At 37.7% G+C, this 72,089-nt stretch overlaps 2 protein-coding genes across 2 annotated transcripts; one reads left to right on the top strand and one right to left on the bottom strand.

Annotated features, from left to right (window-relative positions):
* Positions 1-29,240: 29,240 nt before the first annotated feature.
* On the top strand, positions 29,241-29,621 carry LOC127115304 (uncharacterized). Its single transcript, XM_051046882.1, has one exon. The coding sequence runs from the start codon at positions 29,241-29,243 to the stop codon at positions 29,619-29,621; it is 381 nt and encodes a 126-aa protein (XP_050902839.1).
* A 14,423-nt stretch (positions 29,622-44,044) lies between these two features.
* On the bottom strand, positions 44,045-44,892 carry LOC127115916 (chaperone protein dnaJ 20, chloroplastic). Its single transcript, XM_051047334.1, has one exon. It carries the CDS (start codon positions 44,816-44,818, stop codon positions 44,309-44,311), a length of 510 nt encoding a protein of 169 aa, XP_050903291.1. The 5' UTR covers positions 44,819-44,892; the 3' UTR covers positions 44,045-44,308.
* Positions 44,893-72,089: the final 27,197 nt, after the last annotated feature.

Below are 72,089 nucleotides of genomic sequence, written 5' to 3'. Positions count from 1 at the left end.
GAGCTGATTGAGAAACTTGCAGAGGCCGGATTATTCATTTGTAAGTGGATCTTCAAGGTTAAGGAAGGAATCAAAGGAGTGATGTCGAAGCAATTTAAGGCAAGGTTGGTTGTTATAGGGTTCACTCAAAAAGAAGGTTTCAACTTCAGTGACATGTTCTCACAAGATTTCCATTAACAAAAGGTTAAGGGTGAGTGTAAGACCCTAATTTTGACCCTAAAATCCCTCATGGCATCATAACATGTTCTGGTGGTGATGTTCTGATGGTGACTATTGGTTCAGTTATTGATCTGGGTCCTATTTATGAGTCGGATTTATGGATTTATTTCTGAGACGCCGGAGTTCTGTCCGCGGTATTTATCAGTGGGGATCCGTTTATTTCAGGATTCCCTGGGTCGATTCAGATGATGTTGTGGTTATCCGTTCAATGGTTTTCTGGTGATGATGGTGATATATCCTCTGGTTCCGTTTATTTCGGAACCTCCAAAGTTGGATTTATGGTTACTCAGTACCTCAGATGGTTGTGGTCAGTTCAGAGACCGGAACTCAGTACAGTTGATGATCAGATGACTTGGAGGATGGCACAGTGCATTGTATTCATGCATCAGCATCATTCCCATTTTGCATTCATCTGCATCTAACCCATGTTTATCCATACTCAGGGTACATTCTCGATTGAGATTCTGGTTGAGAGACGTCCTGATGTCAGAATGTTATTGTCGAATTTTTTATCCGTCTCGATGAAACCAGGATCGAAGGACAGAGTGTTCCTCATATGGATAGACATTGCATTCATGCATAATCATAATAACTTGTCTTCTATTTTGCAGGTGTCAGTTTCTAACGTGTTTGATTGTTTCAGGAATCATTGCTCGCGCACGTAGAATCATTCCCCTGCACGTAGCTCGTCCGCACAGATACCCTACCAGACGCAACAAATCCAAATTGATGGATACATCCAACGCAGATATTCTCGAGCTGAAAGAGAAGATGGGAGAGTTGATCAACATTATGCAAGGGTTCGCCTTGGGGTAGAAGGTATTGGTTGAGAAGGTGGAAAAGCTTGAGCGGGCTTCGGCTGCCAACAGTGGTAACAATTTAGAGGGTGTTTCCAACAACGGTCTTGGTGGTTCTTGGGATGGTGGTGATCCCAGAAGGAAGACTACTGCTGATGTGGTGATCAATAACAGTGGGGGAGGTTTTGGTTTCGCTGCAGGTGGTGGACCAGGTCCTATGGGCAATAATCTGAAGGATAATCCGTTTCCTCCTTTCTTTGAAGCCTTGGAAGATAAAGAAGCGGATCAGTTCTCCATGCTGAACGAGCAATTTGGTCAGTACGGTGTCCAACCACCAAACAAAGAGATTCAGGTACTGGCAGAGAAGATCAGGGCTCTGGAAAGCCATGCTACTCCTGGGGCTATCAACATGACAAACATGGGGCTAGTTGAGGGGATTGTGATCCCGCAAAAGTTTAAAGTGCCCACGTTTGACAAATACAATGGGAGTTCTTGCCCGGAAACTCATCTCCAGGCTTTCGTCCGAAAGATTTCTGCTTATACAATGGATCAGAAGCTCTGGATGTACTTCTTCCAGGACAGCTTGTCTGGTGGGTCTTTGGAATGGTATACCAAGCTGAGATCCTCAGATATTAAGAGCTGGCAGGATCTGGGAGATGCTTTCTTTAAACAATATCAATTCAATGTTGACATGGCTCCTAGCCGTACCCAGTTGTAGGGTATGTCTCAGAAGCCGAACGAAGGGTTTAAAGAATATGCACAGAGATGGAGGGAGTTGGCTGCCAGAGTTCAACCTCCGTTGGTAGACAGGGAGATGTCTGATCTGTTCATGGGTACCCTGCAGGGGATTTTTGCTGAAAGGATGGTGGGTTGTCCCGTCACTGGCTTTGCAGATATATTGGTGGTTGGGGAAAGAATAGAAAGTTGGCTGAGAATGGGGAAAATACAGGGAAATGCTCCGTCATCTGGAGTAAAGAAGCCATTTGAGAACGGTCAGCGCAAGAATGAGGGTGAATCGAGTGTTGTGTATGCCCAAAGGGGACACGCTAGGGATCGTTACTACCAGCACACTCCTGTGGTAACCATTCCTGCTGGTAATCAATCGGTACAACAACAACATCAGCCACCTCAGCAGAGAGCACAGAGAGCGGGGTACCAAGGGAGAGGAAAGGGGATTGATCGTCAGTTTGATAAGCCACTCGTGACATATGCTTTTCTGTTTAAGAAGTTGATGGATCTTGGGTTGGTTCAGCCGAGGATGATGGCTCCGGTAAGACCAGATCAGAGACCTCCTAACTATGATGAGAGCGCCAAGTGTGAATTCCATTCTGGTGCACCAGGGCATAACATTGAGGGTTGTAGAACCTTTAAGCATGTTGTTTAGGACCTGGTGGATTCTAAGGCCATCAATTTTGCACCGTCACCAAATGTTAATGCTAATCCCATGCCGGCGCATGGTCAGGTGATGGTGGGTGTAATTGCTGAAGATTCAGGTCACGTCTGTGCGGTGGGTGAAGAGACTGACAATGACTGTGAGCTTGATCATTGGATAAAACCGTGCGTACCAGGGATGGAAGTCCAGAACTGGAAGGCCGAAAAGATCATCACTGTCACTCTACATGAAGAGTAGTATTTCTGTTTTTCAATTCTGTTTGCATGAAAGCCATACGTTTTGCCCAAAACGTAATGGTCCATTGTAAGGGCCACCTCATGTGTTTCATTTTGCATTGTTTGCATCATTAATAAATGGATGTTTTTCACGTTAAAAGCGGTGTTCCCTGTTTTTCATTTATTTTTTCAGTTTAAAAACAAATAAAAATGGCAATGGTTATTTTCACTTTTCTTTCTTTTGATCTGTCTCATTCCGGCTCTAAAGTCATTATTCTCCGGATCTCATTGATAACAATTCTGGTACACCCTCATATGACTTCGACAATCCGAGCTATCATGCCGAAGAAGAAGGCGAATAAGATTGTGAACTGCCGGAGGAGTTAGCCAGGTTGTTGAATTCAGAGGAGAAGGTGATTCAACCGCACGAGGGGCGAGGTGAAATTGTTAATCAGGGCACCGAGGAGATCTGAAAGGAAGTAAAGGTTGGGGCCGCTTTGGAGGCGAGTGTCAAGAGCGGAGGTGATGCCATTCGGTCTCAAGAACGCTGATGCCTCACATCAAAGAGCTATGGCAACTTTGTTTCATGATATGATTCATCATGAAATCGAATGCTATGTTGATGACATGATAGCAAAGTCCCAAACAGAAGAGGGGCATCTGGCAGGTCTGGCCAAGTTGTTTGACTGGTTGAGACAATTCAGACTGAGGTTGAATCCGAATAAGTGCACTTTTGGGGTGCGGTCCGGAAAATTGCTGGGGTTTATTGCGAAAAAAGAGGAGTCGAGGTCGATCCTGCTAAAAAAAAAGAGCAATACAAGAAATGCCTGAACCGAGAATAGAAAAAGAGGTTCGTGGTTTCTTAGGTAGATTGAACTACATTTCATGGTTCACATCTCATCTAACAGCCACGTGTGAACCCATATTCAAGTTGTTGAGAAAAGATCAAACGGTCAGGTGGAATGATGATTGCCAAGCGGCATTTGAAAAAATAAAAGAATATTTGCAGGAGCCTCCGATTCTATTGCCTCCTGTGGAGGGACGACCGTGAATCCTATACTTGACAGTCCTCGAGGGGTCTATGGGGTGTGTACTGGGGCGGCATGACGAGTCTGGCCGAAAAGAGCATGCAATTTACCTTAGTAAAAAGTTTACCGACTGTGAAACAAAATATTCACTGCTCGAGAAAACTTGTTGTGCTTTGGCATAGGCTGCTCGCCGGCTAAGACAGTATATGCTGGTTCATACCACTTTATGGATTTCCAAGATGGATCTGATCAAGTATGTATTTGAGAAGCCAGCATTGAGAAGCCAGCATTGACCGGACGGGTTGCGAGATGGCAGATGATTTTAACTGAATATGACATCCAGTATACCTCTCAGAAAGCAATCAAGGGGAGTGTATTGTCTGATTACCTCGCCTAGAAACCCATTGAGGATTATCAACCGATGAAGTTTGAGTTCCCTGATGAGGACATCATGGTTCTCAAATCGAAAGATTGTGAGGAACCAATCCCCGAGGAGAGGCCTGACCCTGAATCCGAACGGATTCTGATGTTTGATGGGGTCGTTAATGTGAATGGTAGGGGAGTTGGTGTTGTTTTGGTTACGCCGAAAGGATTCCACATTCCTTTTGCTGCCCGGCTAACATTTAAGTGCACCAACAACGCGGCGGGATACGAAGCTTGTATCCTGGGTATCGAACCTCGGTGCGTCTACTGGGGCAAAGCCTTTCTCGCTGTGTATGGATGGAAGCCGTGCTACCAGTCGAGGTCCAGATTCCGTCAGTGAGAGTCCTGATGGACGTGTGTCATACGGTGAACTGGACTTTTTTGTGGTTTTAATCGCAATGTCGCGGTTAGCAAGAGTCGCCACCGACTTTTCTTTTATCCAATAAGGAAAGGTGGAAAAGAACAGGAAAGACCTTAATTTAGATTTTGGGTTCGGGAGGTACATTATACAAAGGGAAGGTGTTAGCACCCTTTGTATCCATGGTTATCCATGGGCTCTTAATTGCTCGATCACTTATATTATTTTTGTCTAAAAAAGTGTTTGTGAATTGTTTGGAAAATTGTTTTGAAAAGAGAATTTAACTTTGTAATGATTCTTGTATGAATGTATACAAAGTGGTTATCCCGTTTTAGTTTTGAAAATTGTTTAGAAAAATATAACTCGGTAATGATTCTAGTATGAATGTATACCAAGTGGTGATTTTCTAAAGGCATTTTGAAAGGTGTGGGGTGCAAAAAAATGTTTTAAGTTGTGAGCCAGCAATTAAGAGTTATACCGACCCAAGGTCTTTACGGGCATTTCCTATCCTTATGAGGGTAAAACTGTCCTTATTATTGAGAAATAAGTAGTTTTATCCTTTGGATGTAAAAGGGTCATCGTAGGGTCATCGATAGGTCATTGAAGGCAACAGTTACGAGGATATCTTAGCATTCGAAGGGACTATCATCTTTTAACCGTAGGCAACATCGAAGGGTCATCGAGGGACAAAGTTGTATATTCGAAGGCAACATCCGAGGGACTATAATTTATTTTATGATGATTTAACCGAAGGGTCTTTGCTAAGGGTATCCCCACGTTCGCGGGACATGACCGTAATATCGTAATCGTAAGGCAACAAAGAGAGGTCCAAGATCACTTATTCAAAGGAAAAGTTTTACAATTAATTATATAATTAGGATGAAACTCCACATTAAAATTATTAAAAATAATATATTAAAAAATTAATACATTAGAAATTAATACATTAAAAATTAATTTAGGGTGAAACTCCACAAGGGTATCCCACAAATAAAGTGGAATACCTAGCCAATAACCTTTTCCTGGGATATGTGAACCTTTACGAAACTCAAAAAAGAAACATGTCAGAACACCAAATCAGGGTGCAATCGAAGATTACACCGGAGAAATATCACAACAATAAATAGGATAGGATGAATAATGCATGGCTATGATAAAAACATAAAAAAAACAAACTAGAAGAATCAGGTACTGTCTCGTTCGCCTCTGCCTCGCCTAGCGAAGGCCACGGATTTTGAATTTGAAAACAGCCCCATGTTAGGAACTTTGAATTTTATGGCATTTTATCACAGGAATAACATGGTCAAACATTCAGGGTATTCAGGCATATTTAAATTCCCATACGAAAGCAAATTATATATCAACATTTAATCATGATGCATTATATATGTAGATATGGCCAATTGAAAGTATAAACAATAGAGATACGCAAACCTGTTTGCCAATTCAAGGTTGAAGGGATTGACCACTTGTAGTATCGGAATAAGTTAGGCAGCGGGAATTGGACGACGATGGCTTCGGTGCAGATGGGCTGCCTTCAGGGTTTCTTTACTCTGAATTCTCCGGGTAGGCAGGGTTCCTATGCCAAAGTTTCTATCCGTCCTTCTCTGTTCTCTCTCTTTCTTTTTCCTCAAGGTTTTGTTCCAAGGAAACCTCAGAGTGTTTTGCTTCTCTTCCTTCTTTCTCCAGTGAATCTCCCAGTGTAAACTCCAAGTCTTACTCCCCTACTGAAACTTCAGTATTTATAGACTAATTTCGTGGGTAATGGGCTTGGAATGAGGGAGACCCAAGTCCAAAATAATTTGTTATATTTTATTTATTTATTTATTTTAATTATTTAATTAATTAATTAATTAATTAATTAATTAATTAATTAATTAATTTTTTTTTTCTTTTTTTTTTTTTTTTTTTTAGGAAAAATGATGGGTAATTTTTGGGGTATGACAGCTGCCCCTGTTCAATATTCTTGAACCGAGAGAGTTAGGATGGCGTGTATGCCATTCGTGGTCTGGAGGTGGAAGATTATTGAACACTAGAATGCCCCAAAAATTTGCACTTGAGAATCGACAGTTGGTCTTGATGGAGATGGGCTTAAAGATGCCATCCGGGAGGTTTGATGACGAAAGCTTCAGATCGCGCCGTATATTAGGCCAATTTGAAGACATGGGTGCCACACTGGGTCGTACATTAGACCGAATAATGAGTCATCCATTAGGCTGCCGACTTCGCTGGGGAGTCGGAGTGTGTCATATGCTGTTGGGGATAAAGGATCAGAATGGACCATACGCTAGATCGTATCTGAGTTGCAGAATGAGCCGTACGTTAGGCTGAATCTGATGACGAAAGGGGTAGTCGTACGTTAGACTACACTTCAGAAATGTACCGTATGTTAGGTAGCATTTGAGGGGATGGACATCCGAACGGGTCGTACGTTAGACCGTCGCAGAATGAGTCGTCTGTTAGGCCGCATCTGATGATGAAAGCGGTAGTCGTACGCCAGACTACACTTCAGAAATGTACCGTACGTTAGGTAGCATCTGAGGGTTGTAAGATCCAAACGGGTCGTACGTTAGACCGCGTTGGAGTTGCTGGAGTTCAAAATGGATCGTACGCTAGATCGTATCTGAGTTGCAGAATGAGCCGTACGTTAGGCTGTATCCGAAGAAGAAAGTAGTCATACGCTAGACTACACCCCTGAATGTACCGTACGCTAGGCAGCATCTGAGGATTTGAAGGTCCAAATGGGTCGTACGTTAGACCGCATTGGAGTTGCTGAAGAAGTCATATGTTGGGCTGAATCAGAATGAACCGTACGTTAGGCTGTATCTGATAACCTGTATATGTTGTACTTGCAATAAATGTCTGGGATGGGCTTAAAGATGCCATCGTTAGGAGGATATCGAAGTGTTGTCAGAATGAATGTTCCCATGAACTGTATTTGAAATATGTATCTGAATCTTGAATGTGATTGATAAAGGTGTCTGTCTGAATGAACCTTTTATTTTGACTATATCAGGAGGATAAATAACCTGCAAAGAAAAGTTAGCTTCATGCTATGTCATGATGTATGAGATGTTTCGTGTTATGCTAAAATAAATGCGAATGTTGTATGCATGCGTATGCTGTGAAATGATGTAATGAATGAGTTATGCGTATGAGAAGTTCTGCTTGGGGACTCTACTGGGGAAAATAAATCCCCATCTACTGATTGGAGATATTTGTAACGATGACCCTTTCTCGGCAGGGGGTTCTTGATTCTGTCTGATGGTAGAAATATTCCACAGATCTTGGCTGAGGATGGATGAGATGATCAATCTGTCTGATGATGCCGACCTCTGTTGGGGAGTAACTGGCTGTGCCGGGGAATACTGCTAATTTCTTCTGAGGAATAACAGACTTGCTGGGGGAGTAGAATTGGTAGCGGATTCATTGGAAGCATGGTTAGACCTTCTCCTCGATCCTGAAGTCGGGTAGTAATTGCTATTGCTATTCTACGCATATATTTTGGTAAACATTTATCATATTCAAATGCACATATTAATTCAAATTAAATCAATGGACATTTACGCAAACAAAACAGAAAAAGTAAAACAAAAGCATCTTTTTTGAAATGAATTGCATTGATTTTGAAAGGAGGCCTATGAACAGGCAATTTGTGTACAAGGAGACAGAAATCCTAGTAAGAGGAAATTGTCAAAAACAAAGAGAAAGCTATGCAGAAAAGTCTTATTGATTTTAAGTCTACTACTGTCATTATGTCTTCAAGCATCTCATCCCCTGCTGTCGGATAGAAGTGATTGGCTTGGTCAATCCCTTGAACTTGGATAAAGTTGACTGAGAACGGGACATAGTCATACGCTTTAATCCCTAATTTTTGCCTGGACCGCCTTTTCAGGTTTTCAGTCCACCAGGATACCCTTTTTTGCCCAAGCCGCCTTTTCAGGTTTTCGACCTGCCGGGTGTACATTTTTTTATATATATCCCTAATTTTTGCCCGAACCCTTTTGGTTCGCCGGGATGCCCTTACTTTTGCCTAGATACGTCGATCTAGCGGGTCTCTTTCATGCGTAGTATTTTTTAACTATGTCCGCGTTCACGGGATGCGGGAAATCTTCGCCATCCATTGTAGCAAGTATCATGGCTCCACCAGAGAATACCTTCTTAACTACAAATGGCCCTTCGTATGTGGGAGTCCATTTGCCTCTGGGATCAGTTTGTGGTAGGATGATACGCTTTATCACCAAGTCGCCCATTTGATACACTTGTCTCTTGACCCTTTTGTTGAATGCCCTGGTCATGCGCTTCTGATATATCTGCCCGTGACATACAGCCGCAAGTCTCTTCTCATCCATCAAATTTATCTGATCGAGTCGAGTCTGAATCCATTCGTCTTCGTCTAAGCCCGCCTCTTTCATGATCCTTAGAGAGGGAATCTGAACCTCTACTGGTAAAACGGCTTCCATTCCGTAGACTAAAGAGAAAGGAGTTGCCCCTGTCGAAGTTCGTACCGAAGTACGATAACCATGAAGAGCAAATGGTAACATCTCATGCCAGTCTTTGTAAGTTACCGTCATCTTTTGTATAATCTTCTTAATATTCTTATTAGCCGCTTCTACAGCGCCGTTCATCTTTGGCCGGTACGGAGAAGAGTTATGGTGTTTTATTTTGAACTGCGTGCAGAGTTCAGTAATCATCTTGTTGTTCAAATTAGTGCCATTGTCAGTGATAATCCTCTCAGGGACGCCGTATCGGCAGATGAGGCTGTTCTTGATGAATCGTGCCACCACATTCTTAGTAACAGAAGCAAATGAGGCTGCCTCCACCCACTTTGTGAAGTAATCAATAGCAACAAGGATGAAACGATGTCCATTAGAGGCGGTAGGTTTAATCTCGCCAATCATATCAATGCCCCACATTGCAAAGGGCCAAGGCGCTGTCAACACGTTTAATGGAGCAGGAGGCACATGTACTTTATCCGCATAGATCTGGCACTTATGACAAGTTCTGGAGTGATGGTGGCAATCAGTTTCCATGGTAGACCAATAATACCCTGATCTCAGAATCTTCTTGGCCATCGTATGTCCACTAGAATGAGTCCCAAAGATACCGTCGTGCATGTCTTCCATAATCTTCTCTGATTCCTTTCTATCCACACAGCGAAGCAAAGTCGAATCATGGTTACGTTTGTACAATATTCCATTACTCAAAAAGAATTTAGCGGAGAACTTCCTCAGAAATTTCCTGTCATTGATGGATGTCCCTTCAGGGTATTCTTGAGCTTCTAAATATCTTTTTATCTCGTGGTACCAAGGCTTCTCTTCTACTTCATCAGCGTTAAGTTCATAACAATATGCTGGTTCGTCTAGTCGTTCAATGGTAATCCGGGGAGCTTCATTGTCCCATCTGACTCTGAACATAGATGACATGGTAGCTAGTGCGTCTGCCAACTGGTTCTCCTCTCGTGGAATATGTTCGAATGTGATCTCTTCAAAGTATGGGATTAATGTCAACACCCGTTCTCGATAAGGGATGAGATTCGGATGTTTAGTGTCCCATTCTCCTTTGACCTGACTGATTACCAAGGCTGAGTCTCCGTACACCTTCAAGAACTTGATTCTTAGGTCTATAGCAGCTCTGAGTCCCAAAATACATGCTTCATACTCAGCCATATTGTTGGTGCACTCAAAACATAGTCTAGCGGTGAAAGGCGTATGGCCACCCTTGGGGGAAATGATCACGACGCCAATACCGTTGCCCAATGCGTTAGACGATCCATCAAAAACCATAGTCCATCGGGATCCCACTTCAGGTCCTTCCTCTGGTCCAGGTTCTTCATAATCAGTAACAAGCATGACATCCTCATCTGGGAACTCAAAATTCATAGACTGATAATCATTCACTGCCTGATGAGCCAAATGATCAGCTAGCACGCTTCCTTTGATTGCTTTTTGGGTGGTATACTGGATATCATACTCTGTTAAAATCATCTGCCATCTTGCTATTCTTCCGGAGAGGGCGGGTTTCTCAAATATGTATTTGATAGGATCCATCTTAGAAATCAACAAAGTGGTGTGATTCAACATATACTGTCTTAGTCGGCGAGCAGCCCAGGCCAAAGCACATCAAGTTTTCTCGAGCAGTGAGTATCTTGTTTCACAGTCGGTAAACTTTTTGCTAAGGTAGTATATGGCATGCTCTTTTCGACCAGACTCGTCATGTTGCCCCAACACGCACCCCATTGAGTTTTCTAAAACGGTTAAATACATGATTAGAGGTCTTCCCTCAACTGGTGGCACCAGAATTGGAGGTTCTTGGAGGTACTTCTTGATTTTGTCGAAAGCTTCTTGACATTCATCATTCCATATCATCTCTTGATTTTTTCTCAGTAACTTGAAGATGGGTTTGCAAGTAGCGGTCAAATGGGAAATAAATCGGGCAATGTAATTCAAACGTCCCAAGAAACCTCTGACTTCTTTATCCGTACGGGGAACTGGCATCTCTTGAATAGCTCTCACCTTGGCTGGGTCGACCTCAATACCTTTACCACTGACAATAAAGCCCAAGAGTTTACCAGATCTTACTCCAAAGGTGCATTTGTTCGGGTTCAATCTCAACTTGTATTTCTTCAGCCTCTCAAACAGTTTGTATAAATGATCGAGATGTTCTTCTTCAGTATGAGATCTGGCTATCATGTCATCCACATACACTTCTATTTCGTGATGGATCATGTCATGGAACAAAACCACCATAGCACGCTGGTATGTTGCTCCTGCGTTCTTTAAACCGAATGGCATTACTTTATAACAGAAGGTGCCCCATTGCGTCACAAACGTAGTCTTCTCCATGTCCTCAGGTGCCATTTTGATCTGGTTATAACCCGAGAATCCATCCATGAAGGAGAATACCTTGTGTTGAGCGGTGTTGTCTACCAGAACATCAATATGTGGCAGTGGAAAATCATCTTGGGACTCGCTCTATTCAAATCTCTGTAATCCACACACATTCGCACCTTACCATCCTTCTTTGGCACTGGTACCACATTAGCAACCCATTGAGGATAAGAAGTAACCGCCAGAAAACCAGCATCGAATTGTTTCATGACTTCGGCCTTGATTTTCTCGGACATTTCAGGACGCATGCGACGAACCTTTTGCTTAACAGGACGACAATCTTCCTTCGTCGGCAAACGATGCACTACTATATCGGTATCCAGCCCTGGCATGTCTTCGTAAGACCAAGCAAAAATCTCCACATAGTCATGTAGCATTTGAATCAATCTTCTTTTGACACTGATTTCCAAGCCTGCTCCTATTTTGACTTCTCTCTTGTCCACCTCGGTACCCAGATTTACAGTCTCAACTGACTCCTCATGCGGCTGTATAGTCCTTTCTTCTTGTAGTAACATTCTGGCAAGTTCTTCAGGTACTTCACAATCTTCCTCACTTCCATCTTCGGCTCGGTAGATCGGATTTTCAAAGTCATAATGAACAGTAGTAGAACTATTATCAACAGGATCCAGAGTGGATAGGGATCTGCAATTCGTTACGTGCGTGTGTGTAAGAAAACATAGCTCGTTTGAAAGATAATAGGAAAGACAAAGAGCGCAATATTTGAATGCAAAACGTCCATTGATTTATTGAATATAAATATGCTTATGAAAATGACAAAACCCTTAACAAATTAGCTATTGTGCCTCGGGCATAGACACAATGCTTTAAGAAGATTGATTGTAAAAGAAAATTAAAATTTGCAATTCTAGAATAAACAATAACAATTACTCCTGACTAAAGGAAATCGGGATAATGTCTTCAGTCTTCCAATTGTTGAGTCCGTCACCAATTGTTGGGAAAATCCAGCTATCCAAGTCGCAATCGCTATCAGCATCTTCTACAGCATTAATCTGATTTTTGACTATCTTTCCAGAGTTAAACCCCAGGCCAGCTTTATCAGACTTGTACGGTACATTGATCAGTTGACCCCAACCAGCACGATCACCATTTTCAATCGCGGCTTGAGCATCTTTCAGAGAGATCATGACAGGGGGAGCACGAACAACCTTGGGCACAAGGGGAGTTGGCTTAAGGACAGGACTGGGTGGAGGAACCACTTCAAATGACTGAGAAGGAGTCTCAAAGAATTCACCATCCATCTCGACGTATTTGAAGGCTTGCACACTACTGACAATATACTCTTCTTCTCCACATACAGTGACAACCATGCCTGCTATTGGATACTTCAGCTTTTGATGAAGCGACGAAGCTACCGCACCTGCCCCATGGATCCAAGGGCGCCCCAACAAGCAGGAGTAGGCGGGACGAATGTCCATCACGTGAAAGGTAGTGTTGAAGACTTGAGGTCCTATCTTGATAGGGAGAACCACTTCACCATAGACAACACTCTTCGCACCATCGTAAGCACGCACCACAACATCACTAGGTTTCAGTTCAATGCCTTTGTAGTCAAATTTATCGAGTACAGCTTTCGGGAGCACATTCAAGGAAGAGCCGTTGTCGATCAACACGTGAGTCAGGGTGATCCCCTCACACTCGATGGAGATATGCAGAGCTTTATTGTGATTCTTTCCTGCTGGCGTCAGGTCAGCATCAGAAAAGCCTAGGCCATTGTCAACAGTCAAATTAGCAACATAATGTTTGAATTGATCGACGGATGTTTCTTGAGGCACATGAGCGGTCTTCAAGAATTTCATCAATGCATTGGCATGGGATTCAGAGGATAATAACAAGGACAACATTGAGATTTTAGACGGAGTATGCCCCAATTGTTCCACTACATCAAAATCGCTCTTACGGATGATTTTCAGCATCTCTTCCATTTCCTGTTTGGCAACATCTTCAGAAGTAACTTCGACCGATGTCTCTGACTGAGGAGGATTGACTGGTCTTTTTCCTCGAATTTCGGGAGCGGGAGGTGAGATTTCTGGGGAGTAGATCCTTCCACTTCGAGTAACTTTACTAGTCCCCACAATATCATTAGGATTAGCAGAACTACCAACTGCTTTATGCCATGGATGTAAACGTCGCCTCCATAGTTCCACGGAATAGCTTTGCTGGAGGAATATGGCACGGGGCCAGGTGCGGTAATAATCAGGGGAGCCACTTTGGGCTCAGCGGTAATCTTCACAGGCACTCTAGTAGCGGTAATCTTCACTGGAGCTTTGGACCTAGCAATCACAGATACCTCTTCAATAGAGTTGTCCACCTTAGGAACCCTTTCAAATAGAATTGTACGATCATCCATCAGCCGTTGAATGCCGTTCTTCAACTTCAAACAATCATTGGGTCGGAGTACACAGAGATCGCAATCTTCAGCACAACCTGGAAATAAACCAGCTTGCAATAAATTCTTCTTAACGATCAGGAGAGGAGATGCTAAATCAGCAACATCAGTAACGTGAGAATTGTCGTCCACAACATTAACATTCTGGTCATGATTAGGCATAGGTGCTGTGATGACATTGGGGGTCGCCGGAGGATCAAATTCAATTTCTCCAGCGTCGATCATATCCTGAATCTTGTTCTTCAACAACCAGCAATCATTCGTATCATGCCCGGGGCTATCGGAGTGATAGGCACACCTGGCGTTGGGATTATAACGAGGAGAAGTAGTGTTGGGATTTGCAGGAGGGCCTCTGAGGGTAATCAAATTGGCCTTTAACATACTCTGCAGTGCTTGGGTTAAAGTCATATTGATCTGGGTAAACCGTCTTCTCGACCTGTCTTGTCTGTGTTGGAAGTTCTGAGATGGCGGTGCGGCAATTGTAACTGCCCCAACAGTATGGTCACGATTCTTCTTGTTATGCTTCCTCTCACTGTACACAGCATTTGATTCATTCTTTCCCTGATAGGACTTTTTGGTGCTTGCAGAAGTAGCTGCCTGTATCTTTCCACTTCGAATGTCGCTTTCAACCCGTTCACCTGTCAAGATAAGTTCAGTGAAACCTGACGAGGAACTTCCCAGTAGATGGCTGTAGAATGGGCCAGTCAGTGTACCCATGAACATGTCCACTAACTCTCGATCAGTCATAGGGGGTTTGACTCTGCCAGCCAAATCTCTCCACTTTTGAGCATATTCTTTGAAACTTTCTTTAGAGCCCATAGTCATATTTTGTAGCTGTAGCCGAGTAGGCGCTAACTCAGAATTATACTGGTAGTGCTTGTAGAAAGCTGTTGCTAAATCAGTCCATGTGCGGATGTTAGAGCTCTCAAGCTGATAATACCACTCTAACTGTGTGCCAGACAGACTCTCTTGGAAGAAATGGATCCACAGTTTCTTATCAGTAGTGTGCGGCTGAATCTTTCTCACATAAGCCCTTAGATGCATCTGAGGACAAGAGGCACCATCATACTTAGTGAAAATGGGAACCTTGAATTTGCGGGGAATGACCACATCAGAGACCAGACCCAAGTTTTCGAAATCCAGACCGGGCACTTTCTGCCCCTCCATAGCTAGCATACGTTCTTCCAGCAACTTGTACTTATCATCCTTCGGAGAGTACTGTTCATGTTCATAATCTTCATCGTCGTCCTCAGAATTGACGAGATTAGGATTCTCATCTTCCGAATCATTCTCGGTCTCTTCTTCTGAATCCTTCGGAATTCTAATCTTGACTCCTGTAACCTGTCCCTTAAGCCTTCTCCCCGGGTTGATGTAACCCACAGGTTTTGGTCCTTCTTCTTCTCCATCAAAAGAGCTTTCAGTTCTTCCTGCCCCTTAGATAAGCTCAGCATCATTTCCTGGAATTGAGCATTCTGGGCCTGGAGATCTTTGACAGTTTGTTCGAGAGCCATTGTTCAATCTGTTTGAATCTGCTGGAATCTGTTTGATAGGAAAATCGTGAGAACACTGATCCTTTAGAATACCTGTTATGCGATGCAATGCAATGTATGAAATGTTTTCAAGGACTTTCGGGATTTAACTTTGCATAAACTAACAAAAAGAGCTTTTTTTTCTTTTCTCTTTTGTTTTTGCTTTTGTTTTTGTTTTTTCTGTTTTTTTTTAGCAGAGTTAAATCCCTAAATCCTTGAAATGGTTAGTACAATGCCATGATGTTATGATGTTATGTTGTTATGATGTCATGTTGTTAGATAAATAACAAGCACAAGCAAGTCACACAACAATCATTCCTAGGTTTTAAGGCTTGCGTGAGTTCCATAGGTAAATACCCTCCCCACTGAAGTTTGGTTGGTTCAACCTGTCTTAGAATAGTAACCGGGTTCTAGAAGGATCTCAAATCATTGACCTTTCCTTAAGTCCACTTCAGTGCAACACCAAGTGGTTGACCGAAGCTTCCCTAAAGTCCAATCTCAAAGAGTGTAGTATCGAGTCTCAACCAACTCCAGTCGGAACCGAAGCCAGTTATCTCACTACTTTCTAATGGCCAGGATGAGTCAATTAGGGTTCTAAAGGTCTGGTTAATGCTTTTATGACACCACGCAAATGCCAAATATTTCCTCAACTAACATGAGGAACATCAGGACATCCAAAGTGCCACATTAACCGTAGCCATCATTTTGACCATTCCAGTATACGCCGGACAGTCGCGATGATCTCTTGCTACTTACCTAAGGTACACTAGATCCGGGTGTAGGATCTTTCACTCAAGCATAACATACCCAAGCAATCCCTTAAAAATAAATCAGACAAATTGAATAAGTGATCTTGTTTTTAAGGTAACCTCTCTTTTTAAATATTTAGGCTCCCCAGCAGAGTCGCCAGTTCTGTCATACGGTGAACTGGACTTTTTTGTGGTTTTAATCGCAATGTCGCGGTTAGCAAGAGTCGCCACCGACTTTTCTTTTATACAATAAGGAAAGGTGGAAAAGAACAGGAAAGACCTTAATTTAGATTTTGGGTTCGGGAGGTACATTATACAAAGGGAAGGTGTTAGCACCCTTTGTATCCATGGTTATCCATGGGCTCTTAATTGCTCGATCACTTATATTATTTTTGTCTAAAAAAGTGTTTGTGAATTGTTTGGAAAATTGTTTTGAAAAGAGAATTTAACTTTGTAATGATTCTTGTATGAATGTATACAAAGTGGTTATCCCGTTTTAGTTTTGAAAATTGTTTAGAAAAATATAACTCGGTAATGATTCTAGTATGAATGTATACCAAGTGGTGATTTTCTAAAGGCATTTTGAAAGGTGTGGGTGCAAAAAAATGTTTTAAGTTGTGAGCCAGCAATTAAGAGTTATACCGACCCAAGGTCTTTACGGGCATTTCCTATCCTTATGAGGGTAAAACTGTCCTTATTATTGAGAAATAAGTAGTTTTATCCTTTGGATGTAAAAGGGTCATCGTAGGGTCATCGATAGGTCATTGAAGGCAACAGTTACGAGGATATCTTAGCATTCGAAGGGACTATCATCTTTTAACCGTAGGCAACATCGAAGGGTCATCGAGGGACAAAGTTGTATATTCGAAGGCAACATCCGAGGGACTATAATTTATTTTATGATGATTTAACCGAAGGGTCTTTGCTAAGGGTATCCCCACGTTCGCGGGACATGACCGTAATATCGTAATCGTAAGGCAACAAAGAGAGGTCCAAGATCACTTATTCAAAGGCAAAGTTTTACAATTAATTATATAATTAGGATGAAACTCCACATTAAAATTATTAAAAATAATATATTAAAAAATTAATACATTAGAAACATTAAAAATTAATTTAGGGTGAAACTCCACAAGGGTATCCCACAAATAAAGTGGAATACCTAGCCAATAACCTTTTCCTGGGATATGTGAACCTTTACGAAACTCAAAAAAGAAACATGTCAGAACACCAAATCAGGGTGCAATCGAAGATTACACCGGAGAAATATCACAACAATAAATAGGATAGGATGAATAATGCATGGCTATGATAAAAACATAAAAAAAACAAACTAGAAGAATCAGGTACTGTCTCGTTCGCCTCTGCCTCGCCTAGCGAAGGCCACGGATTTTGAATTTGAAAACAGCCCCATGTTAGGAACTTTGAATTTTATGGCATTTTATCACAGGAATAACATGGTCAAACATTCAGGGTATTCAGGCATATTTAAATTCCCATACGAAAGCAAATTATATATCAACATTTAATCATGATGCATTATATATGTAGATATGGCCAATTTAAAGTATAAACAATAGAGATACGCAAACCTGTTTGCCAATTCAAGGTTGAAGGGATTGACCACTTGTAGTATCGGAATAAGTTAGGCAGCGGGAATTGGACGACGATGGCTTCGGTGCAGATGGGCTGCCTTCAGGGTTTCTTTACTCTGAATTCTCCGGGTAGGCAGGGTTCCTATGCCAAAGTTTCTATCCGTCCTTCTCTGTTCTCTCTCTTTCTTTTTCCTCAAGGTTTTGTTCCAAGGAAACCTCAGAGTGTTTTGCTTCTCTTCCTTCTTTCTCCAGTGAATCTCCCAGTGTAAACTCCAAGTCTTACTCCCCTACTGAAACTTCAGTATTTATAGACTAATTTCGTGGGTAATGGGCTTGGAATGAGGGAGACCCAAGTCCAAAATAATTTGTTATATTTTATTTATTTATTTATTTTAATTATTTAATTAATTAATTAATTAATTAATTAATTAATTAATTAATTAATTTTTTTTTCTTTTTTTTTTTTTCTTTTTTTTTAGGAAAAATGATGGGTAATTTTTGGGGTATGACAACGTGAATTTGGAAGAAGCTGAATGGGTAAGGACTCGGCATGAAGAGTTGAGCCTGATTGAGGAAAAGAGGCTGGCAGCCATTTGTCATGGGCATTTGTACCAACAGCGAATGAAGCGTGCTTTTGACCGAAAGGTGCGACCCCGTGCGTCCCATGTGGGAGATCTGGTGTTGAAAAGGATCCTTCCTCCTCAGAACGATCGTAGGGGCAAGTGGACACCCAACTATGAAGGTCCATTCGTGGTCAAGAAGGTTTTCTCTGGCGGAGCCTTGTTATTGACGACCATGGATGGCGAGGATTTTCCATCCCCTGTGAATGCGGACGCAGTTAAAAAATACTTCGTATAAAGAGACCCGCTGGACGAAAATAATAAAATAGTCCAGGCAAAAATGGGCATCCCGGCGAACCGAAAAAAAAAGAAGAAAAAGGTTCGGGCAAAAATTAGGGATAAAAAGGAGAAAAAAACTGTACACCCGGCAAGTCGAAAACCCCACGAGGGCGGCTTGGGCAAAAAAGGGTATCCCGGTGGACTGAAAACCCGAAAGGGCGGTACAGGCAAAAGAGGGATTGAAACGAACAATTGCGTCTAGCATGATCGTTTGTGCTTTGGATATGACATGGATAATCCCCGACAGGGATCGGTCGGGAGCGTCTTGTTCAGAAGGCAGAAAGTGCGGAGAGTCTTGAGGACATATGGGGTGTAACCGAGTTGGAACTCGATGAGATCGCGCGTTCACATTGCCATTAGGATATATTTTCCTTTTGTGCGCAATTACCTCTTTTCAGGAATTGCTTCCTGTGTATTGCTCGGTTTTGAGCCACCTTTTTCTCAATCAATAAAATGCATATTCAGTCAAACAATTTTGTTTTTGTTTTCATTACCGCTTTGATTGCAAAAACATCAGTTTATTTTGATAAAGAATCTTTGCATTTTAAGACATGGAGGTCCCTTCCAATGCATGTTTATAGGATTGAAAACTTGAAATCTTATTCGGAAGGTTGAGTGACCTAGGTGTTGAAATTTTGGTACACCTGGGGCACGTTTTTATCTAACGATCTCTTTTGCAGGTGCTGTTAGATATTTTCACTCACTTGCAGGTTGTGATGTGAAGCATTCCGACGAAAGATCCCCTGTGGAGTCCAATCAGGGACAAGGTGTGAAGACAGCGAGAAACGTGCGACGATCCTTGAGATTAATCAAGAAGACTCTTCAAAGTCTGAGGACTGGAAAGTTTGTGCGAATCTAAGGAGTTCGATCTCCGTAGAGTACGGAGAAGTCGAGGATACAAGGTGATGAATCAGAAAAGTCCAGACGAGTCTGGGAGCTCTCAAAAGTGGAAAGATGACACTGGAGTTAGATGATGAATACCAGGGTTCGACGAGTCGACAGGTGTTCCGTGCCAGATATTCCTTATTTCCCCTAGCAGGGTCAGGATTGTTATCTCCCCAGCGGGTTTGAGATCAGCGTTGCCTCGGCAGCCAGGCCTGAAGGTTGTTATTTCCCCTAGCAGGGCGTAGATCATTATTTCCCCCAGCAAGTCTGAAAGATTGATGTTTCCCCCGCAGAGTGCGTTGGTGGTTTCTTCCCCAGCGAAGACCCCAAGCGGATCGGGTTCAGTGGAGGTCATCCCTGGTGAGGGTGGTCCTTTCCCCAGCAGCAGTGCTATTCCCCAACAGGATGGAGATTGGAGAAATGTCGAGTTCCTCAGCAGAGTGCCTCGAGTTCCCCAGAAGAGTCTCCTGAGGGGGATACTTTTTATGCATTCATCATTTAGAAGATCATAGCATATTGCATAATAAATTGAATAGCATTTCCATGGTCATGGAGCATTACGCTGAAAAAAACTCATGCATAAGCATTGCAAGCATAAGCGAGTCTCAAGCCGTGGTTACCGTTTGAGAAGTGGTTTAGTTGGTTGGAAGATCAGCCTCAGCATTGCAAGCATCAGCTAGCCTCGAGCCGTGGTTACCGCTTGAGATTTGGTTTCACCGGTTGGTGAAGATGTTACTCGAGCCGTGGTTACCGCTTGAGATTTGGTTTCACCGGTTGGTGAAGATGTTACTCGAGCCGTAGTTACCGCTTGAGATTTGGTTTCACCGGATGGTGAAGATGTTACTCTGAGGAGTTTAGCATCGTGACGTTGAGTCAACGGTATTCCCCAATAGTGCGATACTGGAGGAGATTTCTGTCATGCGAGATGGAAGTTGGAAGATGTTACTCTGAGGAGCTTAGCATCGTGACGTTGGGTCAACGGTATTCCCCAGTAGTGCGATACTGGAGGAGATTTCTGTCGTGCGAGATGGAAGTTGGAAGATGTTACTCTGAGGAGTTTAGCATCGTGACGTTGGGTCAACGGTATTCCCCAGTAGTGCGATACTGGAGGAGATTTCTGTCGTGCGAGATGGAAGTTGGAAGATGTTACTCTGAGGAGTTTAGCATCGTGACGTTTGGTCAACGGTATCCCCCAGTAGTGCGATACTGGAGGAGATTTCTGTCGTGCGAGAAGGAAGTTGGAAGATGTTACTCCGAGGAGTTTAGCATCGTGACGTTGGGTCAACGGTATTCCCCAGTAGTGCGATACTGGAGGAGATTTCTGTCGTGCGAGATGGAAGTTGGAAGATGTTACTCTGAGGAGCTTAGCATCGTGACGTTGGGTCAACGGTATTCCCCAGTAGTGCGATACTGGAGGAGATTTTTGTCGTGCGAGATGGAAGTTGGAAGATGTTACTCTGAGGAGTTTAGCATCGTGACGTTGGGTCAACGGTATTCCCCAGTAGTGCGATACTGGAGGAGATTTCTGTCGTGCGAGATGGAAGTTGGAAGATGTTACTCTGAGGAGTTTAGCATCGTGACGTTGGGTCAACGGTATTCCCCAGTAGTGCGATACTGGAGGAGATTTCTGTCGTGCGAGATGGAAATGATAATCAAAGATGTTCCGGGGTTCAAGAAAAGTGAAAAAAAAATCAGAAAGTTGTGGGGTTCAAGAAAAGCCAAAAATAATATAATAATAATCCCCAGCGGAGCGCAAATTGTTCGTCTGTTCTTTGTATTCAATCACTCTTCACCCTGATCATCTGAAAGCCGAGGCTGTTCATATCGACAGGTTCACAGTGGATTGAATAGGGGCAGCTGTAACACCTCAAAATTTGCCCTCCTCTTCTTGGGACTAGTTTAGCATATTGCATTTCATGTTTTAGGACATTAGGCATTTTCATGTCGCATATCATGTGGAAATAATGAAGTCATCCTCCAAAGTCTTTTCAGAGATGGAGAAGTGATGTGGTTCAAGCCTGAGGGTTTCTATGGACTGATTGTCGACCATCTGAGGGTGTGTACTTCAATTAGGGTTTCCTAATCCTTCAAAGGTTGAGCATTATCTTGGTTGCAAGGATATGTCACCATCATCATGTTTCTATCATCATCCAGGGTTTCTTTGTGCTTGCTCAAGTTCCTTTGGATTAGGGTTTTGACCTCTGGTCAACCCTAATCAATGACTTCTATTCCAACCAGGGATTTTCAAGGAGGTGAGGTATTCTATTGAGATAGAGATCACATGGTTATGTGGAGAGCTTATTGGAGCTAGGGGGTTCATTTCTGAGCCAATTCCCCAAGTGGTTGAGGCTCTAGCTGATCAGAGCATGTCAAAGTCATCTGGGGCCCATAAAAGTCAACTGAAAGTCAACTGAGGGCTAGGAGGGGGAGAAATGGTTTGAGACACTTCATTCATGTCCCAAAGAGGTTTATTCATCATGTCAAACACATATCTTGAAGAATTTGAAGCCAGATCAAAAGTTTCCCAAAATGGAAAGTGACCTGTAATTGAAAGTTTCCAAAAATAGCAAGTTTTTGGACCATCTTCAACCAAACTTTCCAACATCAAAGAAGCTTCAAATGAAATTTTGTCCAACATGAAAGTTGAATATCTTTCTCTCCCATTTCCAAAAAGTCCAAGATCATGAGCATCTGATGAATGGTTGAGGAGTTATGAGTAAATGATCATCAAGGGTGCATGGAACTTCAAAATGCCATAACTTTTGTTTCAAAACTCCAAAATGAGTCACTCTTTTTGCATATTGCTTCTCATGACATATATTTTCCAAATCTATCATTACATTGCATGAAATTTTATCACATGACCATTTGCTCATTCATGAACATTTTGGAGGGAAAATGCCAAGTTCAAAATTGGTGCATCATATGAACAAAATACCAATCCAATTATGTGCATGAGATGATTTTAAGTGAAATTACACATGCATATGGTACTGTTCACGTTCAAATTTGCCATGCACCACACAATTTTTCATTTTTGGTCATGCACCTTATTCTCACTAATTACAATTAGCCATTGCCTAATTAATTTTTCAGCATGATTAACATGTCATATAAAGCCTTAATCATAACAAAATTTCACAGTTTTGAACATTCTAGATCTCAAATTTTTCTTTCCCTCCATTTTTGCTCTCAATTGAAACATCAAATTTTTCCACATAGCACCTGAATTTTATTGGATATTCGTGTTCTCTGATTATCATTGAGTGCAGATCAAGCTCTTGATTGAAGAATTCAAGCCAGAATCAAGCACATAAACACTTCAATGGAGGTTTGAAATTCAGCAAGATCTAGGTCGTGGCAAGCATCCATTTCTACATCAAGCTTCATAACAAGAGCAAAGGAGAAGATCTACACACTTTTGAGGCCTTGAACACGCTGTTTCCATTGACTGCTCTTCAAGAGGTTAGGATTTCGAACCTCTTAATTCTTCAAATCATTGCCATGTTTAGGTAGATCTCATCATGCTGAGAATTCTGATGTGTTTGGATTTAAATTTGGTGAAATATTGAAGAAGTTGTATTGATTTAAAGTTTGTAGATCCAATTTTTCTTTCCTTCGATTCGTCCAATACATGATGTTTTAGGCTAAAATAATGCTGGATTCGTGTTGTACATGAGATAAGCTTTCCATTGATGTATAATTTGCATGATTCTGGAAAAAATTTTGGACATGTGCACTGTAGCATCACCGTCTTCATGAAGAAGACGGTGGAAACCACCGTCCCTGTCCTGTAGCGCCACTGTCTGCAAACCCTAGGGGTGGCGCTCTGAAACGACGTCGTTTCAGTCCAGCACGCCATACCTGCTTCGATTCCCAGGCGCAACATTGGCAATTCTTTTTTTGATTTTTCCAGCCTTGGCCTAAAACGGTGTCGTTTTGGGAAGCGCCCTCCTCGCTTCGATTCCCACCTCCAGTGTTTGGGAATTTTATTTTTGCCAAGCGCGCTTCCAATTTCTGAACATGGTTCGAGTCCTAGCTGTGGCAGTTTCCATTATTTTTCTCATTTTCATTAACATTTTCCAATTCCTTTCATATTATTTCCAAATATTTTCATGCAACTTGTAAAAATCATAACAAATTGAAAATTAATCCAAATTTTTTGCCAAGTGTTCATCTGGATGTCTATTATTTTGTGGCATTTATTTCATGATTTTATCATCTCTGGATTTTTAATTGTGGACTGTTGATTGAACATGTATGCAAATGTGACATGCTTCATTCATTCTATTGTGAAATGCTCATACATTGGCCAATTGATTTGAAATTTGGTGTGATGATTCCTAACATGTTGCTTGATTTTTGAGGCTTGGTTGTGCATTTTTATCATTTTTCATCTCTGTTTTAGGCACATGAATGTAAGGTGTGACAATGTGTGTCACACAATTTGATGTCATACTTGTTCATTTTCATTGACATGTCAATTGATCTTTTCTGATTCCAATTTTTTGCATGATGCTTGTTTTTGACATGTTGTATACACCTAAAAATTTTCATGATTGTTTGATTCATTTCTGTTTTAATATGGAATTTTGATTCTTGATGTCTAATTGTGTGCTTTGAAATTGCCTTTGCCATATCTTGCTCATGTGGTGACTCTGCTTGATGCTTTAGACTTGGTCCTTTTTAGGACATGTTCTTGCTTGATTAAAGTTGCTTCTTGTTGAATACCAACTTCTGTTTTGACTTTTTGCTTTGTCTTTGACCCTAGCCTTGGTGCTAGTGGTTGTACTCACCTTTTGAGTTTTGCATTTCAGGTTCAAGCTTCTAGTCCTAATGGATTATGTTGATCTCATGACTTGAGATGCAAATTTGCTTTGTCTACTAATCTTTCTTGTGTTGTAGGTTCCTTGGTGTTGAACTCACTTGAGTTGTTTACTTGTTGACTTGCCTTGTGTACATATTGGTTGTAACACTGTTGACTGTTTGTTGGATTTGTCTGAATGTGAATACTGATTGTTTAGCTTTTCATACAGGTACCTTAGCTGCTTTAAGCTCATTGCTTGAGCTTTGCTTTGCTTGTGGTTGGCATACCACCTAGGTAACCATTCTATTCTCCATGTAGTCTGGAAGTCCTGCCATTTCTTTTGGCAGGCACCTGTCTGAAGCCCTCCTTAGGAGGCAATGCTTGTGATTGTTTATATTTGTGCCATGTACTTCAAAGTCCTCCTAAGTGAAGAGGCATTGGTAGATAGAAGGGATTTGCAATCAATCCCCTGCTATTCAGTTGAGTCTTTCATTACGCTCGCACTACGTGTTGATGCTTTTGAGTAAACACCCAAAATCTTGTATAGTCAGTCAGGTGGAATAGGGTCCCTCATTCTGGACCCCCACACCTTCTTTGTCTTGAGCTCACCCAGGCCAGGGTTAAGAGCTATGAGGTCTAACCCTCATTACCTTTCATCTGCTCACCCTGACGGTCAATGTCAGTGGTTAAGAGCCTCAGACACCCCTTCCAGTGTTGGCTTGTTTGTCGAGGTTGATATGACCCCTTGACTAAAGCCCAACCTTGTATGAGCCGCTTGTTTGCATATAGTGTGTGATACCTGTTCACCTGTGATGTTTACTTGCTATTTATTTGCTGTTTCAACTTGCTTCCTGTGCGAGTTAGGATCTGTTTAGATACCTCAACCTAGGACTTTTGTGGATTGCATGACAACTATTAGGCTCGAGTCAGTCTCCCTTTTAGTTTGTTATTCCCTGGTCTCTGGTTAGGAGAAAGTTTCTCCCCTGTTTAGGGGAACTACGTCGCCCTGATCCTCATACCAGATGAGGTACGTAGGCAGGAGATCGTGCGAGATCTCTCCGGGCGCCCTTTTTCTTTTTGTGTGTGTTTTTCTTGACAGCTATTAGGTCCGAGTTCCCGACTCCCTTTTAGTCTGTGTGTTCAACTTCTTTGTTTCTTCTGACGTCTCAGCGTCTTCTTGGTGTTTGCTTGACAGCTATTAGGCTCGAGTGCCAGACTCCCTGTTAGCTTGTCTGTTTGATAACCTTTTGGTGTGTGTTGGAGTCGGATGTAAGACCAGCCATTGGCATTCCATTTCCTTATTTGTGTTTGTTGTTCAGAGTCGGACGTAAGACCAGCCATTGGCAGTCTGTTTCCTTTGTGTGTTTCTTTTGACGTCTCAGCGTCTTTGTGTTGTGTTTTGTTTCGGCGTGCGTTAGCCGAACTACGACAGCTCTAATTCTCATTCCAGATGAGATACGTAGGCATAGGATGCGATATCCTAGCGAGCTAGTTCCCCATTTCCCCCCGAACTACGTTGACTCTGATGTTTGTTTTTGACAAACTACGTAGGCCTAGGATGCGACATCCTGCCGAGTCCGCTTCCTCCGTCTTCTTCCATCTGTGTTTTATTCCAGTGTGTGTGCATTCTTTTGAGCAGTTAGTTAGCAACCTTATTCTATTCTTTTGAGCGTGAATCCCGTCGAGTACGACAGACGTGAGGGGTGCTAATACCTTCCCCTTGCGTAACCGACTCCCGTACCTTGCAATCTCTGGTCGTAAGACCATTCCTTTCCTTTCCAGGTTTACTTCGAGCGTTTCCTTTCCCTCCTTTGGGATAAATAACGCACGATGGCGGCTATGTGTCTTTTCCCACCGGTTGTTTTTCGCGTTGCGACACTTCCTATGGAAGAATAATTTACTAAAGAGGAAAAAGAAATTTTGGTAAATTTAAAATGAAACCTTTCCCATACTAACTTTCTCACAAAACTCAAGAACGTTCCTCAAAGAGCAATGGCTAATGATATAGTTTAGAGATATGTTTAGAGAGAGGAATATGATATATCTCACATTATTGTATGATTATAATTGAAGGGAATACCTCTAGTTGTAGGCAATAGTATGGTTCAAAAAATGAAAAAATCCATTAGAAATATTAATTGCCTAGTCGATTAGGAACATGCAATAATCAATTATTGTTGTCCAAAATTAAAGGTTTTGATAGAGAGTCGTTGACATTCATTAATATACTGCGAAAATAGATTATAGTCTTGTTTCTTCCTTATCTAATCAATTAGGCATTCTATCTAATCGATGAGGGAGTTTAAAAACCTGTCTTAATCAATTTGATGTTCCTACTTCATTTGGCTAGGCTCCAAAAAAAAAATTTGTGATTTTGTTTGAAGAATATAGACTTCAAAGATATTTTTAATGTGTGTGTGTTTTAGCCATATGATGACATTCTGTCATTGCATATAATTAGGAGAAGAATCAGTGAAAAACTAGTGAAATATGAGCCAAAAATGAAAAAGAAATACCCAAGAATGAGTGAAAAATAACCAAGTATGGAAGAATGGGACTTAGTGAAAATTCTAGTAAAAGTGAACTTTGAAGCAACTACTGGAATAATCACTTGTGCGCGATAGAATTGAAAAAGTTACATTGTGTGAGCAATGCTTATATAATGCGCATAATGGGTGTTTTTCTGGGCTTTTTCTAACGTGTTTTAACCTATTCTGAGTGTTTTTTAAAGGGATTTTCAGCTGTTTGGCAAGGATTACAAATTCTTACACTGGAAGCATAATTTTATAGCATCAAAGGGTGATTTTGAGAGCATTGGAAGTCATTGGAGGTCAATCCTTCAAGGTAATTCATATGATATTCTTCTTTATTCAATTGGTATTGTAATTTTTATTATGAGTAGCTAAAGCTCCTCTAGGTTAGATTTTGTGATGATGAACCTTATTCAATATTTTTGACATTATATGTTGGTTTGACTTTGTATGAATCCTTTGAATTCTAATTTTATTCAATTGTTGCTTTTTCTTAATGATTTTTATTTGAGATACTCTATTAATCTAATGTTGGACACATATGGATTACTGACCCTTAGCCTATATGTTGGACCTAAGGCAATTGTTTTACTTACGCTGGTTGAATATGGATAGGAGACCCCGACTAGTGGCATAATGAATTAACGTTATATACATCGCCTAACCCTGCTTACGTTGGCGGACTAGTGATAGAAAACTCAAAGTAGTGGTTAATGAGTTATTTTGTGGTGGACTGGCTATAACGATTTTGTTAATTTCCCGTGAGATTATAAGGATAAGACCATTCATACAAGGCATCAAACATCAAAAAGAGAGGATAAGGGAATTCTAATGCACAACCTAACCGTCTTTATTACTTTTGTTTGAACTCGTAGTTTGTTTTCTGTCTAAAAACCTGAAAACCCCTTATTTACTATTTTTCCTTTACGTTGCACAATTATTGACTTGTTCGAACACCGTCGTTGTGGGTTCGATCTTTTTATTACTGCAACACTATTGTTACACTTGTCGAGAAGTCATCAAGTTTTTTTGGCACCGTTGTCGGGGATTATTTATTACAAAAGGGAAACGCTTTGTACAACATATTATATTTTTCTTAGTTTTAATTGTTTATTTTTATTTTATTTTATTGTTATCATTGTACTACTGAGGTATTTCTTATTTATGTATATGCATCTCAGGTAGAAACACGTACCATGGGCGAACCAATAACACAAACCATGCGAGACTATTGTCGACCTACTGACATATCACATGTTTCCTTGGTTTTCATTCCTGCAACCACGATTAATTTCAACATCAACTACTATGTGCTACTAGGTTTTAGGGATAAGAAATTCCATGGGAACGCAAATAGTGACCCATGGGAACATCTGGCTAGATTCTACGATACATCATCAATGTGTCAACCAGAAGGTATTATAGAGGATCAGGTTAAACTAAAGTTATTCAGCTTCTTGTTGATTGGAAGAGCGAAGGATTGGTTATTATGTCTTCCGAATGGAGTGATAGGAACTTGGAAAGAATTAGAAGATAAATTTTTAGAAAGATTCTTCACTACCATATGATTCATCGAAAGGAAAGCTGAAATCACATAATTTGAATAGCAAGAAATCGAATCTCTCTATGATACTTGGGAGAGGTTTAAACTGTTATTACGATGGTGTCTGAATCACAATATGAGCAATATGTAACAAATACAAATTTTTGTGAAAGACCTTCAAATGAAAGCAAGAATGTTCTTAGATGCATCCTCCAGAGGAACAATCAGGACATTGACCAAACCACAGGTGAAAGAGCTTATAGAGAAAATGAGTCTAAATGAATATAACTTTGCAAAAAACAGTGGAATTCAAAGTGCGGTCATGGAAAATGATTCGCATAGTAATTTCACCAAAGCGCAAGTTATAGGAGATGTACAAGCTATCGCCATTAGTGCTAGTCTGAAAGTATAACAAACTAATATGGAATGCAAGCTCTCATCATTGAGGGATACATTTACTCAATTTATGTTTGTAATTCAAAATGAATTAGTAAGGATCACTAAATCACAGAGCTTGCTAAGAGAAAAGCATGATGAGTCAATGATAAAAATGGAAGGGTAAATGTCTAATCTATCACAGCAAATCACATTGTTAATTCAAGAAAGGGAAAGTTATGATGCAATCGAGTTGAGAAATAGAGCAATCCCATTTGTCCAAAAGTAAAACACCGAGAAAAAAGAGAGTGGAAAAAAGTAGTGAGAGGGAGGAGAATCTAAAATCCACTGTAATTGACGAAGAAGTTTCTAGGGAGAATTCTAAGGGAGGAGAGATAGTTGATAAGTTTATTGATAAAGATTCTACTTTTAGGAGAATAAAGAATCATATCATAAATGAATCAAACCCTCCTTTACCGGATTACATTAAACCACCTTACCCTTTGAACAAGAAGAAACCTAAGAGAGAATTGGAAGTAGGGCAGTTTAAAAAATTCATGGAGATGCTCATTGTGTTACAAGTGAAATAAAAAATTCATGGAGATGCTTAATGCGTTACAAGTGAGCATTCCTTTTTGTGATGCTTTGGAACAAATGTCGATTTATGCTAAATTCATGAAGGAATTGTTCAATGGTAAGCACAAGTTTAGGGATGACATAAATGTTGCTTTAGTAGAGGAATGTAGTGCAATTATTCAACGTAAACCACCACTTAAGCTAACGGATCCAGGAAGATTTACTATTCCGATCTCTATAGGTCCACTAAAAATTGGCAAGGCATTATGGGATCTAGGAGCAAGCAGAAACTTGATGTTGTTATCTATGATGAGGAAACTAAATTATGGAGAATTGAAACCTACAAAAATGACTTTGACTTTAACCGACCGATCTGTCACTTATCCCTATGGGGTTCTATAAGACGTATTAGTAAAAGTTGATGACTTATTGTTTTCGGCCGATTTCTCCATTTTAAATATGCCAGAAGACACCAAGACACCTTTATTGTTAGGAAGACCTTTTCTAGCCACGAGTAGAGCATTAATTGATGTGGAAAGAGGAGAGTTAATCCTCCAATTTGATAAAGAGCAGGTAATATTCAATGTTTTTCATCCATGAAGCATGCTCAAGAGGATTTCCAATGCTGCCAAATTGACTTAATCGATGAATTAATAGAAAATGTTTCAAAATAAAATGGCCCATTTTCACCAACGGAAAAGGTGCTAGTACAATCCATTGAAGAGACCATATCAGATGATGAGCATGAAGAAGTAAGCAAGGTGGTACTACAATTGCAAGCAACTCAGTTGGATCGTGCTTATAAGAAATTTGAAGAATTGGGAGGAATTAGTGAGGAAAAACCAACAGATCCCGAACTAAAGGAACTTCCAAAGCATTTGAAATATGGTTTTCTAAGTCCAGGACATAAGCACCCTGCAATTATTAGTAGTACTTTGTCAAAAGTTAAAGAAGAAAAATTATTGCGAGTACTTAGAGAAAACAAAGAAGCATTGGGATGAAAAGTGGTAAATTTGAAGGGAATTAGCCCATCATATTGTATGCATAAAATCTTGAGAAAGAATTCAAACCAGTGTTTCAACCTCAATGGAGATTAAATCCAACAATGAATGAAGTGGTAAGAAAAAAAAGTCCTTAAGTTGTTGGAGGCATGTATGATTTATCCTTTTTTTTATAGTTCATGGGTATGCCTAGTGCACATAGTCCTGAAAAAAGGGAGCATCACTATTATATGAAATGAAAAAAATGAATTGATCCCAACCCGTACCGTTACGGGGTAGAGGATATGTATTGACTATCGTAGGTTAAATCTAACAAATCGAAAGAATCATTTTACATTGCCATTTATGGATCAAATGCTTGAAAGACTAGATGGATAAGCCTTCTATTGCTTTCTGATGGATATCCGAGATACAACCAAATAGTCGTCGATCCCGCAGATCAAGAGAAAACTGCATTCACATGTCCATTTGAAATTTTTGCATATAGACGAATGTCCTTAGGATTATGTAATGTGCCCAAAACATTTCAAAGGTGCATGCTTTCTATTTTCTCTGACATGATTGGAAATTCAATAGATGTATTTATGGATGATTTCTCTATTTTCGATAAGTTGCATGATAGTTGTCTTGATCAATTGAACAATGTCCTTAAGAGATGTATCAGGACAAACTTTGTGTTAAATTGGGAAAAGTGTCACTTCATGGTCATTGAGGGTATTGTTCTTGGCCATAAAATTTCTACAAAAGATATAGAGGTCGATCAAGCAAAAATTAAGGTGATAGAATAACTTCCACCTCCGATAAATGTCAAAGGAGTTAGGAGTTTTCTAGGGCATGCATGTTTCTATAGGAGATTTATTAAAGATTTCTCAAAATTTTCAAAACCTTTTGCAACCTATTGGTCAAAGAAAGCAAATTTAACTTTGATAAAGAATGCTTACATGATTTTTATATGATAAAAAATAAATTAATAACTGCTCCAATCATTGTTACCCCAAATTTGGAGCTCCCTTTTGAAATCATGTGTGACGCTAGTGATTATGCTGAGGGCGCAGTTCTTGCCCAAAGACACACAAAAAATCTCCATGCAATTTACTATGCTAGCAAGGTTTAAAAAAAAAATCAAGTTAATTACACTACTGCTGAAAAATAATTGCTACTTGTAGTATTTTCTTTGGAAAATTTTCGCCCTGACCTAAACGGTTCAAAAGTGATTATTTTTACAGATCATGCATCCCTGAAGTATCTATTCGGCAAAAGTGATTTGAAACCAAGATTGCCATGATGAGTGCTTTTGTTGCAAGAATTTGATCTGGAAATTAAGGATAAAAAGCGCGTGGAGAATATGGTGGTGGGTCACTTTTTTAGATTAGAGAATGAGGAGGTGACCAAAAATAAGGACAATATCACAGAGACATTTTCGGATGAGAAGCTAATGGCCATTAGTGAGAGACCTTGGTTCGCAGACATCACAAATTATAAAGCAACAAATGTTATACCAGAAGAATATACATGGAAACAAAGAAAACGCTTTTATAAAGAAGTCAATTTTTATCTTTGGGATGATCCATATCTGTTTAAGAGAAGTCCTTATGGTTTACTTCGCAGGTGTGTTGTGGGTAAGTGTAGGTATTTAAATTGGCTGCATTATATGGTAAAACACTAGATGGTTACTAATGTCTTGACTGATGTCATGACATATAGGTGTGACTACATTGTAGTTACAGCAGGACTAGCTAACACAGGTTTTATTGAATGTCAAACTGGATGCTGTGACATTCATACCTGTCAACAGATACTAAGGAATAGAACAGCAGGTGTTCTGCTAAGAACTTAGTATTCATGTGCAGTCTGGTTATCAAGGAAGAACCAGACCTGGCATAAGGCCTATTGACTGAATGTCAAACTGGATGTTGTGACATTCATCATTGACAGCAGCTACTGAAGATTAGGCAGAGTGGTGTTCTGCTATACTTCAGCGTATTATTTAGTTTGTTCTTCAAGAGAATAACAGAACTAACTTAAGGCCAATTGTGTAAATGTTAAGTTGGACACTTTGACATTTATTAATGTAAGTTGTTACTGTAGTATGGTCATTTTGATCATGTACAGGTCAGCAAAATTGTACAGTCTGTTTTCTGGAAAAACAGACTCAGCATATGGACCTTGATGTCAAGCTGAATGTCGTGACATTCATGCCTGACAGCATATGCTAAATTGTAGGTTGTTCAGTTTTCTGTTTCAGCTTTTTCTCAGGCTATTCTTCAGGAAGTCAACAGCTTAGAGAAAAACCAGGAAATCAACAACCAATCTACATTCAATGAACCTAACAAATAGCCTATTTGTTAGTAACCTAAATGTTGAATTTATGGGAACTTGTGTGACCTTAAATTCAGGAGAATACAGGTGCAAAAGCCCAGAACACTGCAATATAAAAGGAAGGCGTTCCTTCATTCAGTTTTAGGGATTTTGAGGCGTGAAGATTTTGTGTGTCCATCATACTTCACTGCTGTATTTGTGTGAGTCTTGTATTAGACGTATCTTGTAAGCCAAGTCACTATCAAGTAGATGATAGCTTTGGCATAGGGTGTTCATTGAGTTGTAAGTGTTGTGTCACTCAAAGCTTTTAAGCGTGAGTGCTGTGTATCTTGATTAAAGCTGTGAAGCACAATCAAGAGTTGTTTGAAGTGTGACTTCAACTTGTCTTTAATATTGTTTAAAGATAGTAATCACTGAGGTGATTGAGGGGGAGTGAGTAGGAACTCTGATCTTAGGTTAAGATTGAAATTGCATTGGGTAGGGATTAAGTGATAAGTTGTAAACGGGTGAGTTTAGCTTTGAATTGATACTACTAATAGTGGATTTCCTCCCTGGCTTGGTAGCCCCCAGATGTAGGTCATGTTGGACTGAACTGGGTGAACAATTACTTTTGTTATTTACTGCACTTACTATTAAGTTCTGCATAATCCCTGTCTGTGCAGAATTGGATGTCATAACAACCAGTGTGACATCCAAAGTCTGATAACTAGAATTTCAATTGGTATCAGAGCAGGCACCCTGCCTGTGAATTTCTGGGTGAGATCTAGGGAAGTTACTTTCTAGTACCATGGACAAGGATTTAGGACACTCAAACAGACCACCCATGTTGGATGGCTCTAATTATGATGACTGGAAGCCTCGTATGATAGCCTTCTTAAGGTCTCTAGACAGCAAAGTCTGGAGAGCTGTCAACAAAGGATGGGAACATCCAATGAGGACAGGTGAAGATGGAGTCAGTGTGCAGATTCCTGAAGAAGAGTGGGACAAGGAGCAAGAGGCACTAGCTCTTGGAAATTCCAAGGCCTTGAATGCATTGTTCAATGGAATCAGCAAGAACATCTTCAGGATGGTACACCACTGTGAACTAGCTAAGGAAGTTTGGGATACCCTCAAGGTAACTCATGAAGGTACTTCCAAGGTGAAGATGTCCAAACTTCAGATGTTGACAACCAAATTTGAAAATCTGAGGATGAAAGAGGATGAGACTATTCATGACTTTCACATGAATATTCTTGAAATTACAAACACCTCTGGTGGACTAGGTGAGAAAATGGCTGAAGAGAAACTTGTGAGAAAGATTCTCAGGTCCTTGCCTAAGAGGTTTGCTATGAAGGTCACAGCCATAGAGGAGGCGCAGGACATCTGCAGCATGAAGGTGGATGAGCTCATTGGTTCTCTCCAAACCTTTGAAATGGGCTTAGGTGAGCATGCTGAGAAGAAGAACAAAAGCATAGCTTTTGTATCCAACACTGAAGAGGAGTCAGAAGCAGGATATACTGGAGGTGATGAAAGTATATCAGAAGCCTTAGCCATGCTTGGAAGGCAGTTCAACAAGTTCGTGAAGAAGATTGATCAAAGAGGTAGACCTAATGTCAAGAACATCCCGTCTGACATTAAGAAAAGATCAACTTCTGATGAGAAGTTCAACCACGGCAAGGGAATCCAGTGTCATGGTTGTGAAGGGTATGGACACGTCAGAGCTGAATGCCCTACTTACCTCAAATTGCAAAATAAGGGGCTAGCTATCACATGGTCTGAAGGAGATTCTGAAAGTGAATCTGAAGGAGAATCTGCCAAACATGTCACTGCACTAACCAGTGTTTGTGCCTCTGATGATGAATCAAGTGCAGATGAACTGTCCTTTGATGAACTTGCTGCAGCCTATAAGAAGCTGTGTTCCACCAGTGCAGAAGTGCGTGCACAAGGAGAAAAGCAGAAGAAACTCATCAAGGAACTGGAAGATGAGAGACAAAAGCAACTGTATGTCATAGAGGGACTAAATGGTGAAATAGCCCTGCTGACCTCCAAGATGAACCAGATGACAAAATCCATCAGAATGATGAATAAGGGAACTGACACCTTGGAAGAGATCCTAAAAGGGGGACAACAGTCTGGAACCAAATCTGGCCTAGGATTTGGGAAAAGATCCTCAACTGAACACAAACGCCCAAAGGCTAAAGTTCAGAAGTACCAGCGGAAGTCAACTCCAATGTCACAACATCGAGGAACTAGGATGAATGATCATCAGAAGAGAAAATACCAGGGTTGGAGGTGTCACCACTGTGGTAGGCTTGGTCATATAAAAGCCCTCTGCTACTGGATTCATGGTTTTCCTAACCAAGCCTCGCATGTCAGACCTAAGCATAAAGCACATAAGCGATGTGTTCCCATTAAGAAGCAACAATGGTATGCTAAGATAGCACACACTGCCCTAAGGGCATCTTCCAGAGAAGACTGGTACTTTGACAGTGGATGCTCAAGACATATGACTGGTATGGAAAATCTACTGGTAGATATTCAACCTCACACTACCAGCTATGTGACCTTTGGTGATGGTGCCAAAGGAAAAATAAGAGGTGTGGGCAAACTGGACTGTTTTGGAGTGCCAAAACTGAAAAATGTGTTGTTAGTAAGAGGACTAACTGCAAACCTCATCAGCATAAGTCAGCTATGTGATCAAGGTTTTCATGTTCAGTTTACTAAGGAGCTGTGCATTGTGACAAATTGTGACAATCAGGAAGTTATGAGAGGAACCAGGTCCAAGGACAACTGTTACCTGTGGGAACCTGAAGTCTCTAACTTTTCCACAACATGCTCCTCAGCCAAGGAAGAACAGGAGGTGAAGCTGTGGCATAGACGTCTTGGACATCTCCACTTACGGGGAATGAAGAAGATTATATCCAAGGAAGCAGTCAGAGGAATTCCAAAGCTGCTGATTGATGAAGGAAGAGTCTGTGGAGAATGCCAGGTGGGCAAGCAAACCAAGATGTCACATCCGAAGCTGGGACATTCCACAACCTCCAGAGTTCTGGAACTATTGCACATGGACCTAATGGGACCCATGCAAGTTGAAAGTCTTGGTGGGAAGAAATATGCCTACGTGGTGGTGGATGACCATTCCAGATACACGTGGATAAGCTTCATCAGAGAGAAGTCAGATACATTTGATGTCTTCAAAGACCTATGCATAAGACTTCAAAGGGAAAAGGACAGTTGTGTGGTCCGGATTAGAAGTGATCATGGTACGGAGTTCAAGAATTCCAAGTTTGATGAGTTCTGCTCGGCTGAAGGAATAAGTCATGAGTTCTCCTCCCCTATAACTCCTCAGCAGAATGGAATAGTTGAAAGAAAAAATAGAACTATTCAAGAATCTGCCAGAGCAATGATTCATGCAAAGAAGCTCCCCATGCACTTTTGGGCTGAAGCAATGAATACCGCGTGCTATGTTCACAACAGAGTCACCTTGAGAAAAGGAACCTCCTCCACTCTGTATGAAATATGGAAGGGCAGAAAACCCACTGTGAAGTACTTTCATATTTTTGGAAGTAAATGCTACATTCTCACAGATCGTGAACAGAGAAGGAAGCTAGATCCCAAAAGTGATGAAGGTGTATTCCTGGGATACTCCACTAACAGCAGAGCCTACAGAGTGTTCAACTACAGGACCAATGTCCTGATGGAATCCATAAATGTTATTGTGGATGATAAAGAGGAAGGAACCGATGTCATGGAGGATGTTGAAACATTCCTTGACAGCCCAACTGACAGTCCATTCAAGTCTGAAGAAGTACAGGAACCTCCTCCTGAATGTGAAGTAGAGGCAACCACCAAAGTGCCAGCTATCAGAATTCAGAAAGACCACCCTAAGGATCTTATCATAGGGGATCCCACCAGTGGTGTAACTACCAGGTCAAGAGGAATAAGCTCAAATTCCTGCTTTGTTTCCAAGGTTGAACCAAAGAATGTGAAAGAAGCCCTGACTGATGAATACTGGATCATTGCCATGCAAGAGGAACTCGAGCAGTTCACAAGGCATGAAGTATGGGAGCTAGTTCCAAGACCTGAAGGGTCCAACATCATTGGTACCAAGTGGATCTACAAAAACAAATCTGATGAGAAAGGAGTGATTACTAGAAATAAAGCAAGACTAGTAGCTCAAGGATACACTCAAGTTGAAGGGGTAGACTTTGATGAGACATTTGCTCCTGTGGCTAGACTTGAGTCCATCAGATTGCTGTTGGGGGTAGCATGCATCCTGAAGTTTAAGCTATTCCAAATGGATGTGAAGAGTGCATTCTTGAATGGCTACCTGAATGAAGAAGTCTATGTGGAACAACCAAAAGGGTTCTGTGACCCTAACCAACCTGAGCATGTATACAAGTTGAAGAAAGCCTTGTATGGGTTGAAGCAAGCACCCAGAGCTTGGTATGAAAGGTTAACCGAATTTCTGACTTCAAATGGATACAGAAAAGGTGGCATAGATAAAACCTTGTTTGTGAAGGATGAAGAAGGCAAAATCATGATAGCTCAAATCTATGTTGATGATATAGTCTTTGGTGGAATGTCAGAACAAATGGTTAAAAAATTTGTTCACCAGATGCAGTCTGAGTTTGAAATGAGTCTAGTGGGAGAACTGACCTATTTCCTTGGAATGCAAGTAAACCAAATGGAGGACTCTATGTTTCTCTCCCAAAGCAAGTATGCCAAGAACATAGTTAAGAAGTTTGGTATGGATAATGCTAGGCACAAGAGGACTCCTGCTCCCACTCATCTGAAGTTGACCAAAGATGATGGAGGGCCTAGTGTTGATCAAAGCCTGTATAGAAGCATGATAGGTAGTCTGCTGTACCTAACTGCAAGTAGACCTGACATTTCTTATGCAGTTGGAGTGTGTGCCAGATACCAAGCAGAGCCCAAGGTGAGCCACTTGAATCAAGTCAAAAGGATTCTCAAGTACATAAATGGGACTTGTGACTATGGGATGTTGTATTCACATGGGTCTGAGCCTGTCCTATCTGGGTACTGTGATGCTGACTGGGCTGGAAGTGCTGATGACAGAAAAAGCACATCAGGTGGTTGTTTCTTCTTAGGAGAAAACCTCATATCTTGGTTCAGCAAGAAGCAGAATTGTGTTTCTCTGTCCACTGCAGAGGCTGAATACATAGCTGCTGGAAGCAGTTGCTCCCAACTGGTTTGGATGAAACAGATGCTCACTGAGTACAATGTCACTCAAAATGTCATGACATTGTTCTGTGATAATCTCAGTGCCATCAACATCTCCAAGAATCCCATCCAACACAGCAGGACCAAACATATTGACATTAGGCACCACTTCATCAGAGATCTGGTGGAAGACAAGGTGATCACTTTGGAACATGTAGCCACGGAGCTTCAACTGGCTGACATATTTACAAAGGCGCTGGATGCTACTCAGTTTGAAAATTTAAGGAGCAAACTGGGAATATGTCTCTCGGAGACCTTATAGCAACCACTGATGTTTGGGATAAATTGTTTAATATCTCTGCCTGTTAAACAATTTGCACTAGGCTATGATTGGTCACCAGATCATAGCAATGCTACCTGCAACAAGGGTGGTTACAGGAGGGTAAGGAGACACCCTACTGTGAGAAGGCCAATGTATCTGCAGGAGTTCAAGGATGTTGTTCATGCAGGAGTGGTTCTGGATGTCAGAAACAACATCATGGCATCTGATATGGTGGTACCTACTGTAAAGCAAAAGTGGGTGATTACTTGATCAAAGTTGTGAAGCAAGATCAAGTGGATGGTAACTTGGTTGAAACTGTGAAGTAAAACCAAGTCTGTAACTCTGTCGTTATTCTCTGGTTATGGTGTTGGCTTTGGCAACATTTTTGACAAACAGGGGGAGTAAACCCCTGAACAGAGTGGGTGTCTCTACAACAGACACTCATGGGTCTCTACAACAGAGTGGGTGTCTCTACAACAGACTCTCAGGACGACAGATTCCTCCCCTGCAGCAAATGTGTGTGCTGCTGTGTGAAGTTTTTATCTAACTTCTGTATATGTGTGAGTGTGCTGCCACTCTGAGTGTATTAGCTAGTATTATTTCCTGCTAGGTGTGTGATTCCGCTGCCATGAACTCTGTTATGGGGATCAAAGTGTTTTAGCCAAAAATTTGCCAAAGGGGGAGTTTGTAGGTGTTTAAATTGGCTGCATTATATGGTAAAACACTAGATGGTTACTAATGTCTTGACTGATGTCATGACATATAGGTGTGACTACATTGTAGTTACAGCAGGACTAGCTAACACAGGTTTTATTGAATGTCAAACTGGATGCTGTGACATTCATACCTGTCAACAGATACTAAGGAATAGAACAGCAGGTGTTCTGCTAAGAACTTAGTATTCATGTGCAGTCTGGTTATCAAGGAAGAACCAGACCTGGCATAAGGCCTATTGACTGAATGTCAAACTGGATGTTGTGACATTCATCATTGACAGCAGCTACTGAAGATTAGGCAGAGTGGTGTTCTGCTATACTTCAGCATATTATTTAGTTTGTTCTTCAAGAGAATAACAGAACTAACTTAAGGCCAATTGTGTAAATGTTAAGTTGGACACTTTGACATTTATTAATGTAAGTTGTTACTGTAGTATGGTCATTTTGATCATGTACAGGTCAGCAAAATTGTACAGTCTGTTTTCTGGAAAAACAGACTCAGCATATGGACCTTGATGTCAAGCTGAATGTCGTGACATTCATGCCTGACAGCATATGCTAAATTGTAGGTTGTTCAGTTTTCTGTTTCAGCTTTTTCTCAGGCTATTCTTCAGGAAGTCACCAGCTTAGAGAAAAACCAGGAAATCAACAACCAATCTACATTCAATGAACCTAACAAATAGCCTATTTGTTAGTAACCTAAATGTTGAATTTATGGGAACTTGTGTGACCTTAAATTCAGGAGAATACAGGTGCAAAAGCCCAGAACACTGCAATATAAAAGGAAGGCGTTCCTTCATTCAGTTTTAGGGATTTTGAGGCGTGAAGATTTTGTGTGTCCATCATACTTCACTGCTGTATTTGTGTGAGTCTTGTATTAGACGTATCTTGTAAGCCAAGTCACTATCAAGTAGATGATAGCTTTGGCATAGGGTGTTCATTGAGTTGTAAGTGTTGTGTCACTCAAAGCTTTTAAGCGTGAGTGCTGTGTATCTTGATTAAAGCTGTGAAGCACAATCAAGAGTTGTTTGAAGTGTGACTTCAACTTGTCTTTAATATTGTTTAAAGATAGTAATCACTGAGGTGATTGAGGGGGAGTGAGTAGGAACTCTGATCTTAGGTTAAGATTGAAATTGCATTGGGTAGGGATTAAGTGATAAGTTGTAAACGGGTGAGTTTAGCTTTGAATTGATACTACTAATAGTGGATTTCCTCCCTGGCTTGGTAGCCCCCAGATGTAGGTCATGTGGACTGAACTGGGTGAACAATTACTTTTGTTATTTACTGCACTTACTATTAAGTTCTGCATAATCCCTGTCTGTGCAGAATTGGATGTCATAACAACCAGTGTGACATCCAAAGTCTGATAACTAGAATTTCAGTAAGGAAGCCGATAAAATTATGTGGCATTGTCATAGTTCCGCATATGAAGGACACCACAAAGGCAAGATAACGGTTGCAAAAAATTTACAAAGCGGGTTTTGGTGGCCTACCTTATTTAGTGATTGTAAGTTATATTTGTCTACATGTCTGAAGTGTAATAAAGCATGTAACATTTTAATGCGAGACGAGATGCCCTTGAACATCATGCTGGAAGTAGAACCATTTGATTGTTAGGGCATTGATTTTATAGGTCCATTTCCCCAATCAAATACATATATTTATATTATTGTATGAGTTTATTATGTTTCTAAATGGGTGGAAGCAATTGCATGCAGTGTTAATGACGCTCGAGCCGTTACTAACTTTTTGAAAAAGAATAATTTCGCCAGGTTTGGAGTGCTCAGAATCTTGATGAGTGATGGTGGGACGCACTTTTGCAATAAATACTAGAAAAATTGCTTGAAAAGTATAATGTGAGGCGTAAAGTGTCAACACCATATCATTCTTAGACTTATGATCAAATGGAAGTATCAAATAGGCAATTGAAGAAAATTTTGGAGAAGACCGTGGCAGTCTCAAGAAAAGATTGGGCAACCAAATTGGATGATGCTCTGTGGGCATACATGACAGCCTTCAAAATTCATTTAGGGTTATCTCTGTATCAACTGGTGTACGGAAAAGCATGCCATCTCCCAGTTGAATTGGAACACAAAGCTTATTGCGTTGTAAAATTTCTGAACTTTGATGAGAAGTTAGCTAGTAAGAAGAGATTATTGAAACTGGATGAATTGGAAGAGGTGTGATTGTCTTCATATGAAAATGCACTAATTTATAAGGAATAGACTAAGAGATACCATGACAAAAAGCTTGTTAGAAGATAGCTTCAGGTAGGGTAACAAGTATTGTTGTTCAATTCGAGGTTGAGAGTATTCCCAGGAAAGCTGAAGTCCAAGTGGCCTGGTCCATTATTGGTCACAAAAGTATGTCAAAGTGGAGCCATTAAAATTCAGGATCCGAGAGACATGAGAAGGTTTTAAGTAAATGGACAACGACTGAAGCATTATTATGGGTGAGAAATTTCGGAAGAAATAGCCTCCCTTTTACTATCTGACCCCTGATGTCAAACATCAAGCTATTGACATAAAAGAAGCGTTGGATGGGGAGGGGGGGGGGGGGGGGGGGTAACCCATCAATTTTAAATTAGTTTTTGTTTTGCAGAATTACTTTTATTTCAATTCAAGGTCATCCTAAGAGGAAGTATCTACTTAAGCATTAATTTTTTCCATGAAGATCAATATGTCCTTAATAAATTTGTTTGTAGTTGCTTGTGTTTTTTTTTCCAGATTGCAAGTTCAAACTTTAGCATTGAACAAATGATCCAAGAAAAAAAAGGGGGTGGACTTGATCATAATGAAACCAACTGACAACTTCAAGGCAAAGAAAGAGAACAAAATCAATGGACTTGCACTCAAACTTCATATATCTCATAAGGTAAGGTTTGAGCCAAAATATTTCCATTGTTCACTTTTTCTTTCTTAAAGTCTATCAGTGCAATTTTATTTTATTTGGTTTGATCTATTTCCGATTAAGTTTTCTATTTTGATTGACACACATTGAGGCAAGTTATTTGTTTATAACTTTGAGCTTTTTGATCCATCTTGTAGTATTAGGAACATCCTTTGCTAGCCACTTTGATCCTAAGCCTTTCTTTCGGTGACGTAGCCTACAACACTTAACCATTTGACTTGAAATACTCTTTCTTTCCACCCTCTATTTGGAGTTAGGTAGAATTTTGTTTCTTAGAGTTGAACGACAAAGATTAAGTTTGGGGTTGCTCCTAGAAGTGAGCAAAGTTTTAAGTTTCGGGTTGGGGTTGCGGTACTAGAGTTAAGTGACCAAAATTTCAAAAATATTGAGAAAATAAGAAGTAGAAAAGTCACGTCTTCAAAAAAAATTAAGAAAGAATAAAAAAGAATGACTGAAACTCTAGAACCAACAAGAAGGAATAAAATGATACGGCAATAGAAGGAGAACTAGGTACCTAACTCTAAAGGGTTAAACCTACTTTCTTAAAAATATCCTATCCGAACATAAGCTAAGTTACAACCTGAAAAGACCTCTTATGTGTGTTATGATTTCTATGATAAACTATATTAGAACATGATCAAGTTAAGTATAATTTACTTTGCATGTTAATGGAGTGATAACCCTATCAATTGAGCGAGTAGAGTGAGTTGAGAGATAGTTAGAGTACTCATCAATATTGAGGATATTTTCCGAATTTTCCGATAGAAGTTGGAAGCTGGAACGATGGTAAGGTAACGACAAAATATGGTGATGTTTAATTGTTATTGTACGACTTGTTGTCTGTTGAAATGTGTAGTTGCAGGTGAGTTGCTTGAGGATAAGCAAATATTCAAGTTTAGGGTTGTGATGATAGTTCGTCATTGCATATAATTAGGCGAAGAATCAGTGAAAATGAGTGAAAGATGAGGCAAATGAAGAAGAAATACCAAAGAATGAGTGAAAAATAACCATGTATGGAGTAATGGGACTTAGTGAAAATTCTAGTGAAAAAGGGTGAATTTCGATGCAACTACTAGAATAATCTTGTGCACCATCGCGTGCGTGATAGAGTTGAAAAATTTACATCGCGTGCGCGATGGGTGTTTTTCTGGGCTTTTTCTGACGCATTCTGACTCATTTTGAGTGCTTTTTAAGGGGATTTTCAGCAGTTTGATCTTCAATGGCTTTGAATGCTCTCAAAATCACCCTTTGATCCTGTAAAATCGTTATATAAATCGCCTAACCCTGCTTACACTGGCAGACTAGGGATAGAAAGCTCTGAGTAGTGGTTAGTGGGTTATTTTGTGGGGGACTGACTATAACAGTTTTGTTAATTCGTCGTGAGATTATAAGAATAAGATCATTCATACAAGGCATCATACATCAACAAGAGAGGATAAGAGGATTCTAATGCACAACCTAATAGTCTTTATTTCTTCTATTTAAACTCGTAATTTGTTTTCCGTCTAAAAACCCTCATATTTACTGTTTTTCCTTTACATTGCACAATTGTTGAGTTGTTCGAACACAGTCTTTATGGGTTCGATATTTTTATTACTACGACACTATCGGTGTACTTCCTGAGAAGTCATCACCATACTGCTTACGAAAAACGCTCGTGTGCTTTTTCAAAACATTAATCACTCAACTAGACATGATTAGGCGAACTTTCACACTTCCTGTCTTTCACACTCTGAAGCTTTAAGTCTTTTTTCAGATATACCGATCATATAAGCACTTCACTTGAATCTTCTTCTGGACGAGGCTTAATATATCTTTAAGTTAGATGCAATTATCATAATTATATTACTAGTGATCACAAGACCTTAATTCTTCAGTTTGATTCGGAGGAATTTGATTACACTTTGTGCATTTTTGACCTCTTGACTAGCTTTAGTACTTGCTTGACATCTTTAAATATTGTCATAAAAAAATATTTCAATTGTTTTAGGTGTTGTCATCATCAAAACTATGACATTGTTAGGACAAAACATATATTGCTTGGCTATGAACTTTAATCACTTTCTATTTGATTATAGTTGGTGCAAGTACATAGTTCAACCAAGTTTTAGATTAACATGATTGAAGGGCCATAAGAAAGTTGGAGTATGGAAATAGCAACCTACCATGACATTAATTAACTTTATTTTTTATGTCTATAAATATTAAAAAAAAAAAAAAAATATATATATATATATATATATATATATATATTATATATATATATATATATATATATATATATATATATATATATATATATATATATATATATATATATATATATATATATATGTTTGGTGGGTTGCATGTAAGGGATGTGAAATTGTGAAGACCTAGTGTATGAAACCTAAAATAATCTTTTAAATAAACTACTATTAGAATAAACCCAATTTAAAAAGGATTTTAAGCCCACTTGCAAATAAAAACCACCCTTATTTTGTATGTAAAGAAAAACATCATGTCCTAACAAGTTGACAAATTCAATCATTTTCTTTTAGATATTGTTTTTTTTTTGTATCAAACAGTTTTTTTTTTATCAATAGAATGAATGTAATATTAATTATATGAAATCATACAACAAAATAATCACAAAGGAGATCAAGCTAATTAAAAAGACTAGTTATGATCATCTTTGTTGATATTGTTCTTGGCTCTCATTCTACTACCCCATGATGCACCACTCTTACGTGTATGAGATCTTCTATTCAATTCAACAACTTGTTCCATCCACTTACTTCTTCTCAAATCAGCCAAACCCAATAACTCTGAATCATACTCTTCTTTAAGCTTTGGATTTGACAATATCTTATAGGCTTCATTCAGTTTTACAAACATTCTCGTTGATTCCTCTTTCTTCAAACCATCACGACAAACATCAGGATGATACTGAAGAGCCATTGTTCTATATGCTCTTTTTATATCATCTGTTGTTGCTGTATTGGAACTCAAACATAGTATCTTGTACAAGTTTCCATCACTTTTTGTGGCTCTGCATGAAACAGAAAACTGTTTTGTACGAGGTTGTCTTTGATGATTATTTGAAAGTGGAAGACTATGATGATGTTTGTATGGTTTTGAAATGTTGATTAGGCTTGAGTTTGAGTTTAAGGATAATAAAACATTCATCTTGTTTCTTGTTTTTCTCTATGTTTTTGAGAATGCATGTGGGTGTTCAATTATTTATAGACAGAAGAATGTTAATTGAACTTGTCTTCTGTTAATTGATTTATATTAGACCATTAAATATTTATTACCTTTGTCAACAATAAATATTAAATACTCGGTTACGCGTTTTCTACATGTTGAGCGTCGGTTACTTTTATGTGGAGTTGGAATATATATATATATATATATATATATATATATATATATATATATATATAAAAGCTTTCCTAAAAATAACAAAAAAATTGATGATAATATTTATAAATAAGAAATTCAATTAATGTTAAAAAATTAATTAATTAAAGATATGATTAACCTATTAATTTATTGGTATAAGTATGGTGATAATATTTGTTTGAGAGAACTTATGAAAATAATTTATGATTAAGAATGGCAAAATAATTCGTACCTACGATTATCCACGAAAAAAATCCGTGCGGATATAGGGCGGATAGCTTAATGAATATCCATGAATAAAATAAATAAATATTTAAATACTCGTTTGTTAATAGATATGGATGCGGGTTTAATGGTACTCGTGTCAGTGAATATCTGTATCCGTTAATAAATTATAGAATTATTTAAATATCATTAGTTTATTATACAATGTCTTTTTATCTTTTAAAAATATTAGTCTTCTTAGATTTTTTTGAAATTTTTATTCAAATAACTTATTTTTTCAAAAAAATCCAAAATAATCCACTTTTCAGATTAATTCTCAAATTACCCCACTTTGAAGAGGTGACGTCAGATGAATTGACGTCTGCTCTGTAAGTTAAAGAGGTGGTGCCAATTGGATTGGTTTATGCACATGGTGCTGCCAATCTAATTGGCGTCCATGTGTAAAAAAGGAGAGAAGACGCCAATTGGTCTGGCGCCTCTGTGTATTACGTAATTTTTTTTTGTATAAATAGAGGTGTTGTGTGATTCATTTTTCCACATCTCTTTTCATTATATTGCAAATATGGTTCTTCTTCGTCACCGCTATGGAAAATTGATTTATTCAAGACACAAGCCTCCGATGGAGATGCTCTTCTGAAATATCTGTTGTTTCGAGCAACTACAGAGCAAATTGGTTCGTTGCTTAGACGGAAACATACCTGAAGGCGAAAAAATTATAAGTATTGAGAGACTTGATGTCTTACGTGGATGTGTGCGAGTAAAAAATGATAAGGATGCTAGGGAAGTGATGTTTGGACCAAATGGTATCAGTTTGATTGTTGTACTCCGTTAGAAATGTTGTTTTTAAATGTTATGATTGTCGCGCAAAAAGTTAATTGTTGACCAAAAGTCAATTGTTGTATAAATGGTCAATTTTATAACCTTTGTATATGTATGGACTTCGGATGTGATTGTATGAAATGATATTTGATATTTGAACGCATTGACTCTTTGAAAAGAATTGTATGGATATGAAAGATATTGAAATGAATGAACATGATAACATGAATCAATGGACACAAATTTTGAATGAATCAAGACCTAAGGACCAAAATGGACAATGATTAGGACCTATCCAGCTATTCATGGACCAAACGCCAATGAAAATGGCATGGAATAGACTAAGTGATGAACTTGATGAATACCTAATCATGGATCAATGGACGTGACCATAACTTGGATGAACAATGCCAAGCATGAAATAAAAACTCTAACAAGGTCTAAGATGTACAATGAACTAAGTCATAATCAAATATTCATGGACCAAACAACAATGGCAATGCAAATGGCATGAATGACATTGGTCATATGAAATAGGTTAGGCATGGACTAGGCATGAGGATATGATCAGAGGATATGATCAGATGTAATGCTAGGGATGAATTGAATCAAGTGGAAGCTGTGATGCCATGGAAATGGGCTTGAAGCAATGAACATAGACAAGCAAAAGATGAACATGTAAGGTCATGAAGTGAATGCTAAACATACCAAAGAAACCTTCATAATAGACCATGAATAAGTGGGCCTTGAATGGATCTTGACCAGGCAAGTGAAGCATACACAATGAATGAAGCAACAACCATATGGCTACCAAACACCACAATAATCATTTCAACCTTTCCTCGACGCATCACTCACACCAATGTCTCCCTTCATCGTCCTGGTCGCTTTCCAATAACTCAAACACAACCCAACTACTCTGACATGGGTCACGAACTCAGCTATGGCGGTAGCGCTTCATTGCATGTGGTGGTGATGTTCCTGGGCCCTCAAATCCTCAAACACCTTCGGTGAATCATCAACGTGGGTTAGGGCCACGCATTCGGGTAGCTAGGGGATGTGGTATCGGAGGTTGGTTAGGTCATCCCGGTCAATGACATTAGTCTTTATGGTATTCGTATGTAAACGCATATTAATATTAATATCAATTGGTATGATTTCGACTTTTATCTAAAATGTACATTGTTTTTCAAAAAAAATTACACAACACACATAGGTGGCAGACCAATTGGCGCCTCCTTTAGAACCTAACACACGGGCACCAATTGGATTGGCAGCACCATGAGCATAATCCAATCTAATTGGCGCCACCTCTTTAATTTAGAGCGCATGCGCCAATTCATCGGGTGTCACCTCTTAAAAGTGGGGTAGTTTGGGAATTAATCTGAAAAGTGGGTTATTTGGGGAATTTATTTGAAAAAGTGGGTTAGTTGAGTAAAAATTTCGATTTTTTTTCTTTCTTTTTCTAAATTTTCTTTGAAGAAAACTTTTCACATTCCATACAAATTCTATTAGCCATTTCATTTTTAAACTATTCAATACTCCATACCTCACTTCAACAATTTCACCGTCCAACCAACCAATGCCATCCTTCATCTTTCGAACAAGTGTCTCCTTTCATATCCTCTATCGTCCGCTCTTTCATTGTAACTCACAATCAAAATATATTTTTATTAGTTTGGTTAAAAATGAAATTTATAGATATTATGTTTGGATATTATTATGTTTTGATGAAAAACAAGGAAATAAGTGTGATAAAATATTATTTAATTTTGAGTGAGTTGTATGGATTTTAAAATATTATATATATATATATATATATATATATATATATATATATATATATATATATATATATATATATATATATTTTGAAAATAGTATATCTATCTCTATCTCTCTCTCTCTCTCTCTCTCTCTCTATATATATATATATATATATATATATATATATAGATAGATAGATAGATAGATAGAGATAGATATACTATTTTCAAAATATATATATATATATATATATATATATATATATATATATATATATATATATATACGGGTACTGTAAAACCTGCGGATTACTCGCTTAATAAATACCCGCATGGATATGGGATGGATAAGGATATCATATTTATCCAACAGGGCAGATACGAATGTCTCATTTACATCCCTACTTATGACTAGGGGTGGCAAACGGGCATGCCGCCCCGCAAAAACCCGCAAAAAATGGGGCGGGGCGGGGCGGTCATAGTTGAGGATGTGGGCCTAAAACTTAGACCCGCCCCGCAAAAAACTGAGGGCGGGGCGGGGAAAGCTCGCGGTCATTGCACTATTTAAGCCTAAAAATGCAAAAATTTATGTCAATACACGTGCCCGCAAAAACCCGCGAAAAAAACGGGGCGGGACGGGGCGGACACATTTGAGGGTAAGGGCCTAAATCCCTGGTCCGCCCCGCACAAAAGTGCGGGCAAAACGGGCATGCCTAGCGGACCGAGCCCGTTTTGCCACCCCTACTTATGACATTGTTCATAAGATTTTATTTTTCAGTTTATTTTCTTAAACTCTTCAAAATAACTATATTTTATTTTAATTTAAAATACAAAATATAATATAATAATAATAATAATAATAATAATAATAATAATAATAATGATAAAATTATTCATTTTTATTTAAATAGACCATCCTGATAAACTTAAAAACTTTTTTTATGGTTTGTGGCCTAACATTTCTAGCTAAATAAACTTATAAAAAAACCTACGCCTTATCTATTTAAAAAAAAGTTGGTTTGATATGAGCTTGTGTAGGTTTGGTCGTAGATCCCCTATTATAGTTTGTCTGAATTTTTCTCAATATATATTATAAATAATACATTTTAGGACAACACTTTCACATCACCTAACAACAAACTGAAGTATAATTCTTGAACATGCTAGGTTAAAATTTTTTTCAAAAAAAATCATTTATTCCTTTAGTTATATATTATATCGGGGGGTAAAATAATTAAGGTTTATGCTTCGAATCCCAACAACGGTAATTTTTATTTTATTTCTTTAAAAGTGGTGTCTTTCTTTTTATTTTAATTTTTATTAAATTATTAAATAATCTATTCCATCAGTTTCACTCATACCCGAGAGATATTATACCCAGAATTAGCTATAAAAGAATTTGTTCACTAAGTTTTACCATAAATAAGTCTAACTCATATATACATCCAATATATACTTGTAAACGTCATTCTTTTGAATGAATTGCGAGATAGAAAAATTATATTATTTTGTGTTGTTGTTCTTCTAACGTCAACCTTTAACAAATCATTATTCTGTTCTTACAATTTATATCACATAATGGTGTGTTGTTGTTATTGTTGTTGTTGTTGTTGTTATTTCCACCTCTTGCCAATGTTGAATGGTAAATTTTAGAATATGTTTATAATGTTGTCGGTAAAAAAACATCATGTAATATATTACTTTCTTCGGTTGGCAACATTGGGAAATTTATTCTGCAAAGTTGCAGTTTCACCAAACAATATCTCGAATTTTTTTTTTAGAATATAATCCTTTGTTTTATTATTGCAACACACAAAGAAACCGGTGAATGATAAAAAAAATTAAAAAGTCTTTATTTTACTTTGTTTTTTATTTAAAAAACTAAAAACCTTTTCCCTCGATTTTTTTTTGTCAAAACCGAAGGGTAAAGTAAGCGAGTTTATTGATTTTCCTTGTCGTCCATAAACAAATCTTAGTTTTCCATTTATTGAGTATCAATGCTCAACATATTAAACCACAAGAAACATTAGTGATTCGCGTGAAACCGTCACGACAACCATTCAGAACGCTAACGCCACACTATATAGTTGAATCACAAATATTCAGAATACCAAACATTGATAATAAAAACATTAAGATTGAAAAAAGTAAAACTTAAAAGAAAGTGGAAATAGTATTTGTGATGGATTGCATAAGCAGAAAATAGTATTGATTGAAGATTTGTGTTCTTATCATAATGTATTGTCTTTACATGATAAATTAATTTCCTTAACTAACATTCTCTCTCTCTCTCTCTCTCTCTCTCTCTCTCTCTCTCTCTCTCTCTCTCTCTCTCTCTCTCTCTCTCTCTCTCTCTCTCTCTCTCTCTCTCTCTCTCTCTCTATCTATCTATATATATATATATATATATATATATATATATATATATATATATATATATATATATATATATTACAAGTGATGAACATTAACCCATCTTACAGTTGTCTTCTAGGACGACCTTTGATCCATGCTGTAGGAGCCGTCACTTCCACCATTCACCAAAGGTTTAAATTCATAGTGGATGATAAATTAATAATTGTTGAAGGCAAGGAAGACATGTTTATAATTCACCTCTCGTCATTCAGATATATTGAAGCAGATGGAGAAACACTGGAGATACCTTTCCAAACTTTGGAAATTGCGACAGTCAATCGAAAAAAAGACTTCGAAGAAAGAGAAATCAGTCTCTTCATATGGGAAAATTTTAGATCTAATTAAGAACAGAGATACATCAGGTTGGGGAAAGATTTTAGAGATACCTGAGAAGAAGGACCGATTTAGGTTGGGTTAGAAATCGGACAACAAAGAGGTTCAAAAGACCAATCAGAAGAAGTTTCGCACACTCCAAGAAACTTTCCACATCGTTGGGTACAGAAGTGAATATCATGTACCCCATTGTTTTTTATTTAATTTTTTATTTATTTATATTTATTATAAGTATTTGTAAAATAATAGCAATATTTTATTTAAAATTGTATTGTGATTTTTTTATATTATTTTATTATTTTCAATTCGTTATTTTTGTACATATATTTATGTAAATAATATATATTTAGTTTGTATATTGAAATGCTTGATATTTATTTATTTTATTTTTAGATCATTTAATTTATGATTAATTATAAATCTAAAATGATCTTTTTAAACCTAATCAACTTAATAACATTGACTTTTCTTTATTTTACACATTGTTATTTCTTTTATTAATTAAAAATAATAAAAATAAATAATCACCCTTCTTTATTAAATTCAATTCAAAATCATTTTCAAAACCAAAAATCAAAAACAAATCATTTCATATTTCGTTTTGCAACGTAAATCAAACCTCGATCAACATCGAATGCATTTTCCTATATCAAAAACAAAATACCTAATCATTATCAAACATCTATCCACAAATAAGATGAAAAAGGAATATGGTGTATATCACATTTTTCCCCGAGTCGTTGGATATGTTGGATACGAGGTGTATATCTCTACCATCCGAACATTCGTCATTTTTTAAAACTCTTAACTCGATTCATACCACAATTTAAATTTTAGAATAAATTGGACGAAAAAGGAACGGTTTGGTGTATACCTCTCTTTTCCCCGAATACATGGATAGGGGTGTACATCCCGATCATCTGAGTATTTGTCTTCAACCAAAAAATGCCTAATTATATATAATGTAAGAACAAAAATTGTTCTACAACAGATTCCTTGATTTTGATGATAACAAAGGGTGAAACCAAAAATGGCACCCTAACGAAAAGTTTCTAAGTGTGCAGGGTTCTAAAGAAAGAAGGAAGAAATCTGATGACGTCATCAGATACAGAACCAGATCAGATACAAATTATCAAATGATCAGAAGCATCTGAAGTAGAAACACGTTCAAGAAAGTCTAACTCTGAGCAAAACAGCAAAGTATCAGAAGCATCTGAACAAGAAGTAAGCTCTAGAAGTTCTGACTCTGATCAACGCTATCTCTAAACTCCAGAACTTATTAGCGCTATCTGAAGAATCCATCAGAATCCAAAAGAGATCAACATCAGAAGCAAGACTCCAAGATTCTCAAATACACGAAGACTCTGATCATGGAATTGCTAATTATGAAAGAGTAACGTTAAAGTCAAGTAAAGGTTTGCAAATAGTTTTCCTAATACAGAAAGAGACGTTAATCTCCAATTTCAATAAAGAAGATACTATATGTGGTAAGTAGTCATTTCAAGGAGAGAAAGTTATCCTGCAGAAGCTATTTAAGTGATGGCGTAAATTCATTTTAATATCCACCAGTTTCAACCACTACTTCTCTTCTATATAAAGGACTGCAAATCAACATTCAGTAATATAACACATACAAGGAAAAATTATACTGAAACATCAACGCTCAAGAAAACACTCTTGCTCTCTAAATCTTCACGAAGCTTTTGCTTATAACGTGAATCACTTTGTTCTTACTATTGTAATACTTGCTTATCTTAGAAGCACTCTAGATTACATAAATCTTTTATCTATTGTTTGTTTATTTCCTCAAGTGACTCTGTGTAGTCTGTATACTTGAGAGGACTAAGAGATCTTTCTCTTAGACGTTGTTTGTAATCAATCTTTCAAGATTAGTGGATTAAGTCCTTGTTGAAGGCGAAATCACCTTGGCCGGGTGGACTGGAGTAGCTTTGTGTTATAAGCGAACCAGTATAAAATCCTTGTGTGATTTTCTTTTTGAAAAAGCGCTTATTTTCCAAACAATTCAAACCCCCCCTTTCTTGTTTTTCTCACCTTCAATTGGTATCAGAGCTCCGGCTCTGTTATTGACTTTCTAATCAAACACTTAACAGTGTAGAGAGATCCAGAAAGAGAAAAACTATGGCCCACACAAATGAAAAGGATAGTTACAATGCTAAGCCTCCTGTTTTTGATGGAGAGAAGTTTGACTCCTGGAAAGATAGAATTGAAAGTTTCTTTCTGGGTTATGATGCTGACCTCTGGGACATTGTCACAGATGGATACAAACCTCCTGTCACAGAGGATGGAGCTGAAGTTCCCAGAAGTAAGATGTCAGATGATCAGAAACGAGTTTTCAAGAATCATCACAAGGCCAGAACCATACTCCTAAATGCTATATCTTACAACGAGTATGAAAAGATCACCAACAGAGAAACAGCCAAAGAAATACTTGACTCTCTAAGGATGACTCATGAAGGAAACTCTCAAGTCAAAGAGACAAAGGCTCTGGCGCTTATCCAGAAATATGAAGCCTTCAAAATGGAGGATGATGAAGCCATAGAGGCAATGTTCTCTAGATTCCAAACTCTGATTGCAGGTCTCAAGGTTCTAGACAAAGGATACACAACTGCAGACCATGTCAAAAAGATAGTCAGAAGTCTGCCAAAGAAATGGAGACCTATGGTTACTGCTCTGAAGCTGTCAAAGGATCTGAACAATATTAGCCTTGAAGAACTTGTCAGTTCTCTCAGAAGCCATGAGATAGAACTAGAGGAAGATGAGCCTCAGAAAAGGAACAAGTCTGTAGCATTAAAGTCCAGACCTGAAAGACGCAAACTTGACAGAACCAAAGCTCTCCAGGCAAAAACTGAAGATGCTGACAACTCTGAACCAGAAGACTCTGATGATGAAGAAGAATTGTCCCTACTAACCAGAAGAGTTAAGCAACTCTGGAAAAAGAGGAACAACAACTTCAGAAGACCAAGACCCAGAGGGGATCGATCAGAATCAACTTCAAAAGGTAAATCTAATCAAGATATTACCTGTTATGAATGTAAAGAAACAGGTCATTACAGGAATGAATGCCCCAAGCTAAAGAAAGACAACCCTAGAAAAGAAAGCTTCAAGAAAAATACCTTCAGGACAAAGAAAGGACTGATGGCTACCTGGGATGATAGTGAATCTGGATCATCAGAATCTGACTCTGATGAACAGGCCAATGTGGCACTTATGGCTACCACATCCAGGAGTAGCTCAGATGAAGAATCTGAAGAGGTATTTTCTGAACTTTCTCGATCTGATCTAGAATCTTGTTTGTCAGAAACTCTTAGCTCATATCAGAAATTAAAACAAAAGTTTAAAAACATTAAAGGCTGTCTTAAAGCAAAATTTGAAGAATGTGGCAAGCTTGAGATGACAATTCTAGCACAAGAAGATACAATCAGATTGTTAACATTAGAAAGAGATGGAGCAAAAAGAAAAAGCTTAGAATTAGAAGAAGCGTTATCTCAAACTCCACAAACTTCAAATGCAATAATTTATAAATACGAAGAAGCCTTTCAAGAATTTCTGAAAAATGGAATAGGTAGGAGTATTATGGCATCCATGATTTATGGAGTCAGTCAGAACAATAAAAAGGAAATTGGGTATGATCCTAAGGAAGTTAAAACTTCTTCTAGTGACCAACTTAAATCTCCATTTTCATATCACTATACACACACATAAGAACAAAAATTTGAAAATGCCAGAAAACCCAAAGTTATGAGAAACTCTGGGAAGACTAATCAAAGAGGACCCAAGAGATTCTGGGTACCAAAAGATAAGATTGTGTATGTTGCAGATATCCTATGCAGCAAAGTTCAGACACCAGTCATGGTACCTGGACTCTGGATGCTCGCGACACATGACGGGAAGAAAGTCTATGTTCCAAAGCCTGGAACTTAAAGATGCTGGATTCGTAGGTTTCGGAGGAGATCAGAAAGGAAGGATCAGAGGCTCCGGAACTATTGGTAATGGTACTCTTCCCTCTATATCTGATGTTCTTTACGTAGAAGGATTAATGCATAACTTGTTATCCATAAGTCAATTAAGTGATAACGGTTATGATGTAATCTTTAATCAAAAAACATGTAAAGCCATTAATCAGAACGATGGCTCTGTCCTTTTCACAGGCAAGAGGAAAAACAACATCTATAAAATTAATCTTTCTGATTTAAAAGAACAAAATGTTAAATGTCTGATGTCTGTTCATAAAGAGCAATGGGTATGGCATAGACGCTTGGGCCACATTAGCATGAGGAAACTTTCTCAGCTAAACAAACTCGAGTTAGTCAGAGGCCTACCTAAACTGAAGTTTTCTTCAGATGCTCTGTGTGAAGCATGTCAGAAAGGAAAATTTTCAAAAACATCCTTTAAAAAGAAAAATGTTGTTTCTACCTCTAAGCCTCTGGAACTTCTTCACATTGACTTATTTGGTCCTGTGAAAACAGCATCAGTTAATGGAAAGAAGTATGGACTAGTCATTGTTGATGATTACAGTCGCTGGACATGGGTAAAATTCCTAAAGCACAAGAGTGAGTCTCACTCTGTATTCACTAGTTTCTGCTCCAAAGTGCAAAAAGAATTTGATGCTAAAATTGTTAGAGTCAGAAGTGATCATGGTGGAGAATTTGAAAACAAAGATTTTGAAGAATTATTTGACTCTAATGGAATATCCCATGATTTCTCCTGCCCTAGAACTCCACAACAAAATGGAGTTGTAGAGAGGAAGAATAGGACACTCCAAGAGATGGCCAGAACCATGATCAATGAAACTAATGTGGCAAAGCATTTTGGGCAGAAGCTGTAAATACAGCGTGTTACATTCAGAATAGAATCTCTATAAGACCCATTCTGGAAAAGACTCCCTATGAACTGTGTAAAGGAAGAAAACCAAACATTTCATATTTTCATCCTTTTGGATGTTCTTGCTTTATTTTAAACACTAAAGAACATCTGAACAAGTTTGATTCCAAAGCACAGAAAGGTATTATGTTAGGATACTCAGAACGCTCTAAAGGCTACAGAGTATACAACACAGAAACCAAAATTGTGGAAGAATCAATTCATGTCAGATTTGATGATAAGCTTGACCCTGAAAAGTCAAAGCTAGTTGAAGATTTTGCAGATTTAGAAATCACCCTTGCAGGTTCTGATAAAGCTCCAGAAGTAACTGTCACTCAGAACTCTGAAGAAATTAAATCCCCAGAAATCCCAAAGAAAGTTAAAAGTCGTATCAATGTATCTGAAGATTTGATTCTGGGAAACAAAGACGAACCTGTTAGAACCAGATCTACCTTCAGAACCTCTGAAGATACTCCTCTGGGACTAGTGTCTCTGATTGAGCCTACGTCCTGGGATGAAGCACTTCAAGATAACGACTGGGTTTCAGCCATGCAAGAAGAATTAGATCAATTCACAAAGAATGATGTCTGGGATCTCGTTCCAAAGCCCAGAGGCACTCACGTTATTGGAACCAGATGGGTATTCAGAAACAAGCTGAATGAGAAAGGAGAAGTCGTCAGAAACAAAGCTCGACTGGTAGCTCAAGGTTATAGTCAACAAGAAGGTATTGATTATAATGAAACTTTTGCTCCAGTCGCAAGGTTAGAATCTATTCGTCTTCTTGTATCTTTTGCTATTAACCATTCTATTAAATTATATCAAATGGATGTCAAGAGTGCATTCCTTAATGGTTATATATCAGAAGAAGTGTATGTCAACCAACCTCCAGGTTTTGAAAATCCAAATTTTCCAGAACATGTTTTTAAACTTAAAAAATCTTTATATGGACTTAAACAAGCTCCCAGAGCTTGGTATGAACGTTTAAGCAATTTTCTTCTGGAACACAATTTTATCAGAGGGAAAGTTGACTCCACACTTTTCTGTAAGAACCTTAACAATGATCTCATGATATACCAGATATACGTTGATGACATTATTTTTGGTTCAGTTAACGCCTCTGTTTGTCAAGAATTCTCTAAGCTAATGCAGGCAGAATTTGAAATGAGTCTAATGCAAGAACTAAAGTTCTTTCTGGGAATTCAAATTAACCAAACTTCAGAAGTTACATATGTTCATCAAAGCAAATATATTAAAGATGTTCTGAAGAAATTTGACATGGCTAACTGCAACTCTGCAAAAACTCCAATGCATCCAACATGCATTCTTGAAAAAGAAGAAGTAAGCTCAAAGGTTTGTCAGAAGCTCTATCGAGGTATGATAGGCTCTCTTCTCTATCTGACTGCTACTCGTTCTGATATTCTCTTTAGTGTCTGTCTCTGTGCCAGATTCCAATAAGATCCTAGAGAATCTCATTTAACAGCAGTTAAGAGAATTCTTAAGTATCTGAAAGGAACTCCTAACCTGGGCCTGATGTATAAGAAAACATCAGAGTATAGACTTTCTAGTTACTGTGATGCAGATTATGCAGGAGATAGACTAGAACGAAAAAGCACATCTGGAAATTGCCAGCTTCTGGGAAACAATTTAATCTCCTGGGCTAGCAAAAGACAGTCAACTATCGCTCTATCAACTGCAGAAGCAGAATATATCTCAGCATCACTGTGCACAACTCAGATGCTCTGGATGAAGCATCAGTTAGAAGATCTGCAAATTTTTGAGAGTAACATTCTTATCTTCTGTGATAATACTGTTGCCATTTGTCTAAGTAATAATCCCATTCTACATTCCAGAGCTAAACACATTGAAATAAAACATCATTTTATCAGAGACTATGTTCAGAAAGGGATAGTAACATTGAAGTTCATTGATACAGATCATCAATGGGCAGATATCTTTACTAAGCCTCTAGCTGAAGATAGATTTCTTTTTATCTTAGAAAATCTGAACATTCAAAATTGTCCAGAATGAGGTGTGGCTCTGAAAATGTAAAATGAGACTCTGACATAAACAAATGTGTTTCTGCCTCTGACTCTGATACTTCTACCAGTTAAGAAGATATCTGAGTTAGAAATCTCCAGGAACCAATCCTTTGGTATTCCTGAAGATCAGATACATCAACACGTGGAGCACTTAGCGTCTAACCCTAGAACTTCTAGACAGCTGTCCAGAAGAAGATCAAAGGTGAAACGTTTGAGATCTCCTCGAGCAGTGTGCGTACTGTTGGGATTAGACATTCATTAATTAGCCTTAATCATTTCTCCCCCAAGCGTGCTTACTTGAGCTTTGTGCTAACGCAATATTGTGTGTCGTTTTGCATGTGTTTTAACTTAGGGTATTTAAACACTTTTCTCACATTTCACACACTTATCACTCTCACTCACTCTAAAACCCTAAACCCTCTCTGAAGCATCTCTCAACTACTCATCTTCATCTCCTTCTTCTTCAACTATGGATGCTAAACAACAAGAAGTTTTTAACTTCTCTCAACAAATGGAATCCACCACCACTGCTCAAACTTCAAGCATTCCAACTCCAACTGTTACAGGAGTCTCCATCACCCCAGTTTACAAAGAACCCCATATCCTTGATCGTTTACCTCACATCAACCTATCAACTCCCTTTGAGGGATTGGATGTGTTATGTGAAACACTGGTGGACTTTGACAACTTGAGAAGAAATGGAGTTGATCTTACTGAAGAACTTCGTCAACAAGGTTGGGGAAACTACTTCCAAAGGCTCTATGGCCCTGTTTACCCACTTCTCATCAAGGAGTTCTGGAGATTTGCAGATGTTGATGACCATTTCATCGTCTCCTATGTTTTGGGGGTAAAGATAGTAATTACTGAAGAGTCAATTGCTTCTTTGTTGAACATGGAGAAAGATGGAGGAAAAAGGATTTACAACATCAACCCAAGATCAAGGCGCGTTGCTGAAGTAATCAATCCAACCATCTTCAAACCCAACACTAAAGGAAATCCTTCAAAGAACAAAGAGCTGCATCAGAACCTCAGAGTGTGGCTCAAGATCATTCTGGGAACTATTCACCACCGCCCAGCATCTAACTCCTCTGATTACATCAATGCAGATCAGAAGTGCATTCTGTATTGCATTCACAAGGGTGTGAAGATCTGCCTTCCTGCACTACTCTTCAGATACCTAAGAGACTCTGTCAGGGAGACCAGAAACAACATGAAGCCCAGATCCTACATCCCTCTGGGAAGATTGTTATCTGATGTTTTCATCGAGAATGGGCTGGTAGATCATCTGGAGAAGGTCAAGCTGATGTTAGATCTGGCAATAGATACTGGGAAGCCTCTGAACACCAGAAATATCAAGAGTATGGGAATAATAAAGAAGATTCAAGTCAGACCCACGCTGGACACATCCTGGGATTCCTTGAAAGATCAGAGGAAGTTGCCTCATGGTCTTGCTAGGTTCTACAAGAACGAACCCAGAGATGCGGTTGCTATCTATCTTAATCGTCTGCTGGATGAAGGTGTTGACATCTCTGACTTCAGCCTCGACGATTGTCTAGATTCAGAAGAAGACTTCGTCAGGTACAAGAGAGGTCTCTCTGAGAAGAAGATAACATCACAGGCAAAGAAGGCAAGACTTGGAGAATCTTCTGGAAGCAGATCTCCAGCTCCTCTGCAAATTTCTACTGGTACGTCTGTTCCTCCTATTTCCTCTGAACCTCTGATGGTTTCCTCTACTCCTTCCTCTAATCCTCTCCCAACACCACCCATTTTTACAACCTCTGAAATCCCACCTTCTACAACCAGAACCTCACAACCTTCACCAATTTTAAATATCGCCCGTACATTCATACCTCCTTCTGAACCTGAACAAATGAACCAAAGCACTTCCTCTTCATCATCTTCAGAACCAGAATCACCCTCATACCTTCAAATCTCCTCTGACCAAGAATACTCTGACCCTGACTCCCCAACCTTAGCCCAAATTCAGGCTCAGAACCTTGCTTCACAACAACCAACACAAACACAATCTGAAGCAACTTCACCTCCACCAGAACAAACAACCAACATTACTTCTGAGGACCAACCCTCTGAAACTCAACCCTCTAACTTCCACACCTCTGATATCACCCCTCCAAACACCTCCGCTGAACCTGAAACTGAACTTTTAGACTTAAACCCTCTTTACGCTTCACCCCAAAGCTCTGAACCTCAACCTGAAGCAGAATCTGAACCTCTCACATTAAATCTCAGTCCTCCAACATCTCCACCTCATACCTCTGAACCTGACCTTTCTATACCTACCCTTGAGGAAGCCATCATGCTGGTTGCAGGGGCTTCAGTACAAAAGGTCAAGTCTCTGACCACTAACTCTGAAGTCAGTGATGATCCTGACTCTGTAAGGACACACTGGAACAGAGTCATTGGCTGGATGACCTCTGAGGCTTTTAGACTGAAGAACATCTCTGAACAAGTCAGAAATGGCTACATCAGAGATGCTGAGGCAAGACTTCAGGAAAGACTTGCACGAGAAGCTGAAGCCAGAAGGCTAGAGGAAGAGAGACTAGCAAGAGAAGCTGAAGAGGAAGCTAGAAGACTGGAAGAAGAAAGAGCAAAGGAAGCTGAAATCCTAAGGATAAAGGAAGCTGAAGCTAAGGCTCAGGCGGATGCAGAAGCACAAGCTGCTGTTGAAGCTGAAGCGCAGGCTGCTGCTGAAGCACAGCAGGCTCTGACTCTGGGGGAGTCCTCTTCTGTTATCCCTATGGTTCTCCAGACGCTGAAAGAACTTAAGCAAGATCAGAATGAACTCCGTGCCAGAATGGATAAGCAAGACACTGTCAACGACAACATTCAGAACATGCTGGCTATGTTGCTTCAGAGAATGCCTCCGCCTCCGAACCCCTAGGCACTTAGGACTTATTGCTTGTTGCTCTGATTTCTTTGTTTCTGATGTTTTGTTTCTTTTTGCCTCTGTTGCTTTGCTTCTTTCTATGAATACAATGTTTTTCTCTTATTATTTATTTTTGCTATGTCTTTTTGATTCTGAAAAAAAGGGGGAGAAGTCATTAATAGCTCTGATGAAAATATTGTCTAAATACCTTAAGCATTCTGCAACATATTTTTCATAAAAATAAATTTATCTAACCTGGACTTAAGAAATTGCAGAAGGTATCAAGAAACCTCTTTACTTAGAAGCTCTGGTAAGAACTTCTGAACTCCCTAGCACTATCTCAGGGGGAGCTCTTATCTATCTGATCTGATATTATTCATGTTTCATCTGCTAATTAAGATTGTTTTGTCATCATCAAAAAGGGGGAGATTGTAAGAACAAAAATTGTTCCACAACAGATTCCTTGATTTTGATGATAACAAAGGATGAAACCAAAAATGGCACCCTAACGAAAAGTTTCTAAGTGTGCAGGGTTCTAAAGAAAGAAGGAAGAAATCTGATGACGTCATCAGATACAGAACCAGATCAGATACAAATTATCAAATGATCAGAAGCATCTGAAGTAGAAACACGTTCAAGAAAGTCTAACTCTGAGCAAAACAGCAAAGTATCAGAAGCATCTGAACAAGAAGTAAGCTCTAGAAGTTCTGACTCTGATCAACGCTATCTCTAAACTCCAGAACTTATTAGCGCTATCTGAAAAATCCATCAGAATCCAAAAGAGATCAACATCAGAAGCAAGACTCCAAGATTCTCAGATACACGAAGACTCTGATCATGGAATTGCTAATTATGAAAGAGTAACGTTAAAGTCAAGTAAAGGTTTGCAAATAGTTTTCCTAATACAGAAAGAGACGTTAATCTCCAATTTCAATAAAGAAGATACTATATGTGGTAAGTAGTCATTTCAAGGAGAGAAAGTTATCCTGCAGAAGCTATTTAAGTGATGGCGTAAATTCATTTTAATATCCACCAGTTTCAACCACTACTTCTCTTCTATATAAAGGACTGCAAATCAACATTCAGTAATATAACACATACAAGGAAAAATTATACTGAAACATCAACGCTCAAGAAAACACTCTTGCTCTCTAAATCTTCACGAAGCTTTTGCTTATAACGTGAATCACTTTGTTCTTACTATTGTAATACTTGCTTATCTTAGAAGCACTCTAGATTACATAAATCTTTTATCTATTGTTTGTTTATTTCCTCAAGTGACTCTGTGTAGTCTGTATACTTGAGAGGACTAAGAGATCTTTCTCTTAGACGTTGTTTGTAATCAATCTTTCAAGATTAGTGGATTAAGTCCTTGTTGAAGGCGAAATCACCTTGGCCGGGTGGACTGGAGTAGCTTTGTGTTATAAGCGAACCAGTATAAAATCCTTGTGTGATTTTCTTTTTGAAAAAGCGCTTATTTTCCAAACAATTCAAACCCCCCCTTTCTTGTTTTTCTCACCTTCATATAACCCTTTCACAAATAAGATGAAAAAGGATTGTGGTGTATATCACGTTTTTCCCCGAGTGTTTGAATATGAGTTGTATATCTTGACCATTTGAGCATTCGTCATCCATTCAAAAATAATCCAACACATTTAAACCTTTTGTCTTTTGGCTTCAAATATCAAACCTTTTTTCATAAACGAAAGTTGTTCCGTCTCAAGACGATGCAAAACAATGCTTCGTCCACATATGTGTGGGTAAGCTAGCGACGTTTTTCCGCGAATATTGATATGTCTATCTATTTTGCCGTGATGCATACGTCCTCTTCTTCAATATTTTGGGTAGTAAGGAATGTTTTCCATTCGATTAAGATAAAATAACTTTCGCTAAAATCGATCAACAAACAAACATTTTCTATCCATAACTATGCAGCCTTGAATTCTCTATCGCACTTGGATATACGTAGAACCGAGATTCAAAGTCTCGTTAGGCACTCTAATAAAAAACTTATTTTTAGTCATTCTCTTTCTTATCTCAAACTTTCTTGAGGAAACACCAACATCTTTAAGTTAACACTTAACGCAAAATAGCTAAATGGTTCTCATTTAGTATAACAGATGTGAGGGGTGCTAATACATTCCCCTTGCATAATCGACTCTTAAATCCGATTTGGTTGCGACGACCAATTGTTTGTGGTCTTTAGGGATTTTATCGATATTTTCCCTTTTCTCTTTGCAATAAATAAAGGTCAATGGCAACTCTATTTATCACCTTCGAGCGTGCGATGCGCTTGTGGTCGTACTTTTTTGCGCCATAACATGTAGAACAACTAAAATAATTCAGTGTCAAGAAGGTAAAGTAGGTGAGTTTTGAGGAAAAGTTAATGTGGTTGGTGGTGTGGTTAACTGACTAGTGTGTATACTCTCATTATGCGAGTAAGGAAAACAGGAAAGAGTATATGGAGTAGTGGTGATGAGGTGTTGATGACAACATTTTCAAGGCTAGTAAGGTTCAAGCGAGAAGAAGATATACTTGTAGAAACTCTATTATATGATGAGGATGTTGTAATGGAAGCAAAGTGTTGAGTCATATGAGACGTGAATACTGCAAAATTAGCTTTAGATGTGCTCATCAATATAGTTATTCAATTGATCGAGCTGCATAGAGGGGTTTTAATTGGTGTTTTCATCCGATCCAACTACACGTAAATGGTTTGGTTATTGGTTTCCATGGTCATTTTAAGGTTGTATTTATTGTTTATTAGCTCATTAAGACGTTGGTTTGTGACTTGAAGAGAATAGTTAAGGTCTTTCGGGGCAGGATTTGTTGGTTTGGGAGACCTTGTAGAAGAAGATGAAAACACCAATGATAAAGGATTCTACATCTACCGCTAATTAGGGATAAACATTAGAATATAAAAGAGAAAAGGTAAGAAAATAAAACTATAATATGAATATTCAAATCAAGAGAATAACATAAAATATAATTAAATATTTAAAATCCTTAATATTATATATATATATATATATATATATATATATATATATATATATATATATATATATATATATATATATATATATATATATATATATATATATATATATATATATATATATATATATATAAAAGCAGTAATGGCCTCAACAACTCTTTTTACCTATGCTTCTTATTATAATTAACGATATAAAATAAGTTTAAATTAAAATGATTATTATTAACTTCGATAACAATGAAGAACTTGAGGATTTGTGGTTGCCATATGCCATCCATTTGTAATCTTTGCATAAAAAGTTGTGAATCTGCTTACCATATTTTTTCTGCTTGCCCTTTTGTCCTTAAAATTGGAACTGGCTTGCTCAAATTCTGCACATGAGTATCAATCTGAACTCTCCCATTGATATCATGAAAACTGCTAGTAGAGGTTGGAGCCCCCAAGCCAAAAATGTCATTTCTGCAGCAGTTATCAACATTTTCAATATCATTTGGCTTTGTAGAAATGACATTAGATTCAACAAGATCAATCTTTCTTGGAGAAACCTTGTCTCTTGGGTGAGTACCAATGTTAACTTTTCGAGAAACCCCTATTCTCAAAATGCTAGATGCTCTTTTACTGATTTCATTATGATTAAAGCTTTCAAGGTGAACATCAGAACTCCAAAGCCTCATGATATTATTGAAGTAATTTGGACTCCGCCTGCTTTGGATTGGATAAAAGTTAATACTAATCATGCTTCTATCAATAACCCTGGGCCTTCCTCTTATGGAAAAATCTTCAAAAACAAACATGAAGATCATCTTGGTAGTTTTGTTATCCCTCTTGGTCACGCCAATGTGTTTTCTGCAGAATTGAATAGCATTATTTATGCTATCAAATTTCCAATCTGAGGAGTTGGAACAAGCTCTGGATTGAATGTGATTGTAAGAATGATTTGTCTGCTTTCACAAAGCCCAACTTGACCCCATGGAGGCTCAGGAATAGGTTACTTCACTGCATCTCCTTAGCTTCTTCCATGAATTTTTTTATTTCGCATGCATTTAGAGAGGGCACCTAATGTGTGGACAAGATTGATAACATTGGTTTGCCTTGTAATAATTTGACTTGGTGGGATGATGTTCCTTTAGAAACCTCTTGCATCTTTGCTAGGGATAAGTTAGGTCTGCCTAACTTTCGTTTTTCTCATTATAAGGTTTGGCTCGGGCCCCTTCCGTGTGTTTTTTGTTCCCTTCTTTAATATAACTTCTTTTAAAAAAAAGATACCAATTACAGGATAATGGTTTCAGAAGTATCTTATCTTTAATGTGAGATGTGGTTCAAATTGAGGTAAAAAGAAAGGAAAATTAAATCCTTAACTTTACTTTTTAGTGTATTTAAGACGTTAAAACAAGTTTAAGTGGAAATGGTTATCATGAACACCGATAAATAATTAAAATAAATTACTTAAAAGATTTGTTTAGAGATATAAACATGAAATTACAAAAATCACTAAATTAAAGTTTTAAAATAAGGAATTTTAATCTCAAAGAAAATGAAGTTATTGTATCTAACATAATTTCAATTCTATTTATGTCTATTTTGAGTAAGATTGATACTTTAGAGTCCCGTAGGTTGATGATTTTTGGAGGGGAGGAAAGGGGAGAGGAAGAAATAATATAAATAAAATATTTTTGGTTCAATATTTTAAGAGGAGAAGGGAAGGAAGAGAAGGGGATAAGAATTCCTCCTTGAGGAATTTTTTGTTCCCCTCAAATCATAGTTTTTTTTTTTAGAAAAGTGGAAGGGAGGGGAAAGATACTCAAATATAATTTATTATATTAATGAAATTAATCTCAATCTTTTTATAAAATTATAATTCATCCGACAATGGGTAGAGTTTGAGCATGGTACTATAGTACCAATCCCTATACCCGCAATTTGAGAAAGTCCCCGAATCCGAGTCCATACCCGCTTATGTGCCAAAGTTAGCACCCGTACTCGTGCCCTATGAGTATGTAAGTAGCCATACCCGTATCCGTGACTCGCATTTCTATTAAAAATAAATATATCAATTATAAAATATCATATAATTTTAAGTTTTTAAAAACATTAAAAAGTTTTTAAATAATTTATTGTTGAAATAAACAAACACTTATATTGAATACATAATGATTTAACATTGATATACATTTTATAACTGATAGACATACATTTTTATATAATAATAAAAATAAAAATATATAAATAAAAATAAAAATATATAAATATATAATGTGTGGGTACAAAGGTGATCATACCCGCACCCATACCCGTTTATTTTTATGGGTAATTTTCCGAGCTCATGTCCGTACCCATTTTTATGGGTTTTTACCCTACCTGTTGTGGGTAAATTTGCAAGTGCCCATTGGAGATGAGTCAAATTGTCATCCCTACAAAATATTAAAATTTTATGTTTTCTATCAAATTTCTCTTCTTCTTTTAGGATCGAAGTTGTTTTTATGTTAAAAGTTTGGTCATCGCATAAGTCAATCTCATATGTTACAATTACAGTTGCTTCCATTTTTTTTTCAAATCATCATCATTTTTAGTTTTATCTTTTCACATAAACTTTATTATTTTCATTAATTACTATACTTTTTTCATGTGTTTTATTTTGTTCTTTGTATTATTGTTTTATTATTATTTTTTAAATTTTGATGTTAATAATTTTTTGTTGTATTCAATTATTTTTTAAAATTGTATACTATTATTGTTATTTTTTTATAAAATATTTTCTGATATTTTCTGATCGAGTATTTATATTTTTTTAATAAATTTGATGCGTCATCACGAGGGGAAGCGTACACATTTGATCAAACACTCAGCTAATGGTTAAAGACTCACCTACATAAGTGAAAGAGACACACAACATATTCACTCAAAATCTTAAGGTGATAGGTGTATGGGTCCTCTTACTTATAAAGTACTCAACCTTCATTTTTCTAAACAATGTGAAACTTAAAACTCACACTTGTTTCTCAATACAACTCACAATTATTTCTCAATAAAATTTATGTTCAAATTATGAAGGATAAATATCATTATATTTCGTTAATAAATTTGTGTTCGAATTACGAATGATAAATATTATGATTCTTATGATAAAATTACAAAGATAAAAAAATAAATTAATTTTAAAATACTTCTTCACCGCTAGTGAATCAAACATATTTATAATTAAAATCTATCGCCCCTTCCCATTTTGAACCAAACATATTTTTTGATCGAATAGTTCAATAACTATAATTTCATTTCTTACATCTTGATATACACAACCACCAAATAAGATGGTTTAACAAGACAAGTTAGTTATACAATTAAAAACTAATATGGATGGTAACCCCTAATCATATTTTATTTTTGTTTTGTTCTCAAACAAAATCACAAGATTATGATTATAATGCATAGACCTAATTAAGGCGTGATTGTGGTATTATGGAAGTAAACAAACGGTAAAATCTAAAGGGAGTAGCAGCCTTGTTTGACTGGTACATGCACTGCCCAATTTGTGTTTTACATTCATATAGTCCGCCGGCAGAGTCAAATTCATGGTTCATTTTATAGGAAAAATTTATAGTGACAAAACATAATTATCCTAATCCCTTCACGAGGAAACTGCCACCAAGTTTGTTCTGTCCATAAGCCAAAACATAGTCAAAAGGAAGATTAAATTGTGTTTTATCTTTGAAAACAAATTTGAGTAAAGAGAGAAAGAGATATCACTCATTTATATATTTATGTTTTTTAAAATCGACACCGCTTTGGTATATTACTTCAATTTTCTCTAAAAAGTTGTTGCCTCCATAAAACATTTTATTTAAAAAATAAATATTTAAATTATAAGAAGAGATCAAATGAAATATTTTTATTAATTTCAATTAGAATGAAATATAGTTTAACTTTTACAAAATTATTAAATTTTATTAAATTACAAAATTGTTTTACAAATATAATTTAGCCCATGATATTAAGTCAATGTATAAATGGTTTTTTAAGTATGTTAAGAATGTTATAAATAGTTCATCTATAAAAACTTTGAATTTTTGAATTTTGGTTAGTTAAATATTTTATGAAAAAGTTAATTATATATTAATTAAACATAAGAAAATCAAGATACAGACTTAAGAAAAAGATGGACTTAAAAATTTAATTTTAAATATTTGTGTAACAACTTTTTGTTAACAATATCTGCAAAAAATATATGTTATTCAATAATACATATTAACTAAAAATGTTTGCAAGATAATTTTATAAAATTATCAAAAAGTAATTTTTTTTAATAATGTTAAAAGATAAGTTTTATGATTTTATAGAGACGAAATCATATTTAATCTTTTTAATTACTTACCCTTAAAAATATCCATTACTCCTTTAATCATAAATACACACATCAATATAAAATATATCTTTTAAAAAAACATCTTTTCATATGTTATAGACTATTAAGGGGGGATTCTGATCATAAAATTTAAATTTTGTAAAAATTAAATATTTTTTGTGAATCTATTATGTACTATATTCTTACCTTTATTACAAAAAGTTCAATTATTATATTTAGACAACCTTAAGTTTTACACATTCATTTAACAATTTATATTTTTTGTCACATTACGAAACATATTTATGTATGTCTTAGGGTAAAGACTTGAAGATTCTAAACTTCATGTTAAAAAGGTGGTGACAATGACCATATCAAAGTTTTAAATTAATGTTAATATATTATAGACCATATATATTCAAACAATTAACATTAGGATAAGTGTAGGATAATGTTTTATAGCTGGAATGGAAAGAGACATGGGGCTAGATGACGAGCATAGGGTGTGAGCAAACCAGACCAGTCACTTGAATATGATTGGTCGTTTTATTATACAACCCAATTATAGGTCATTTTTGTAGACAAGCAAGAAACCATTTTTGGTAAACTAATAATAATATTCTTATACTATCTCTTACACTTAGATCATATTTACTATTCACAAACAATAAAATACGATATAATGTAAAAGTTAGTGTAAGAGTATTATGTAATAACAATTATAGTTGATTAAGGTGACAAACATTTAAGCCAAAAATGAGGTTGCATTGTCTCATATTGAGAACTTTCTTGGCGCATGCTAGCTATAACTCGATCAAATTGAGGGAAAATACAAAGAAACTTGTTCAATTACACGTGTTTTGATTAATTTTTGTGAATTAATTTGGACTCCAAGTGCTTATTTCTTGTGTTCTTATTTATGAAAGCACAAACCTATAAACCTGACCACCAGAGAAAATAATCAAATATTATGTTTGGATTGACTTATTTGATATTATTAATATGAAGCATTTCTGGGAAGCTTCTCTCATTTCTTTTTAGTTCATTTAATTTCGAGTGGTCTCAAGACCATAGTTGTTGAGTGGCTTCTCCCATATTTGAGGTTGTAATTCAAGATTAGATTCTAATGTGAAAAGTTTTGACTATGCAATTTTATTAAGGTCGTCACAATTGCTAGTTTATTAGCATAATTTTGAGAAATATCACGAAATATCTTTAAAAAAACAATCTAGTACGCAAATAAACTCAAAAATATTTTCAATGATGATAGAAACAATCTTTCAACCAATTTTATTTCAAACGCTATAATTTTAAGATGATTCATTTATATCATGTTTACGTTTGTGATTAATGATTCTTAGGGTGGTTTCACTTTAACAAATTATTTTGGTTTGAGGGATGTCATGTTAAAAGATAGCAATACAATTTATTTTTGTTTTATTATCAAAAGAATTGTCTTTATTTTGAAAGATGATTTTTTTAGTGATGTTTAAAGTTGATGAACGATAAGAAAAAGATAAAATGGCTACAGAATTTATCAATAGAAAGAGAATAATTTTTTTATAATAAATTTGTTTTTAATAAATTTTCTGATTACTTATATTATTATTACACTATCTATAAGTCGATCAAAAAAGTTTGAGACGCATTTGAAAAAGAAATATGATACCCAAGAACCTGCCTCTGCATTGAGAAAGAAGACCACGAACAAGAAAACAAAGATAAAGTATCAATTATTTCAAATATTAAAACTAAAAAAAAATTCACATGTGACTGAAATATGAATAAGAACCACAACTCCAACGACAACAAGAATTGGAACCCCGAAGGGATGAAAATGTAAGACAACAATTATCCTAAAAAATAACACTAGTTCACATTTCATGAGCTACAAATGTTAAAAATCATGTCATATGGCACATAAGGGTAGGAACATGTCACGTTATGTTTTATGTCTAACTTGAATGAAGATCTATTTATAACTATGATTTATGATATTAACTTTGATGGTGTATCAAGTTAGCAATGAATTAACATTGATGCTCCCATCATGTTTGTTATGAATGTGTTATGTTCAAAATATGCTCAGAATAAGTAAGTGTTGTTTGGAGACTCTCAAACCATTAATGTTGTTCGAAATGGGAATATGGAGTTACAATTGACTTGTGAAAAGGCATCGGTTCTAAAAAATTTGATGGACACTTAAAAGATATGGAAGTGTTATCGCCTTGACCAACGAGTATACTTCATATCCTAACATGAGTGTTGACCCATAATGAATAAAGTACAATTTGATCCTCGAAAGTCAAGTATTGTTGGATCTAGGCCAAGGTATCAACAAGCATTAACCACTACAGGACCAGTGTCCCGAAAAAGAAGATTCTAGTACCTCAAGAACATTAGCGGACATGCCATAAATTTCTCCCTCAAGTACACAGGGAAAAAATTTGATATGATTCTTCATCGTAGATAGTGACCCACCTCACTTTAACAAAACTAATTCTTTTTTTTTTTAGAAATAACTCTCACGAAGAAATATCTCTTGGAGACTAATTGAAAGACGAGAGATCTCCACAGCCATTCTACGATAATGAGCTAGTTAACTGTGTTATGAACCGCCACATATGCGTCCTTATTATAGTGACAATGACAGGACAAAACGTTTAACACAGGTTGGTGGAACAAGGTAGCTCATGTGATGTGATGTACGTGAAAATTTACATTAAATTGGGTATGGAACCAAAAATTCAACCCTGTCTCATATGGAACTTCCAAGGTTTTGTAGAACCAACACAAAACTCTAAGGGTACATTGAATAATTGTCAACGTAAAGTTCTTAGAAATTCGGTGCGAGTCCATTTACAAATTCATTCAAAAAAGGCCGACATTGGAACCTTGGGTTCAATTTCACTAACAGTTTACCTAAAGATAAATTTTCATACCATGGTGGACTGAGTCATGGTTCTAGAATCAAATATTACTACATCTCATATATCTTTCCTGGTCCTTATGGAGAAGCAACGTCTGCCGAAGGAGGAAACACCTCTTGATGAAAGCCTTAGAGAGCTTATATATCGAGACACTCACACCAAAGAGAAATCTCTCAACATGCGTGGAGGAAACGAGAAAACCATACTCGTGGAAGCGAGAAGAAAGGTGAAGAGTGTATAACCCCTTAGTGATTTCATCTAAATCCCCGTGATGAATGACTGTTTAAAAGTCATTTGAATTGGGGCATGGCTATCCAAATTTATATAAGAGAAACTGACGATATCCCTACAAAGAAACCACGATTTATTCGATTGTTAAGTGAAGATACTAATTCTTAGTTCTGAGGTGGCATGCCACATGTTAGCCTTTCAAAGAAATGTTCCATATATGGCCTAAAATCGGAGGAAACAGACAACTGAGAAGGTCGCAGCAACTAAGAGGATCGTCGAGGAGACCTTAAAATCCAAATTTATACCCGAGGTGAAGTACATAGTATGGGCTTCTAAAATGATCCTAGTGTGAAAATCAAACAAGAAGTGGCACATGTGTGTCGACTATTTAGACTTAAATCGAGTATGTACAAAGGATGTGTACCCAATGTCAAACATAGATAAGTTTGATGATAGTTCTTCGGGGTTCAAGCTTCTATCTTTCATGAATGCATACTTTAATTATAAATCAAATATCAATGGATTCCCTCCAGAGCAACAAAACAGTATTCGTAACGGATGTGGATAATTTTTCTTTCAAGTTTGTGTAAAGAATACATTGACATGAGTCAGAGTCGCACCTATATAAATAAGAGAGTCGCACCTATATAAATAAGACGATTATAATTTTTTCCAAATAGTCTATCATGGAGTGAAGGATAACATTAGATGTGATCAACGGTCACAATAAATGAGAGATTGTGCTTTTATCTAGTGTCCAAAAATAAAAATCCGCATGTACGTATTGACGCTCTCTTTTTTAATTAAGGGTAATGCTAACTTGTGCCCAAGGGCACAAGTTAAGAAACCCACAAATGGAAATTTTTTATTGAAAAAAACAATAGAATCATTAATTATGACTTTGTATTAAATTCACCATGCAAATTCCAAGATTTTTTTACTTTATTTATCTCCTAACTTGTACCCTTGGGACATAAGTTAGCATTACTCTTTAATTAAACCTATAGACTCGAACAATTTTATTAAACCTTTGACTAGATAAATTTTATTACCCTTTAATTAAAGTGTAACCGCATGGTGATATTTTAGCCTTATCTAATAAAATGTAAGTGCCTTAACAACCTTCTTAGTAACTCAAAGGGAAATGATAGTGTGTGAAGGTGTATTGTTAATCTCCAATATATTTAATAAT

This window comes from Lathyrus oleraceus, chromosome 1 (assembly GCF_024323335.1).
Source record: "Lathyrus oleraceus cultivar Zhongwan6 chromosome 1, CAAS_Psat_ZW6_1.0, whole genome shotgun sequence".
NCBI classification, from domain to species: domain Eukaryota; kingdom Viridiplantae; phylum Streptophyta; class Magnoliopsida; order Fabales; family Fabaceae; genus Lathyrus; species Lathyrus oleraceus.
Note: the sequence above shows the minus strand (reverse complement) of the source record. Positions and strands in the feature narration are given on the sequence as shown.

Bases quoted from the DNA above. Each gene is read 5' to 3' on its own strand.
- LOC127115304 (XM_051046882.1), top strand. From the start codon at position 29,241: ATGGAGATGCTTAATGCGTTACAAGTGAGCATTCCTTTTTGTGATGCT.
- LOC127115916 (XM_051047334.1), bottom strand. From the start codon at position 44,818: ATGAATGTTTTATTATCCTTAAACTCAAACTCAAGCCTAATCAACATT.